The sequence below is a fragment of the Quercus suber genome, unplaced genomic scaffold, assembly GCF_002906115.3.
Source record: "Quercus suber isolate HL8 unplaced genomic scaffold, Cork oak 2.0 scaffold_737, whole genome shotgun sequence".
NCBI lineage: Eukaryota > Viridiplantae > Streptophyta > Magnoliopsida > Fagales > Fagaceae > Quercus > Quercus suber.
This window is the reverse complement of record NW_027070176.1, coordinates 1,186-62,646: the sequence shown is the minus strand read 5'-3', so window position 1 is coordinate 62,646 and position 61,461 is coordinate 1,186. Positions and strand designations below refer to the sequence as shown.

General features: G+C 35.5%; 3 protein-coding genes and 2 pseudogenes across 21 annotated transcripts; 4 read left to right on the top strand and 1 right to left on the bottom strand.

The window, feature by feature from the left end:
* Positions 1-7,507: 7,507 nt before the first annotated feature.
* On the bottom strand, positions 7,508-8,209 carry LOC136064687 (uncharacterized). The gene has a single exon (XM_065766732.1). The coding sequence runs from the start codon at positions 8,207-8,209 to the stop codon at positions 7,508-7,510; it is 702 nt and encodes a 233-aa protein (XP_065622804.1).
* Positions 8,210-22,734: 14,525 nt separating this feature from the next.
* Positions 22,735-24,663, top strand: LOC112035945 (AAA-ATPase ASD, mitochondrial). The gene has a single exon (XM_024068769.2). It carries the CDS (start codon positions 22,817-22,819, stop codon positions 24,401-24,403), a length of 1,587 nt encoding a protein of 528 aa, XP_023924537.1. The 5' UTR covers positions 22,735-22,816; the 3' UTR covers positions 24,404-24,663.
* Positions 24,664-33,003: 8,340 nt separating this feature from the next.
* Positions 33,004-37,709, top strand: LOC111989583 (uncharacterized). Of its 19 annotated transcripts, none has more exons than XR_010626284.1 (8): positions 33,004-33,903; positions 34,713-34,980; positions 35,551-35,671; positions 36,077-36,134; positions 36,261-36,334; positions 36,521-36,610; positions 37,253-37,317; positions 37,573-37,709. XR_010626284.1 is itself a non-coding variant. In XM_065766742.1 (8 exons), exons 4-8 carry the CDS (start codon positions 35,832-35,834, stop codon positions 37,598-37,600), a joined length of 333 nt encoding a protein of 110 aa, XP_065622814.1. In that variant the 5' UTR covers positions 33,004-33,903; positions 34,713-34,980; positions 35,551-35,671; positions 35,817-35,831; the 3' UTR covers positions 37,601-37,709. The 19 variants fall into 19 exon arrangements, 9 of the variants coding, with proteins under 9 accessions (XP_065622814.1, XP_065622813.1, XP_065622818.1 ...); XR_010626283.1 differs by having other exon boundaries at positions 36,255-36,334; XR_010626282.1 differs by having other exon boundaries at positions 35,551-35,885.
* A 2,853-nt stretch (positions 37,710-40,562) lies between these two features.
* Positions 40,563-44,145, top strand: LOC111989592 (AAA-ATPase ASD, mitochondrial-like; annotated as a pseudogene).
* On the top strand, positions 43,935-53,060 carry LOC111989600 (clustered mitochondria protein-like; annotated as a pseudogene).
* The last annotated feature ends 8,401 nt before the right edge of the window (positions 53,061-61,461 follow it).

Genomic DNA, 61,461 nt, shown 5'->3' with positions numbered 1-61,461 from the left:
ATCTATACTCACACACACACACACACTAGCATACATTTAAACATATAATCACGACATTAATCATCTCAAAACCTAATCATTCATCTATCATGGCATATCATAATATATCCTTACATACATCAATCATGGCATCTCATATCAACCTAGCATACATCTATCATTATGTCATCATACCACATCCAAGGTAGAAACATGTGAACATTAAATCAAGGCAGAACATAGGTAGTAAACAATCATGGTATCATAAAGGGTTCATTAGAAAATATTAAGAATGAAAACACACTTATTCGAACCACCACATCATGTTCGTTAACCCTAAACAAGATTATGTTACAAACAAATGCATGTACATGTGAATGCATGCCTTACCTCACTTACCTTGCTGCATCTCAGCACCTATGGCATAAATGCATGAATATGTGAATGCGTGTTCATGACATCTAAACAAAGAAATAAAAGATAAACCCTAATTTAAACATGTGAAAGGAAAACAAACAATAAACATAGAACAGGGACTAAAACCTATAAAAAAAGGAGTAAAACAAAGGCATAACATTTGAAATAAGCAAAGAAAACAAAAGGGAAATCTAGATTAGGGTTTCTCGGCAGTAGTATGCACACGCATGTAGAGGCCTGCGTGCCCGAGCTAGCTGCATGCGTGCACATACTTTGACTTATGCGTGCACAAGTTTGTTTAGAAATCCTAGCCTAGAAATGCAGCAATCACGGAAAACACTTAAAATAAAGAGACTAATAGCCTAACATGCTTTGAAACATAATGGCTATCTAAAACTAAGCTATATAACATGCACTACAACAAAATGTATTTTCAGTGACGAATTTTAGTGAGGAAAATTTTTTCGTCACTAAAAAGTACCATTTAGTGACGAAATATAAATTTCGTCACTAAACATAAAAAGATTAGTAACATTTAGTGACGAAAAATAAATTCCGTCACTATATGTTGGGTTGAACTAAAGGCGCCAAACGAAAATGTAGGCGCCAAACTAAATTCATCTATAGTGACGAATTATTTCGTCACTAAAAGTTTGAGGTTTTTGTGACTAAAATTTTCATCACTAAAAGATAAGAATACTATTAGTTCAGCCCCATTTTGTTTTGTTTCACTTCCCTCACTCACTCTCTCACAAACCCATCTCCAGAAACCAAAAACCAACCAAGGCCAAGCCTCTATGACTCTATCTTCGATCAGCCTAAGTCTAACTCTCCTCATTGAAAATCACTCTCTTCCTTCTTCGATCTCACCGATCTAAATGGAGTAGAGCCTCCATGGTGAACCTCAAACCCTAAACCCACTCACTGAAAATCACTCTCTTCCCTATCTGAGTCTTTCCCTTCGGTCATTACGGCGACGAGAAGGTGCAAAGAGATCGTCATCTGTTTGCCTTCCCAGAACCGGCAAAGAATATAGCGCCGAACAACTGGCGACCGTTCAACTTCCCAGAATCGACGACCGTTCGCTTCCCAGAACTGGCGAAGAATATAGAGCCTAACAACCGGTGACCGTTCGCTTTCCCAGAACCGGCGACCGTTCGCTTCCCAGAACCGGCGACTGTTCGCCTTCCTTGCATCAGCGATCGTTCGCCTTCCTCGCACCGGCGTTGCACTCCTCGACCTTCCTTGCACTGGTGAGAAAGAAAGAATTGGATTTGATCTTCCTTGACTGTTCTCTTTTTTTATTTTTTTATTTTTATTTTTTTTATGGGGTTGTTGGGAAATTTCTGATATTTCAGATTTTATTTTTCATTGGATTTTTTTTTAAATCATTTTTTAAATTTATTTTCAGAATAAAATAATTTCTTAGCTTTTTTTAAATTTATTTTTTAAATCATTTTTTAATATATTTTCAGATATTTCATTCATTAATTAGATTCATTAATATCCAGATATTAATGAATGAATATTAATAAATAATATTTATTAATATTCATTCATTAATATCTTATGTAGGGACTCAATTTGGATTGACCCTGAGTATGAATGGGTTTTCAGCCCAACAAGCCCAAACAATAAATTTTTAGAGTATGGGTTCAAGAACTAGTACTGTGTGACAGGAAAGGTTCTACTCCTCAAGTAACAAGGGATACTTTAGGTTTATTCCTAAAAAAAAAACTCTCCTCGGCTCTTTTTCAGTCAGTCTCTCTCTCTTCTTTCTTTCTTTTTTCTGCCAGAAGAAGTCCCCCTTATTTCCTTCGTTCCTATGTTATATACTCCGTTTTCCCCCCGTTTCCATCGTACACGTGTAGTTCTTATCTTGGGAGCTCCTCTCTGTCCTATCCAGTACCTACCGGAACCTTCAGCTTAGTGGCCATAAAACTGCTTAGTTACTGTTCAGGTATCACCTCCACATTAATGCGGCCAGAGTGTTAGCTGGAAAGCATTTAATGTGGAGGTGATGGCCTTAGAAGATATTTGCTACCTTCCCCGACGCCTCCTTAAGCTATATCCAATTTCCAGTTCAGATACAACTTGGCGGAGTCTCCCCACTAACATGAAAGTTACATTCACCTCGGACTTTGGTGTCTTCGGACGTGTGTTATGCCGCTGTATATAATATCTACTCGTTCCTCTTATATTACCCATTTGGTAAGAATAAAACTTTTTTAGGCTGTCCTCGGATAACTAAGTGTCCTCAGATAACTAAGTGTCCTCGGATTGGGCCATTGGGCTCCGAGCCCACTTCTGAGGATTACTATACCTTTTTAACTAACAGGCCCCACAATAGCCCCTCTAAATCTCGCTTTTTGCTACCTCGGGAAAAAGGGAGATTTTGATATCCAGCCCTCATTTATTTCATAGGTTTCCCCCGCTTTCAGAATGTCTTTTTGTTTGCCCAAGGCACGCTCCTGACGTTTCGGCGTCATGAGCACGCCATTATTAAATGATAACTGCTCTGTTGTCCCACACGTTCAACGATCTGATGCAAATCTAACGGTGGGGGATCCTTTGCATTTATGGGCGGGGTTTTTCCCGCTCCTACTTTCTGTGCTCTTGTAAAGTGCCTTTCAAATCAAATCTTTCTTCAATTACAAATTACTCCCTTTTGGAAGACCTTGATTCCAAGTAAATTTAATGTCTAAATAGTTTGTTGTAGCTTAGTTTCAGTTTAATACTTCAATTCATAATGTACTAATTTCCACTAAGTTGTGGTCCGAGGACCTGACATGACTTAGTTTCTGTTTAATACTTCAATTCGTAGTGTACTAATTTCTACTAAGTTGTGGTCCGAGGACCTGACATGACTTAGGTTCTGTTTACTACTTCAATTCATAGTGTACTAATTTCCACTAAGTTGTGGTCCGAGGACCTGACATGACTTAGTTTCTGTTTAATACTTCAATTCATAGTGTACTAATTTCCACTAAGTTGTGGTCCGAGGACCTGACATGACTTAGTTTCTGTTCAATACTTCAATTCATAGTGTACTAATTTCCACTAAGTTGTGGTCCGAGGACCTGACATGACTTAGTTTCTGTTTAATACTTCAATTCATAGTGTACTAATTTCCACTAAGTTGTGGTCCGAGGACCTGACATGACTTAGTTTCTGTTTAATACTTCCATTCATTCTAGAGACACATATTGCGGGAGCAAGATAAATTATAAAGGAAAGTAAAACATAACTTGTTAATAATAATACCTTCTCAAGTTGCTTACATTCCAGGGATAGATATGGTTTTTTCATCTAAATCTTCTAAATAGTAAGCCCCTATCCCCGCAACAGATGTAATACGATAGCCCTTCCCAATTGGGCCCCAACTTTCCCCAGGCTGGGTTTTTGGTATTTCCCAAGACTTTCCTCAACACTAAGTCTCCCGGAGCTAAGGCCTAGTCTGACGTTTGCATCATAACCCTGCTTCAGCTTGTGCTGGTAGTACGCTAGCTTGAACCATAACTTTTTCTCGTCGCTCATCTATCAAGTCTAGACTTTTCCTTAAGGCTCATCATTCCCATCCGGGTGAAATTACTGGTTTTCATGTTGGAAAGCCAGTTTCAATAGGAATCACGGCCTCAGCTCCTACGTCATGAGAATGGGTTTCCCCTGTTGATCGTCGGAGCGTCGTCCTATACGCCCAGAGAACATGCAGGAGTTCTTCACCCATCTTCCCTTTGCCTTGCATCATCTAACCTTTCTTAAGTCCGACCCACTATAGACTTTATTGACAGATCCTCAGCTGTCCATTTCCCTGTGGATAGGCTGGGGTGGAATACCTATTTTTTATTCCAAGTCGGAGCAATACCTTCTAAAAGCCTTGCTATCAAATTGCAGACCGTTGTCCGAGATGAGAGTTTGAGGAACCCCAAATCGAGTAATGATATTCCTTAATAGGAATCTTTTGACGTCCACATCCCTGATGTTAGCCAGAGGCTCAGCTTCAACCCACTTCGTGAAATAATCCGTGCCAACCAGCAGGTACTTCTTATTTCCTACTGCTCTAGGGAAGGGCCAAGATATCCAAGCCCCACTGAGCGAAAGGCCAAGGACTAGAAAGAGGATTGAGAAGCCTCCAGGCTGATGAATATTTGGTGCGAACCTTGGCATTGATCCATTTCCTCACATATTCCTGTGCTTCCTTTTGCATGCCTGGCCACCAGTACCCTTGGGTGATCGCCCTATGAGACAAAGACCTTCCTCAGTATGACTGCCACAAATTCCTTCATGTAGTTCTTCTAGCAGATCCTCCGACGCTTCAGGGCGTACACAGAGCAGATAAGGCCCAGAGTAAGAGCGTTTGTACAACTTCTTATCCTCGGATAGCCAAAATCGGGGCCCTTCCTCCGTATCTTTTCTGCCTCTGACTTGTCCTCGGGCAGTGTATCCTTCTCAAGGAATAGTATTATAGGATCCATCCAACTACGCGCTGAATTGACTCGATTGACTTGTAGCATTTCTGTTGTTCCTCGGGTAGGGTGCCCAAGTCCTCGATCATGATCATCCGAGGTAAGTTTTGAGCCGAGGAAGTGGCAAGAGTAGCCAGAGAGTCTGCATGGGCATTTCCACTCCTAGGGACATGGGTTATTTTAAAAATTCAAACTTAGCTTGTATACGCCTAACCTGGCTCAAGTATTCTTGCATTCTTGTATCTCGAGCCTCTAGTTCCCCTCTGACCTGGCCCACCACAAGCCCCGAGTCCGAGAAGATTTCCACAGCCCTTCCACCCAGCTTGTCGACCATTGCCATTCCTGTTAGTAAGGCTTCATACTCCGCTTCGTTATTAGTAGCTGAGAATCCCAGCCTAAGAGACTTCTCAATGATGACTTCCTCAGGAGATATCAATACAAGTCCTATTCCAAACCCCGCTGATTTGCTGCCCCATCCACATACACCTCCAGGGTAAGACAGGTTGCGCGGAAATGAGGCCAACCGATTTTTCATCCATGCCACCTGGGCCTGTCTCTGTCTCTTCAGGACCTTCAGCAAACTCGGCCACTAGATCGACGAGCACCTGACCCTTCACGGAAGTGCGGGGCATATACTTGACATCAAAAGCTCCTAAAATTGTGCCCCACTTGGCAACCTTACCAGTATAGTCCGCGCTACGAAGTACTGCTTTGATCGGATATTGAGTCAGGACAACCACTGTATGCGCCTGAAAATAATAGGGAAGTTTTCTGGTGGCGTGCACCACTGCTAAAATGGCCTTTTTCCAATGGCAGGTAGCGTATTTCAGCCTTCGTGAAGAGACTTACTCACATAATAGACCAGCCGTTGTACTCCATTGTCCACTCGTATCAGAACAAAACTAATCGCATAAGTGGTGATCGCCAGGTAGGAAAAAAGACTTCGTCTACCTTGGGGCTAGACATGATGGGTGGCCGAGATAGATACTCCTTCAGCTGCTGAAATGCTAAGTCACACTCCTCAGTCCATTCATATCCTTTCCACTTGTGGAGCAGTAAGAAAAAAGGCCTGCACCTATCCGCCGATCTGGATATGAATCTATTCAACGCGGCGGTCATCCCGGTCAGCCTTGGACCTCCTTGGGATTCCGAGGTGGTTGCAAGTTAGCTATGGCTCTAATCTGGTCGGGGTTAACTTCAATTCCCCTATGGGTCACCATGTAACCCAGGAACTTACTGAACTTACCCCAAACGAGCATTTGGATGCATTCAGCCGCAATTTATGCCTCTTAATATCTCAAAAGTGTGGTCAAGGTCCGCCACGTGCTCAGCCACTACCTTACTCTTTACGACCATATCATCAATATAAATCTCAATGTTCTACCCAACTGCTGCTCAAACATTTTCGTCATCATTCTCTGGTAAGTAGACCCGCGTTCTTCAAACCAAAGGGCATTACCTTATAGTGGTAATTTCCAGTGGGAGTGAGAAAAGTGGTCTTCTCCTGGTCGTCCAACGCGAGTGGGATCTGATGGTAGCCTTGAAAGGCGTCCAAGAAACTCATCCGAGGATGACCCACTGTAGCATCCACCAACTGATCTATACGGGGCATGGAAAAGGGTCCTTTGGGCACGCTCTATTAAGGTCTGTAAAATCAACACACACACGCCACTTTCCATTTTTCTTTTTCACTACAACTGTATTGGCTAGCCACTGAGGATAAAATACCTCCTTGATTGCCCCAGCCTGCTTCAACTTGGTCACCTCGTCTTTAATAGCTCGACTGTACCTTGGACGGACGCCGAGGTGGTTGTTTCTTTGGAATACATGAGGGGTTGACATTCAGATGATGACAGATGAACTCCGGATCCACTCCCGGGGCTTCATAGGCACTCCATGCAAACACATCAACGTTTCTTCTAAGAACCTCGACCAACTGTTCTTTCTCTAACAAAGGCAACTGAGCCCCACCTGAAAATACTTCTCTGGATCTACCAACGTTCACCCTTTCCAAATCCTCACACCTCTTTCTCTGGGGACGCGCGAGCTGGGCTCCCTGAACCCTTGATTGCTATAAATCACCCTCGGTTACAGCCGAAGTGCTATCTCGGCCGATGTTGAATGGCCATTATCATACACTGCCTAGCCATGTTCTGGTTTCCCAAAATCTCTGAAACCTCGCCCCTCGAGGGATACTTCACTTTCTGATGAAGAGTGGAAGAAACAGCCCCCAAAGCATGCAACCATGGTCTTCCTAAAATAGCCGTATACGGAGAAAAGGCATCCACCACAATAAAATCTACCTCCACCATATCTGACCCAGTCTACAGGTAATCTAACCATTCCCAACGGGGTGACCATTTGCCTTCGAAGCCCACCAGCGGGGAACTATATGTTGTCAGGTCTTCAGGTTTCAAATTCAGCCCTTGAATAAATCAGGGTACATTACCTCGGCGGCACTTCCATCATCAACCATCACTCTCTTAACGTCATACCCTCCGATCCTAATCGTAACCACCAAAGCATCATCATGCGGTTGATGGTTCCTCTCTTATCCTCTTCTGAGAAGCCTAAACCAACGAGGTGCCCGGTTTGGCTTTCTTCGGCCTCGAACTGGAGCCCCCTCCGAGCACTGAGACACAACATTACCCTGGAAGGGCAAGATCCAGTTCTCCCGGGGCAGCGAATATAACGTTTATCGTGCCCAAAGGAGGTCCTCTTGAGGCGTCCCCCTGAAACGCCGAGCCTACGTGGCCTCCTCGGCCGCCGGACTGATGCAGAAGTTGGGTCAACTTTCCCTCTTGCACTAACTGCTCTAAGTGATCCCACAGATTGTTACAATCTTCGGTGATATGTCCGTGGTCTTGATGGTACTGGCAGTAAAGATTCCGATTACGCTTCGCAGGATCCCCCGCCATCTTGTTGGGCCACCTAAAGAATGGCTCGTTCTTTATCTTCTCCAGAACTCGCTGCACTGGTTCTCGGAACACGGTGCTAACCACCTGGGAGTTGGCAGGCCCCGACTGCCCCCCAAAGTCCCTCCGAGGTCGGTTGTTGTTGTACTGGTCCGGCCTGAAATCACTCCTCTCTTGAGTTACTGCTTTAGACTTCCCTCTGCCTTGCATCTGATCTTCCTCTACTCTTCTATATTTATCTATCCGATCCATAAGCTGACGTACACTAGTAACAGGCTTGCCGGTCAGAGACTTCCTCAGACCGTGCTCAGTTGGAAGACCTTCCTTAAAAGTGTTCATAGCCATGTCATCGTGAGCCCCATCCACCTCGTTGAACATTTCCCAGTATCTGTCTGAGTAGGCTTTTAGGGTTTCCCCTTCTTGCATAGACATGGATAGTAGCGACCCCAAGGGTTGAACAACCCTTCTACATGTAATAAAACGAGCACCAAAGGCCTGGGTGAGCTTTTCAAAAGAGTCAATAGTATTAGTTCTCAAGCTATTAAACCATCTCATCGCCACTGGGCCCAAACTAGACAGGAAAACCTTGCACATTAAGGCCTCATCCCTCGCATGAATAGCCATTCTCTGGCTATAGTGACTAACATGTTCCACTGGGTCTGTTCGGCCATTATAAATGGTGAACACAAGCTGGTGGAATCGCCGAGGAAGACTGGCGTCTTCAATATGTCATGTGAAGGGCGACTTAGAGACCTGATTCAAAGCCTTGTTCAGGGCGTCATTCCCTTGACCCTGGCGAGTCGGGCTCTTACTTCTTCGCCTACGGTGGTACTCTTCCTCACACGAAAAAGACTCGCTAGGGGGAGTTCTCGACCTCTGCCTGTAACTGGTGTCATCCGACTCCTCAGAGTAGTGTTTAGAGTTATGAGCCTTACGCCTTCGTCGTTCATATCGCAACTCCCTCTTCAACTTGTTAATCTCACGCTGCAAATTTCCTCCGCTCTTTACAGGGGAAGCTTGGCCTTTCCCCCGGGAGCGGCTTCTATCTGTATGGGTTGTTCGGGTACTTCCCTCACGATCCTCCCCTTGTTCGTGGTCTACCAACGGATTGCAGTGCTGAGAGCCCCTAGACTCTGCTTGGTGCTGATTAGCATCTGCCTGTTGTGGGCCTGTCAATGGTTGCTGCGGTACTCCCTCTTCCATCGTGAGTATCACACCTGCCCTTCCTTCTCAACAGGTCAAGTTCTTCCCACAAACGGCGCCAATTGTAGGGACTCAATTTGGATTGACCCTGAGTATGAATGGGTTTTCAGCCCAACAAGCCCAAACAATAAATTTTTAAAGTATGGGTCCAAGAACTAGTACTGTTTTACAGGAAAGGTTCTACTCATCAAGTAATAAGGGATACTTTAGGTTTCATTCCCTCTTTTTCTCAAAAACCTCTCATCGGCTCTCTTTCAGTTAGTCTCTCTCATTTTTTCCTTTTTTTCTCCCAAAAGTCCTCTTTTATTTCCTTCGTTCCTATGTTATATACTCCGTTTTCCCCCCCGTTTCCATCGTACACGTGTAGTTCTTATCTTGGGAGCTCCTTTCTGTCCCATCCGGCACCTACCGGAACCTTCAGCTTAGTGGCCATAAAGCTGCTTAGTTACTGTTCAGGTATCACCTCCACATTAATGCGGCCAGAGTGTTAGCTGGAAAGCATTTAATGTGGAGGTGATGGCCTTAGAAGATATGTGCTACCTTCCCCGACGCCTCCTTAAGTTATATCCAATTTCCAGTTTAGATACAACTTGGCGGAGTCTCCCCACTAACGTGAAAGTTACATTCACCTCGGACTTTGGTGTCCTCGGACGTGTGTTATGCCGCTGTATATAATATCTACTCGTTTCTCCTATATTACCCATTTGGTAAGAATAAAACTTTTTTAGGCTGTCCTCGGATAACTAAGTGTCCTCGGATTGGGCCATTGGGCCCCGAGCCCACTTTTGAGGATTACTATACCTTTTTAACTAACAGACCCCACAGTTAGTGTTTGTAGTGGATATATAATAATATAATATTGGTTAATGTACTGTTGACTATTCCTTTGTCTGTAAAACTGCAAGAGACTAGAATCTTGTTGAGCACTTTTTAATAATATATATATTTGTTTTGTTGAAGCTGTGACCCTATAATAATAGTATTATAATAATAGTATTTGTCTTGTAGATATATAATAATATAAGTGTACCGTAAAAGTAACCTTAGCAATTCTTTTCTTTTTCTTTTTTCTAAACTTTAGCAATTTGTTGAAGCTGTGCATGTTATTTGTATATAATTATTTAATTAAATTAGTGGATCTTTAAAATTTGATTAAGCTTTTCATGTTAATTAGTTTTAATTAAATTAGCAATTTGTTAATTAATTTTATATTGATATTTCTAATATGTGGTCCTTGGTTTTAATTATGCTTTTGTTGACTAGGTGTGTTTGGATACCACTTATTTTGTTGAAAACTAAAAACTGAAATCAATAAAAAAATATTTTCCGATTACTGTTAGAAAGTATAATCAACATTAATATTTTTTGCTATTTTCTTGAGGTTGTTGAAATAAGTTGTAAAGTTGCTCATTATAGATTTCAATTATTTGGATCGCTAAATTTAGATTAAAAAAATGTTATTTAAATTAGTATATCTTTACCTATCCATGCAAAGTACGTAATTTGTAGTGTTTGTTATGAAAATGTTATTAATGTGATTATTGGTGGCAAATTTATTCTTTGAAGTTCTCATTCACAAGAGAACTACAAGGTTCTTGTTAGTAAGGATCCTGTATTCTTTGATGTTGATAATACCATTGTTATTCATTGTGGGGATTGTTGTTGATGTTGTTAAATTAATACGTTTCAATATCTTTATTATGTATTTTAAATATAATTTGCATAGTAATAATTTTTTTGTATACTTATTTAGTTTAATCAAAATATTCAGACCAATGCTGGAGAAGGAAATCAAAATGTGGACGAAAACATAGAAGATGATTCTGAGGAGGAAGATGACTCTGATGGCTTTCAGAAGGAGAATACTGACTCAGATGATGATTGATCTTCCAATATTTATGTTTTCAAGTTTGGTGAAGGATATTTTAGCTTTCACGTAGACGTTTTAATTAATATTTTTTTATTCTATTTTATAGACGTTTTAATATTTTTTTTTATTGCATTATGCACTTTCTAGATTTGGACAATTATGGATTTGTGCTTGTTATTTGAATTGAAAAAATTTTGGGAGATTTATGTTTCCTCACAATTAAAATATTAGAAATGATCTCTTTTATTATTGACAGAGTTATTTTGTTGCAAATAATGTATTACTGACGTGGTGAATAGGTTTCAATAATGGTCAAAATTCATTGAAAAAGGTAAATGGTCACATTGATGATGTATTGTTGACGAAAAACCAATTATTTTACGATGACTTTTAGTCGTTGAAAAACTACATTAACGACGACTATAGTTCATCACAAAAGTTATTTTCGATGACAAACCAAGTACTTATGACAGCTTTTATTCGTCAAAACAAGGGCATTAACAATGGCCTTAGTTCGTCATAGAAAGTATTTGGTCGTTTGACTTCCTCGTATGAAGTTACATTGTCGACGACAAACCAAGTAATTACGACGGCTTTTATTTGTCAAAAAAAGGTATTAACAACGGCCTTAGTTCGTCGTAGAAAGTATTTGGTCGTTTGACTTCCTCGTATGAAGTTACATTGTCGATGACAAACCAAGTAATTACGACGGCTTTTATTCGTCAAAAAACGGTATTAACAACAGCCTTAGTTCGTCGTAGAAAGTATTTGGTCATATGACTTCTTCATATAAAGTTGTATTGTCGATGACAAATGAAATTACTACGACGGCATTTTGTCTTCGAAACTATGCATTAACGACGGCCGAAGGTCGTCACAAAAGGTATCTGGTTGTCCAACTTCCTCGTATGAAGTTGAATCTACAACGACAATTATCAAGTACTTATGACAGAGTTGTGCTGTCGAAAATGAGTGTTAGCAACGGTTTTGTCGGTAATATAGTATTACCGACAAGGCTTTTTCCGATGGCCGTCGACGGCCTTTTACCGTCGGCAATACAAATTTGCGACGGCTTTTTGTGTTGTTGCGACAAACTCTGGCCATCGCTAATAGCAATCTTTTTTGTAGTTAATTAGAGCATCCATAACAGTGGAGCCAAATTTTTAGCTTTTTAGTACTACAAAAAGTCATTTTATCTATTTTAACTTCTCACATCCAATAGCAATGGTTTTATTTTGGCTTTTAATACAATAAAATAATATAAATATTACAATAAAATAATATTTCATTTAACCACCAAAATACAACTACAACCAAAAGTAGTGTGAACGCATGGTGGACATTGGGAGAGACACAGAGAGGTAGTGAGGAGAGAGACAAAAGAAGTGTGAACTCAAATTTTTTTTTACAGTGCACAGCCAAAAGTAGCTATGCACTGTAGCGGTGGAGCCAAAAAATATAGCTTTGGCTCCACTATTGCAAGGTACATTTTGATATTTAGTGGTGCTAAAAATAACTATATAGCTATTTATCACCATTATTGCTAGTGCTCTTAGAAGTATGTAGTTAAATTGTTAAATTTACCATATTCCAATAGTTTAAGCTTAGGTTACACTTTTGAGACAATCGGTAATTTAACATGGTATCAGAGTATGAGATCTTAAGTTCAATCATTATCTCCTCTGCCCTACTTTCCATTTAAATTCTCACGTGTTGGGTCTTACCTATTAAAAAGTAGTTTCGGCCTACACGTGAGGGGGAGAGTTAGAAATATGTAGTTAAATAATTAAATTTATCATGTCCTAATAGCCTAAACTTAACTTAACATTTTAGAATAATCAATAATTTAACAACTTGAACTCAATATATAATAGATCAAAACATGAAATTTCATAGAAAAATCCTTTAAAATAACTCCGAGATATAAAGTAAACGACTTGAACTCAACATCTCATAAATTACGTAAGGTCTAAAAATTACTATAGAGTATAGACCAATCCAGTGGAGTATTTCAAGATACTGAATTGTTTTTCCTCATACATTATGTGTGCATTTGGCATAGGTGAAATTTGCCAGCTTATTTTATTATTCAGCTTATTTTTGCCAGTCCATCTGTATTATTTTAGCGAATTTTTACCTTTATCTTTTGATCACTTTGATTAAGCTATCACAGATTGTGGATCTATTTCTCTCTCACACTCATCCATGTACTAAAAAGGTCCAATAAGAAATCTTTTCATATAATTCCTTTTTTTTTTTTTTTTGCCTTAATCATATAATTCCTCTTAGAAGTGCTTTGATCTTTCCAATAATCCTAGGCTCTGTAAGAAAGTACCCCAATCAAGTCTAGAAGAAAAGATAATTTATTTTTGTTTGTTAATTTATTTAAATATTTTCATTTGGCTATGCGCACGCAACAGTGTTTTTTTGAAACTTGGAAAACATAGCCTTAATTTCTTTTTTACACCACAAATGAGAATTTTAGATGACAATCAACATGAAAGATTGATTACCTAGTTCATGGCCCCAAAAAAACCAAAAAAGAACTGATTGCCTTATTTATGTACCACTTTTATTAGCGAAGTTCCATGCATTGTCTGAAATCATGGTCAGCTCACTAGTACTATAGACGTTATGGGTAATTTAATAGTGCTTTTTGTTTACCCAGCGTTCATTCTTACCAATTATGTTGTATCATGTGTCATGTGTCAGTATGTTGGCTTAATACAATATGAGGCTCAAGATGTAAAATTATTAATTTATTTCTTTTTGTTTTGTTATAATTCATTACAATTGATAATATTGTTATTTCAATTGATTTCAAGTAACAGTTTATCAATTTTTATTTTATTTTAAAAAATTCATTTTACAAAAAAACAAGTATTGCAAATAAAATTTTGTAAGTGATATATACATTTAGAAGTGAATATAGTCATTTTTATACAATCAAGAATTGTTATATTATATATTTGAATATAATTACAATTATTTTATTTGTTAAGATTTTTTTGTATTATTTCATTATATTCTAAATTACAATTATTTTATTTGTTAAGTTTTTGTTGTATTAGTTCATTATATTCTGACTCTTTTTAATTTATTTATTTATTTATGATTTTTTTATAGTCTTAGTAACAAATATATCAAGAGATCCTATTTAATATTAAATTAACTTTTATATGATTTTTTTATCAAAATTTTCTCAAATCCAAATTGGTATTTTTTTAGTGCACATTCAAAATTAAAAAATCAATACAAGAAAAATGTTTATTACAGGAAAAAAAAAGTTGTAATAACATTAGGGTCAATGCAATTGTTGTAATAGACTTTTGTAACAAAAACATTTTTTTTGCAATAAACTCCAAATATTTTAATAACAACTTTGTTGCAATAATATATGTGCACGCCAAAAATGAGGTTGATGGGCTGGCCCTCGCTTGGGCTCACAATCTATTTGTAGTGTAGGCTTTAGATTTCCTACTTTGGGTAGTCTGTAACATAGAGACCCAACAAAGAAACCTCTCCTTATGAATTCTGCTACTCTCACTATTACCATTCTTTTGTTATTCTCTTGCTTCCTCTATTCTTAGTTTCCTCTCGAATCATTCAACAACCCCTTTTTTTCCCTAAACTTCTCAAATTTATAGGCCAAAATCAGTGGAGGGGTTATGATTACTCTTCCGGTGAGTGGAAAAGGAGGTCCAATGTTATTATCCTTAAGTGGATGTTTAGTTGGGAGTGGAGGGTGGTAAGAATGGCATTAAGACTGGTTCCTACGTTAGAGGATCTGTCCGGCAGCGATACTTCCCAAGGCAATACCAAGCATCTAGGGACTCACCTCCTCGGAGTTGGCCGGCAAGGTCTCACCTTTGCCGCTCATGTCCTAATGGCTTTGTCATGGTTTTTGGGCTTTGGATAGGCGTCAAGGCTTGCCTGGGCCAAGTTCGTAGGCCCATAGAACACACAATCTCACACAATGCCCTAAGGCCCAAGGCCCAACAAGCTCAAAGCCTTGTACCTATGGCACCAGCGTGATAGATTTTATGAACAATGGGCCTAAGGGGGAGTTGTGCCCCGAACAATATATATTGTTGTAGTAAAAAATTTATTGTTTCGAATATCTTATCTATACTACTAATAAGAGGATTCCCTATTTAGGTTTCATCATTTTGCATAATAAAATACTTTACACAAATTCTTAAATTCTCTAAAATGCCCCTATCTTCTAGTTAGATAATTTTAAATTTAAAAACACATATAGGTTAAAATAGTAATTTATTATTTTTTAAAAATTTCCTAACTTTTAAACTTTCAAACTTTTCTCGACTCTCACGTAGCAAAAAATCATAAAAAAATCCTAAAAATTAGGACACTGTCTTTATTTCACTTTTATACATTATTTCACTAAACCCAAAAATAAAATTTTTAAAAAAAAAAGTCTCATTGCATGCGTGAAGAACGTGTGATAAGGCCAGTAATAATAATAAGATATTACTTCATGAATCTTGTTGCAATAAATTGAAAACAATTGACAAAAATAATTCATATCAAATTATTGCAACTATATCTTCATTGTCTATACTACTATTTAAGGGGTTGCACCTGTTTGGACTGGATTTTCTTTTTGTTCCAAAATACCCCTATAGCCTATGTTTACGTAGGGGCAAAACTTGGTAAAAATACTTCTTTAACTTCCACGTAAAACACTATCTACAAAATAAGAACACACTCCCAGTACACTCACGTTAGTTTTCAAACTCAAATTGCTTGTTCTTTAGTTCTCCAATTCTCTTAATTCTATCTTTTCAAACTCCTTTCACCCTTCCTTTGCTTCAGATTTCACTACAAACAACACTTCTTTGCTTCAGATTTCACTACAAACAACAACAACAATAGATAGATTTGAGGTAACCTCTTTCTTAGATCAAATTTCACTCCTCACTCTCCCTCTGATCTCTATTTGGCCATGTTTTGCCTATTGTTATTTCGAACTTTCTGGATATTTTCTAATCTGTTGTGTAGGCAAAGGAGATCAGCGTGAGAAGTAGAGAGAGTAAACTGATTTTGGGTGCAAAGTATTTTCAAAAGACACATTCCAGGTTAGTTTTTGACTTTAATGCTAGCATTTATCACCTTGGCTTAAATTGTTATGGTTTGGAAGTCTAATTTTTAACACATAATCTGATATTTGCATCAACGTTGTTTCTTTTTTTTTTTTTTTTTTTTTTTTTTTTTTTGAGGGTTGTGAGTCTTTTAAAAAAAAAAAAAATTTTTAAGTATTTTTATTCCTAAAATTTTGCCTATTATTTAGATTAACACATAATCTGATATTTGCATCAAAGTTTTTTTTTTTTGTTTGAGGGTGGTCAGTCCTTTAACGTTGGTTTCCTTTTTTTTTTTTTTTTTTCAACTTCAAGCAAAAAAAAAAAAAAAAAATCCATCAACGTTGGTTTCCTACTTTTTTGCAACTTCAAGCAAAAAAAAAAAACCCTATGTTTTAGGTATTTTAATAATATGCCAATNATGCCTTCTCCTAATGATATAGCTCTCGTTGTACAAGCTTTTTCAAGCTTTTCTTTAACTTTGTGTTGGTATGTCAAGCTTTTCTTTAACTTTGTGGTGGTATGTCAAACTTTTCTTTAACTTTTGTACTTATAAATTTAACTTTTCTTTTACAGACTAAATACACATTGTTTGCAGTAACTTTGGATTTTTTCTAAAAGTTGTAAACTTAGCTTGAGCAAAGTAAATTCTAGTTAAAAACTTATAAAACTATATACTTGTGATGTTGGAAATTGAATTTGTGGTGGTATGTTATGTTGGAGCAAGTGGGTGGCTTGCATAATGTTATAAGGTGGTTTAAACTAATATTGAGAGTGTTTTTTTTATTTATTGCAAATGTTAATGAGTATTGTTGATTAGATGTGATGAATAATATTTTATTTCATTTCAATACTTGTAAAATTTTATATTTGTGATGTTGGAAATTGGTTTTGTGGTGGTATGTTGTGTTGGAGCAAGCGAGTGGCTTGCATGGTGTTATAAGGTGGGTTAAACTAATATTAGGAGTGTTTTTCATTTCTTGCAAATGTTAGTGAGTATTGTTGAATAGATGTGATGAATAATATTTTATTTCATTTCAATACTTGTAAAACTTTATATTTGTGATGTTGGAAATTGGTTTTGTGGTGGTATGTTGTGTTGGAGTAAGCGGGTGGCTTGTATGGTGTTATAAGATGGGTTAAACTAATATTAGGAGTGTTTTTCATTTCTTGCAAATGTTAATGAGTATTGTTAATTAGATGTGGTGAATAGTATTTTATTTGATTTAAATACTTGTAAAACTCTATACTTGTGATGTTGGAAATTAGTTTTGTAGTGGATTGTTGTGTTGGAGTAAGCGGGTGGCTTGCATGGTGTTATAAGGTCGGTTAAATTCATATTGGGAGTGTTTTTCATTTCTTGCAAATGTTAATGAAACATGTTGATTAGTAGCAACTGTGTTCCTTTATTCGATTTCAATACTTGTAAGCATTGTACTTGTGATGTTTGTGATTGATTTTCTGGTGGATTGTTGTGTTAAAGCAAGCGGGTGGCTTGCATGATGTTATAAGGTGGTTTAAATTCATATTGGGAGTGTATATTTATGTGTGCAATGTCTATTTGTTTAAGGATTAATATAGACTTGTGCATTCATGTATGAGATAGAACTTTATCTAAGTAGCTTATAGACTTAGATGTTAGAATATATTATGCATGAGTTGTCCATATTTTACTAAAGTACCATTCATCTTGTAATTGTAGTCAAACATGGATAAAAGTTGGATGACAATGGGTAAGACACCCGATGGCAGATTAAGCCATCCATATATTGAAGGGGTCAATGCATTTATTAATTTTGCAAGAGCGATTGTGGACTCGAGTGGTAATATTCCGTGCCCATGTATTCACTGTGTGAATTGCTATCGACAATCTCCTCATACTGTGCGTATCCACTTGCTTCATCGTGGGATTATGCAATCTTACATTAATTGGTATAATCATGGAGAACCTCGTGTATTGAACGAGAACATAGGAGTTGTGATTTTAATTTATTGGTGTGGTTACTCGTAATGCATTGTTAGAAATGTTTTTTATAACATAGTTAACGTTTTTACTTTACGATTTTAATGAAATATTGTTTTTATATTTGTGCAAATTTTTTATTGGTGGCTTTTAGGGGATTTACTTTTGGCATTAATTGAAGACATATGAGGACATCTTCCGTTAGTTCTAAAATAGGGTTTAGGTAGAGTTATTGTATGTATTGCAAACAATTATTGTATGGAATGAGTTTGAATTGAATACTTGTTTTATTTTTTACTTGTGGAATGTATGGATCTTTTTTTATAAATTTGTTGAAATAAATATGTTACTCAAATGTGAGGTTTTAATAATGTAATGGCATGTTACAGGTTAATATCCAAGTCATGAAAAAGTTAAAAACAGAAAATAAGTTTTAGTGACGAATTTTTTCGTCACAAATATAGCAACAAAAAATTGTTTTAGTGACGCAACTAAATATAGCAACATTTTGTAAGAAATGGTTTTAGTGATGAAAATTTTCGTCACTATATGTGCTTAGATTTTCTTAAAAATAGTTTTAGTGACGAATTTTTTCGTCACTATATGTACCCGAACATAGTTTTAGCGACAAAATTATTCGTCACTAAATATGATTTAGTAAACTAAAGTGTTTTTAGTGACGAAATATTTTCATCACTAAAACTTTTTAAAAAAAAAAAAAAATCAAATCGGACTTTTAGTGACGAAATTTTTGGTCACCAAGACTTTTAGTGACAGGGCTACAGTGACGAAATGAGTTTCATCACTAAAAGTCCAATTTCGTCACTAAAGGTCCTTAGTGACGAAAAACTGGGCTTTTAGTGATGAATTTTTTTGTCACTGAAAATACATTTTGTTGTAGTTATGGTTGTTGTCATTCATATAATCGGTTGATTTTTATTTGTATTACTGATTTTACATGTTTATAGAACACGAGTCTTATTTTTATTCATAGATATAAGAGACCACTTAATATAAGGTGCTCCTTATCCTTTTCATGGATTGATACGTTTTTAAAACTATATGTAAAGGAATGATCTAAATATTTTCTGCTGTGATTTTTGATAGATTAAAATATTGAATTAATATGCAATTTTCCCAATGTTCAATATTAGAAATTATGCAAAAGTAAATTTGATTTTTAATAGGTTATGTTATGGTTGATGGAGGGCTTATGATGGCTTTGACCTCACAATATTGCTATACATTTTCTTTTTTGAGAGATTTTCAACCTATGTCGTTCGCTTCTGATGATAGTTCTTTATCATCAGACCAAGATATCAATCAGTTTTGGTATAGGCGGAAATTGAACCTCAGATCTATTATATATACAACCATCAGAGAATTTACCAGTTAAACTAACTGGAACCCACAAATTGCTATACATTTTCAAGTTAGATTTTATGTCTGAAATTGGTACATATTAACGAATTAAAAAAAAATACTCATATGATTTTATATTAAACAACCATTGGTTCCTATATTTTTCATTATTATAAATCGTTTTGATTCTTTTTACTATTTATTTTCATGTTTTGTCTCTAATTATAAATTGTTAAAATTGCAAATTAAATAATCCACCATTTGTTTTATTAAACCATATATTTCTCTAACTATTTGTATACTTGCAAATATTAAAAATGGTGCTAAGCAATGCAATATAATGTTTTTTTTTTTCAATAGATACATACAAATAACAATTAGTTTAATTTAATGTATAATATAGAATTGTTAAAAAAATTTGATGAAAAACATACAATTTGTTCATGTTGTGATGAATATCACCCAAAATCTCTTAATGTTACTTCTTTCCGATTTATTGGTGAATATTTCCAAAACAAATTTACTAAATGCTTTTATAGGTTGATGCAATTGTTGATTATTACTAGTTACTTTTTTCCTCTCTAATTTTTAAGGGCACCTTCTGTAGATTCAAGCATTTTAGAATTTTTAACTAAATATTTTGTCATATAAAAGTCATGAAATTCACAAAATTATGTTGATATAGATCTTATTTTCTTAAAAAATTTATTATAGAACTAAAATTTAATACACATGAGCGACAAGACTATTGACAAATTTGAGTGGTTCTTTTTCAACCCATTTGGTTTCAAAATATTGAATAAGTAGACTATAAATTAACTCGTTACATTTTATTACATGGTCTAATTTACTTATTAACAAAAACCCCACATAGCATATAAGTATATATATATATATATATAAATAAAGGAGTAGCATAGATTAATAAAAATGCAATAAAATTCTTACCCTTTGATAATACTTTTTATTTCTTAGGAAACACATATTTAAAAAAAAAATTAGGTGTCTAAAGACAATAACTAGTATATCTAAAAGCTTAAATGTAACATTTATTATTGTTAAGCTCCTATTGAGTCACATCAGCCTCACATTTTGGTTTATTCGGTCCTATTATGTCCACTTTGGTCTTATTTAGTCCTATTTGGTCCACTTTGGTCTTGTTCAGTCCATTCAATTCAATTTGTTCTATTTTGATCCTATTTGGTCCAGATCAGTCCATTCTGTTAACTTTGGTCCTATTCGGTCCACTTTGGTTCTATTCAGTATTTGTAGTCCACTTTTGTGCAATTCAGCCACTTTTGTCCTATTCCATCCACGTTAGTCATATTCCATCCATTATGTCCACTTTGGTCCTATCCCATTCCTTTGGTCCTATTCGGTCCACTATGGTCCTACTTGATCCATTCTGTCCACTTTGGTCCTATCCAATCTATTTCGATCTAGTTATTATTATTTTTGGTCTACTTTGATCATATTCTATTCACTTCGGCCCTATTCGGTCCACTTGGGTCATTTTTGGTCCCCTTCGATTGTATTTGGACCATTTCGAATAAATCATCACATATGTCACTTCTGTGACTGTTGGATACTCGATATAGTTCTAATAACTATGATCAAAATACAACAATTTACAACACCGTTAGATTCAAGAGATCTAAGCAAAACCTATCAACTACCAAGGGTCACTTCCTACGATATAAAATAAGAACTTCGATTTTTATTTTGGGGCTACATATGAACTAACAGTTTTTCAATATTAATTTAAGAAAAAAAAGGTACAAAAACTAGTTAAATATTATTTTTGTCTGTGTCAAACTTCATTTAAAAAGAAAAAAGAGGCTAAAATGCAAATTGTATCACCTTAGTTTAATTTGATTGAAATTCATTTCAGTATTTTAACTTTACCTTCATTCAATTAAGTCTTCTAAATTTTAAATTTATTCAATTAAGATATTTTGTCCTACGTTAAAAAGTAAAGTTAAAGAATTGAATTGAATTTCAGTTAAACTTAGAGAGTACAATTTACATTTTAGCCAAAAAAGAAAGAGAAAAAGAAAATATTTTGTATTTTATCAATGTCCATTAAAGGTCTAAAACCTATAAAAGGAGAAAAATCTAAAAGAAAAAATAAATGAAGAAGGAAGATTTATAATTGAGAAAAGATTCATGCTTGGATTGAAAAAATATATAATTTTTTTGATCCAAATTTAAACTCCGATATAATTATGTATATTATAATTTTTTGGCAATTGAGCTATCCAAGCATGATTTTTTTTTTTAATGAAAAATATATATTACCTTGTCAAACAGGTAGCAAAATTGTGTAATGTGACCAATCATCACAGGGCTTTACTAGGATTCCGTTCTCTTTTATGGGGAATAAATTTGGAGTTCGCATCCCTTAACTTTCACTTAGGAAAAAAAAATTGTGTATTCAAATTAGTTCTATAGGGTTAGATATATGAAGGTGCTTGGATGCGTGATCAATACTAATTTAGTACTACTACTAAACTTAGCCAAATAAGGTAAATTGCTTATGATAAGAATTAAGGTTTGAATATGAAGGTGCTTGAATGTGTGAAAATACTAATTTAGTAGTACTACTAAACTTAATCAATTAAAGTAAACTAGCTTTTAACTCCATGCATATGTATGGATACACTTAAAAATATATAATAAGATGCATAATATAATTCCTATATATATATAATTGTTACTATTGATAGTTATTTTTATATTATGCTAACTCTTTAAAAAAATTTGTAAGGATATTATTAGATATAAAATGTAAATTGTTCATATTTTATTATTATTATTATTGTGAAGCACTTTTTTTTTTTTTTTTTTTTACGGTTCATTTATTTTAGACTCTTTAATTTTTGTACTTAATAACTCACTTGGATGAATATTTATGATGATGGTCTTACATTTGATTCTAAAATTAATAAATAAAACTCTTTAAGAATAAATAATTTAGGACACATGATGTAAAATTGAAATTCTAATTTAGAATTCTACTTTGAGTTTCTCTTAGCTTTACTTATTATTATATATATATAGATTGCTTACGATAAAAATTAAGGTTCAAATTTCTCTATTCTATTACTGTAACTATCGATTGAAAAAATAAAAATAAATAAATAAAGCTATTGGCTCAAAAGACTTTGGCAACATGTTAAGATTGAGGTCTAAAATGGAGGGCTAATAAAAATTATTGTGGTCGCTATTAAAAACACAAGTTGCTTTAAGCTTTTGTTAAATGCGAGGACGAAGACGGGGTCCCTACGCACTCCCCAGTATGCTAACTGGGAAGTGGGAATTTTATAATTAGTACATTTGGAAACTTGGTAGACAAGGATTCAAGACTTGGGTAACTGCTCCATCAAGACTTGTAATAATAATAATAATAATAATAATAATAATAATAATAATAAAAAGCCCTAAGCTGGCGAAATTTCTATATAAATGTAGCCCAGGGTTACTCTTTCTTGAGCAAGCATTATTCTCAACAATTCATAAAAGGTTTCAGAAAGAGAAAAATGACGATGATGGGGGAAACATGGTCTCTAGTTGGCACATCGATTGCTACCACAATGTTTTTTTGGACAATGTTTGACAACTATTTCCCTGATCATCTTCGTAGCTCTATCCTTAGTTATGGTATGAAATTGGCGAGTTTCGTGTACCCCTATATCAATATTACGTTCAATGAATTCATTGGCGAAGACAGTGACGAGTACATGGATCTCAAGCGTAGTGATGCCTATGCTGCCATTGAAACATACCTTAGTGGAAAGTCCTCGAAGCAAGCTAGAAATCTTAAAGCAGTAGTTGTCAAAGACAGCAGTCAACCTGTACAACTGAGCATGGGCGAGAACGAAGGGGTTACTGATGAATTTGAAGGGGTCAGGTTTTCATGGGCTGTCAAGAAAAACACCCCAAGAACACGGTCAATTTCTATCTACCCGGAGATTGACGAGAAGAGGTATTACAAGCTCACTTTCCATAAGTCTCACCGAGATTTTGTCTGTGGGACTTACATCAATCATGTATTGCAAGAAGGAAAGGCAATAACGGTGAGCAAGCGACAAAGGAAGCTGTACACTAACAATCCTAGCAAGAATTGGGAAAGGTACAGAGCACAGAAATGGAGCCATGCGACTTTTGAGCACCCAGCAACTTTTGACACTTTGGCCATGGAGTCAAAGAAAAAGGAGGAAATCATCAATGACCTTATTAAGTTCAGCCAGGGAAAAGGGTATTATGCTAAGATTGGCAAGGCCTGGAAGCGTGGCTATCTTCTTTATGGTCCTCCTGGAACTGGTAAGTCTAGCATGATTGCTGCCATGGCCAACCACTTGGAGTACGATATCTATGATCTTGAATTGACAACGGTTAAGGACAACACAGAGCTGAGGAGGCTTTTAATTGAAACCACAGGTAAGTCGATCATTGTGATAGAAGATATTGATTGCTCACTTGATCTTACGGGTCTGCGAAAGAAGGAAAAAAAGAAAGCGAATGATGAAGAAGCCAAGGGTCCTATTAGTAAAATGACCAAAGGTGAAGAAGATAGCAATAGTAAGGTCACTCTCTCTGGGTTGTTGAATTTTATAGATGGGCTTTGGTCGGCTATTGGAGGAGAGAGGATCATTGTTTTCACAACTAATTATGTGGAAAAGCTTGATGCGGCTCTTATTAGGAGGGGACGTATGGACAAGCACATAGAATTGTCTTATTGTGGATTTGAAGCATTCAAGGTTCTTGCCAAAAATTACTTGGATGTTGTCTCACACACATTGTTTGCTACTATTGGCCGCTTGTTGGATGAAACCAATATAACTCCTGCTGATGTTGCTGAGAATTTGATGCCTAAGTCTATGAATGAAGATGCTGAGACATGTTTGAAGAAATTGATTGAAGCTCTTGAGACGGCCAAGGAGGAAGCAAAAAAGAAGGCTGAGGAGGAGGCACAGTTGAAGGCAGAGAAAGAAGAGAAAGAGAAGCAAGAAGATGTGAAAGTTGATGGGTGTTTAGCTAAGGTTAAAGAGATTTGCGTTGCAGTACTTGTGAAAGATGACAAGGCCTTAGCTAAAGAGGTGAAAGATAATGGTATCACCGCTTGAAGAAATTAGGATACAGGGACTGAAGTGAAGAACAGGTTTAATGGTATATTCTCTGCATGATGTATAATAAAAAATTAGGTCCAAGTGTGATCTTTATGTAGTAGGTATTTGTGTACATAATAGGTTCATATAAAAAAATTTATAGTTGTGTAATAGTATTGTTGTGGTCAGAAATGACTCAGATAGTAGGTTGAATAGACGTATGTATCTCAGTTAATTTGTTTAATAAGAACCACTATGTTAACTTGTTCTTTCTTTCCTCTTATCGCCACAATATATAATACAATCATCTTCTAAATCTTTCCTTTGGCATCTTAATAGCACAGCTAGATATTTTGGTCCTTATATTTTTAAGAGAAAAGAGACTATCACCAAGATTTCTTGTCGAGCGTGGGAGTTGATTTACCCATTAATATTGTAATTATTGTTTGAATTAGAAAGAACGATATTTTGAAAAGTACAATAACAATAAAATAAATAAAGAAAAGAAAGAAAGAAAAGAGGGTTAGAGGTGTGTTAGCCCATAGTTAATGTATGGTTAGTCTAGGGTTTGTACTACACTCTCATAAAAATGTAACACCTAAGGGTTTTCTTCATGTATGTAGACTGTTAAATTGAACTACATAATCCCTTACATTCTTGCATTCTTTATTTTATGTCTTCACTTCTGTATCTATTCTAGCATATTCAAAATGGTTTATCAATGCTGACATTTAACATTATATCAAAGCCAAACTCTGTTCTTATACTCTAGCAAAATCTATCTCTCCGTCAAGCTTGATCCCTAGATCCATTGCCTTCAAAACTATAGATTTGCCTTCATTTAAGTTGCAACCATTAGCTCTAGACCCAGAAGGTCCAACCGATGTCAGACGTTAGCCACCACTATTGCCTATTCATCTTTAGCACTATCGCCAACCACTGCGTTCTAGATCTGATAACTCCTAAGCAAGCCATAACTTTCCTCTTAAATCTGTGCAAATATTGCCTTCTTTTGATGAAACCAATCATACGGTCGAGCTTTTCTAGTGGAATTTCATGTGCCTTTTCATGATTATTACTCACAAATATCCTTGTTTGGGCACGTGTCACTTCGATGGCTTTGTCGTTATCTGATCTGCAAAACCACTGAAGCCTTGTCATTGCTTTCCGTAGTACGTGCCTCCACATTCCACCGCCATGCCATATGCCTCTCTGGCCTCTCATGCACTTCCACGTGCCGGCATGCCTCTGACATCATGATGATGTCACTCTTAGCCATGTCGACTACCCTATCAGCACCATGTCATCCATTATGTTTTTACCATGTATCTTATCGATCTGTCTATATCATCTGACTCAGTTGACTCAAACCAACCTCACCAAAATTTGACCCGTGGACAACTGGCTAGCTGACTGTGGACTTTTAGGGTTGATTTTGACCTTGGACTTTCACTTTTAAGTTGACTTTTGACTACGGGTAAAAAAATTTAGTAGCCCTATTTTGCTCAGTTTTTCATGTAAATTCCTGATTTTGGGGCTCCATTTCTTTTTTTGAAACCTGTAAATCACTTAAATTGACCATTTCTCATTTATTTTGGGACTCTCCCACGCACAAAGACTTGCAAATTGTGCTTCATGATGATGTTCTCTTCATCGATCTTTTTCAGGCTTTTGATGTAGCCATTCTCTGGTCATAGTAGCTAGGACTGTCCATGGTTCGGATCAGATTGGGTTTGGAGTTGACCCACATCCGACTCGAGTGAATCGGGTGACCGGAATATGGACCCGTGGTCGACTGAAAGTTCTGGTTGGACCTGGTGGCAAGGGTCATCGGTTGAACGGGTCAAAACCATCGGGTGATTTCGAGTTTGAATCACAACAAGATACAAATCAAAACCCAGAACAAATAGCTTAGAAGGAAAAAAAAACCCAGAACAGAGAAATCAAAACCTAGAAAAAAGAAATCAAAATCAAGAACAAAGAGAACAAAGAAATCAAAACCCAGAACAAAGAGAACAAAGAAATCAAAACCCAAAAAACAAAAAAGAAATCAAAATCCAAATAACACAAACCAAGTCAAGGACAACAGATCCATGAGATTGAAACGAAAAAGAGGGAGATAAGACTAACCCACACCACCACCACCACCACCATTCCTTCCTCCACCATTACCACATCCATAAAATCAGTTCATTTAAAAAAAAAAAAAACAATATTTTTTTTACTAACCGATAGACTGCAAAGATCAGAGGAGATTTCAAGTAGATTAGAGGAAGGATTCATCATGATGTGGAGTTTAAATTTGACCTTTGAGTTAGTGACGGCAGCAATAGGTCCAACTCAACGACAGTGGCATTATGGAGGCTAGGGTTAGGGGCGACAATAGAGCACAAATCAACAACAAGAGATAGCGGCAGTAAGAAGGCGTGGGTCAAGGATTTGAGAGAGATATCACAGTGAGAGATCTAAGTGAGAGAGAGAGTTTTTTGAAAACTATGTTTTAGGCGTGTATTTTGTTTTTGAGAAAGAGGTTTAAGGGCTGAGGTGTGTTCAGTGTAGAACTAGAAAGACTTAAAAGTTAGAAGGTACCAAGGAAAAATTCATTTTAGAATTATAGGTGGTCGGGTCGGTTTGAACATGTTAGAATTCAAGTGATCCAAAACCGACCCGTTAAACCGAATTTTAAACTTATCAGGCCCGCATCCTACCCGTCTAGTGATTCGGATCCACCCATGGGTCTTCAGGTCGGATTAGGTCCAACGAGTTGCTGGACAGCCCTAATAGTAGCCTTCTTGGTCATTGACGCAACCTTTCTATAGCATTTTGCAGACATCTCCTTCATTGAACATAGTTATTTTTCATAGTGCTAGATCCTTTTGGTCTCTTCCAAGGTCATTCTTCAAGCTTTCTCCTTGGCTTCTTCAAGGCATCTTCATAATTATCTTCATGGTTTCTTCAAGGCAAATTTCAAGGGATCTTCCCAAGCTTATCCAACCTCAAGGCTTCTTCGAGCTTCCACCTTGAGTTTGAGAGGGAGTGCTAGAGGTATATTAACTCAAGAGATTAAATTCTATAAGGACGTGGTGTAAAACCCATGTTTTACCCCTCCAATCCTAACATGCCACATCATCTTATCACATATTTAAGAATAAACTCAATCACACTCAATCAATTCCAATACCCATATATAAATCCAACCAAATTGGGAATCTATCGAGATATTATTAAGTGTGGTAGGATGTATTGAATATTAATAAATTTTAAGTAAAATGCTGATTTGGCAATCACTTATTGGATGGTGTAAAACATAGGTTTTACACCCCATCCTTATAGAATTTAATCTCATTAACTCAATAGCATAGGCCAAAGCCCAATGCTTCTATGTGTGTAAGCAATGTCTTCTACGTGTATTAGAAATCTATGGGAAATTATTGTGTACTCCCGGAGTACCATGAATGCGTACTCCTTCCTCTCACATGAATGGTAGGTCTCACTAATTAAATTCATGGTAGGACCCACAATTCATGTGAGAAGAGGGAGTACGCATTTATGGTATTTCGGGAGTACCTAATAATTTTCCGAAGTCTATTAACCATAGTTAATGTGTGGTTGGTCTAGGATTTAGCCCACTATATATATATATATATATATCTATGTTATGTTCATTGTAACACAAGAATTTGTACTACTCTCTCACAAGGTTATTAGAACCGGACTAGACCGGCCGATTGGACTGGGTTACTTGTGAACTGATCACAAATTTGGATTTTTATATGTGAAAAACGGGCATTTAAATATTTTGAGTGAACCTTTTGAATCGGGGTTCAACCCGAAAAACTAGCTGAACCGTAGGCCAGTTCAACCAATCAAAAAGTTGACTTATTTTTTAAAAATAGAGAAAAGGGGGCCGTGGAGTTTTGAACTTGTGACCTATGCCTTATTTAAGAATCAAGTCCAGCATCATGACCAACACACCACACATGTTGCTCGTTAACAACTATGAAGTATATTATATTTTTTATAGATTTACGTCAGTTTCAATTTTTCAACTTATTATATCACACCTCTCTCAATTTATTAAATATTACTAAATTTATTTCCTTTGATTAATTCAATTTTGATTAAAGAATAATGCATTTGCATGTGAATTTACTAAACTAATCAAAAGTAATTTTTTTTTTATTTAATCAAAATAATTTAGACTTGTAGGATTATTATGAAATATTTTTTTAATGCTTATTTATGTTGTACTATTTTATATTAACCTTATAATATCAATAAATTTTATTTTAAATTCTGTTTCAATTATTTTTAGACATTTTTAGTCAATTTTGCAACTATTTATATATTTTAAAATACATTTTTTATTTTATTTAATTATTAAATTAATTATAACGTCATCACGGTTCGACCCTAGTTCAACCTCGGTCCAACCTCAAAAACCTTGAACCTCTCATTTTTACGGTTCATTGAATGGTTTGGGTTTTCAAACCATGCTCTCTTATAAAGATGTAGCCCTTATGAGTATCTTTCGTAAATATAGGCCTTTAGGTTGAACCACATAACTCCTTGTGTTCTTGTGTTCTCTATTTTATGCTTCCATTTTCACATTTATTCTAATATATTCAACATGGTGCATCAATGCTAATATTTAAAAAAGAGAATGCAAAATAATTAACACCCTATAAATATATTTTTTTTATTATAAATTCCACGACATAATTCAAGTTTGATGTAATGAAAGAAAAGTTCGGAAAACCTTCCATACAGAATCAAGAAGAAAATCCTACAGATTTATCTATCTCAAGTCCAACATGGCAAACTCTCTCTTATAGGTCCCCAATTCTTCATGTAAGCTCTCAATGAAGTTGCTCAATCAACTAGAGATGTAATCCAGAAGAGAATGGACATAAAAGAAAAGGGATGCATTGTGAAGCCGAGGAAGAGGCTTTGATGCGGCTTTTTATAGATTGCCCAATTACAAAAATTGAATAGGCTAACTTACTCCGGCCAATTAGGTTTTTGGAAATGCATTTCAATTATATATATGACTAGATTAAAATATTTTTATATTCAAAAGCAAAATATTGAAGTTGCCAAGGAGAGAGGAAGAAACATGATTCATATTATATTAAACTAAAAACGTGAGTTTAACTAATGTTTTTAGTTATGAAAACACACGAGTAACACACACTAGTGTAATATGCTAATATAAGAGCATTCACATCAGATCAGTTATAGTCTTCTAAAATACATATACAGTGCAAATTTTGTACATTTTGAGCAAAAAAACACTCACATCAGTGGGTGTAAAAATATGTAAAACCGGCCATATTTTTCGCTGAGCTACAGTACCCGTGTAAATATACACGAGTATTGTAGCTCGTGTATATATTAAAATAATATTATCCATTCGCACCAAATTTTCTCTCCCCATTCCGTGCACAACGACCTCAGCTCCTCATTTTCTTTTCCTCAGATGCACACAAACACACCCACACACAAACACATATCAACACACAAACAAACCCACACAGACAAACCAAAAGACAGAGAGATCGGAGCTTGGTTCGTGGGTCGCCGGAGCTTGGTTCGTGGAGCGTGGTTCGTGGATCGGCCGGTGAAGACACGATCTGGGTCGCCGGGGCTTGGTTCTGAGTCGCCGGAGGTTGGTTCGTGGATCGGCCGGTGTAGACGCAATTTGGGTCGCCGGGGCTTGGTTCTGGGTCGCCGGAGCTTGGTTCATGGAGCATGGTTCGTGGATCGGCTGGTGAAGACGCGATTTGGGTCGTCGGGGCTTGGTTTTGGGTCGCTGGAGCTTGGTTCGTAGATCTGCCAGTGAAGACGCGATCTGGGTCGCCGGAGCTTGATTTCTGGACCGCCCGGTGAAGAAATGTTTTGAATCCGGTGAAGAACTTTATCTGGGTTGGTAGTTTTTTGAGAAAGAACGAGATGAAGAGAGAGAGAGATAAGAGAGAGAGGCTGTTAAGAAAAAAAATGAGAAGAGAGAGAGAGAGGTAATCTGTTAAGAGAGGGAGCGCGTAAGTAGTTGAGAGAAATAATAAAAAATTGAGAAGAGTGAATATTTTATTTAAATAAATGTGTATAATAGACAGACTGATATAAGTGTCTTATAAAATTAAGTGTGTAAAATAGAAAAAGTAAGTTTTGAATGTATAAAATAGAAAAATTTATAAATGAGCTGATGCGAATGCTCTAATATGGATGTCAACAACCACAAAACGAGGTTGTTAACCAACAGAACCAAACAACACCGTTTTCAACTTCAATACAATTTCATTAATCAAGCGTGAAAGGAAACAGTGTCGCAGACTTAAAAGTCCTACGGTGTCGTTTTGTCAACTAAGAGATTAAAGAATTGAGACGTGAAACACAGTCATGTTGCTTACAGGATAGTGCCGGTCTACACGTGTGTTCACTAATACATACACATCAGCAAATCAGTTAGTTTTGGAATCTCAACGACTTGTAATGTTTGTAATTAAGTCAGTTTACCGAGTTTGTTACGGGATTAGATGTATAAAGTCTTAAACCAATTGTAATTATCCAGTTTAGGTTAAAAAAAAAAATGCAATACAATTCAAACCCTTTGATAATACTTTTTATATTTCTTAGGAAATACATAGAAAAAAAAAAAAACTTCCGATGCCTAAAGAATAATAATTATATGTTTAAAAATAAAAAATTTATGTACATGGGACAATAACTAGTATATCTAAATTATATATATAAAACTAGTATATCTAAATGATTAAGTGTACCATTTATTGTTGCTAAACTCCTATTGAGCCACATCAACCTAGCATTTTGGTCTTTTCGGGTACTTTGATCTAGGGGCGTAGCCAGGAATAAATACATCGGGGGGCTGGGTTGTAACATAAATGTACTAAATATAATTCTTAAGTCTATTGGATACAAAATTATCAACTTTCATATATCATCATATCCCTTCATGACGAATTAAAGGACAATTCATTCCATTTTTCACCTTTTTCCAATTATTAAAACCTCGTGAAATGAATATATCTGATCCGGGACGACCTATTGGTTTCTTACTAAAAAGTTAGCAAGGTAGACAATATATCGCATCCATTGAAGGTGAGTATTCCAACCAATCCTTATGTGAACCAAACCATGAAGGTTGAAATCGACGACGATGAGTATCATCATTGTATGGATAGTCTATATTTTCAGGTTGATATGGACCTTCTTTGAGATAAGCTCGTCGGATTTCATCTTGTTGGTTGATAAGAAATTCACATATTTGTTTACGTGATCCTAGATTACGATCTATCTCTTCAAATTGAAGTTTTGGACATTTGGAGGGGTGTTCATCAGGTATTGAAGTATTAAGATTTGTTTCTACAGCCACAGGTATCCTAATTTCTGAATTGCTAGCATCTTTTTTCTTAAAGAATGCATCAATTGTTTTTCGTTTGTTCATAATTCTTTTAGCTTTAAGAATATGACTCAAAAATTAACCTAAAAAGAATTTAAAAAAAAAAAATTAATTAGAAATTTTTACTTAGTTATATGAATGTTATTCATAATCAAGAAAAAAAAAACAAAATTTTCACTATAATTTAAACAGTCAGCCCATTTTTAATACAACTTTAATTAATAATAACCCCTAAAAAAACAAAAATGATTTAATTAATTTGTCTTTTATAATATATTGGTTAATTTAATTATATAGCTTTAATTATTATTATTTAATTTAACAATAAACTATATTGCTTTAATTTATTTGCCATTAATTATACTACTTTAATTTGTTATATTGTTTAGCCCATGTGCCTATAGCCCATCTACCCCCTCCCCACCCCACTCAACAGACAAGCACAACATGCATCCCAAATCTGATTACAATAGCCAGCTACAATTAGAAAATTTCGCAATGCCAATCACAAATCACAACACACGTTACACTAAATAACAATTAATATTTCACCAAATACCAACACACTGAGTCACTAACCAACAAAAAAGAATAAGATAAAGCCACATTTAAAAAGACAAAAACAGGAAAAAAGAGTCATTAACCGGATAAGATAAATCCGCATTTAAAAAGACAAAAAAAAAAAGAAGGAAAAAAACAAAACCCAGCCAATGAGAGAGTCACAGTTCAAAAGAGAGAGAGGGACTTACCGAGATGTGAGATCAAGCTGCCTATTAAAGACAAAGAATAAAGAGCCTCCTTCAGTCCTTCTCCTTCATAAAATTCATTTCATTTTTTTCATTCAGTGAGAGTGAGATAAAGAGAGAGAGACTGAGATGAGAGAGAGTCAAAGAGAAACCTTGATCCTTGAGGGAGGCGATCTGCGATCTTGGGCTCGCTGTGGCACCGGAGGTCCGGAGGGAGCAACTACCAACGAGCACCGCTGCACCGGAGGTCCGGAGTGGAGGCAGAATGATATCTGCGATCTCCGATGACTCGATGAGGGCCGAGAGGCGATCTGCGATGAGGGGCGACTGGGCGAGCACGACGATGACGCCGAGCGAGCCACGGCGACGTGACCGTGGGTTACTGGGTTTGGTTTGCTGGGGTTCCGGGTTTGGTTTTGGTTTGTGTATTGGGGGGGGGGGGGGTTCAATACACATGGGTAAATTAAGAAGTCTCCAAAATTTAAGTGCTCTTTGTGTGGGAAAAGAAAAACATAGTGGGAGTAGCATTAAAGAGTTAGGAGAGCTTCCACATCTTTCTGGATCATTGTGTATATCAAACTTGGAAAACGTTTATCAAACAAGAGATGCAAAGGAGGTTAATTTGAAGGATAAGAAGGGCTTGTCAGAGTTGAAGTTGAAATGGGGAAGCGGTCATGAGAACTATGATTCAGAACAAGAAAGAGATGTGCTTGAGCAGTTGTGTCCTCATACGAACTTGAAATCTCTCTCCATCATATCTTATTATGGTGCAGAATATCCAAGTTGGTTAGGAGCATGTTCATTCTCTAATATGGTGTCCCTAAAGCTTGATGATTGTAGATACTGTTCCTCCTTGCCTCCACTTGGGCAGCTACTTGCCCTTAAGGAACTCTCAATTGAAGGTTTGGGCAGAGTATCATGTGTGGATAGTGAGTTCTACGGGGATGGCTCTTGGGAAACTAATAAGCCATTCAAATCCCTAGAAATATTAACATTTAAATGGATGCCAGAGTGGAAGGAATGGTTTATATTGAAGGCGGAGTTTTCCCAACCCTCCGAGAGCTTCGCATTATCGGATGTCCCAAGCTTACCGGAGGAGGCGTTGTTGCCCCTTCTCTTATCCGCCTCGACATTTCATTTCCACATCTGACATCACTCAATGGCAAGGGATTTCAACACCTTACCTTGCTTAAACAGTTGGAGATTTCGAACTGCGATAACCTCCCTTTCTATTCTAGATATTTATAAGTGCCCTTTGCTAAAAAAGCGGTGTCGGAGAAAGAATGGAAAAGAATGGCGCAAAATTTCTCATATCCCCATCATAAGGATTGACCGTGAAGTCATCACATAAGGTATTTGTTTCTGCACTAATTTGTACTTTCTTCTGTTTAATTCTGAATTTTGTTTATTCCCATGAACCATCGCAGCCAGTGTCGCAGATCTCTTTGTTATTTTCTTATTCCAAAAAAATCATTTTTTTTAAATGGGAATGACTAGCTAGCCTCTATCAAAATTAAACCTCATACTCATACGACATATTTCTTAAATTTATTCGTATTGCGTGTTAAATATTAGCATTATTATATTAGCAACGTGATATGTTATATCATGTTGTATATGCTATAGTGGATGCGGAAGAGGAAAAGTATAGAATAGGAACACTGAGAACACAAGGGTTACGTGGTTCAGCCTTGATGGCCTACATCCACGGAGGAATCTCTTAAGGGCTACATCTTTATTGTATAAGAGTGTAGTACAATAATCAGTGTTACAATGAACTCTAACATGAGTATATATAGGTGACTAAACCCTAGACTACTGGTACAAGCAGGAATGGGCTTGGGCCTATTACATTGGGCTAATATGTCTAATATATATCTCTAACATTGCGCATTATTCCAAAGAGTATTTGTCTATTCAGTGGTGTAATGTTGTGAAATGCAGAATGATGCCTCATAGCTCCCATTTCAGCTTCTCAATTTGACTGAAAACATAGCTTTTATGAATTTATAGATATCAATTGTGACCCACGCCCCTGTTTTATATTCAGGTAATGTGTTGTAGTGTTGCACTCTACCCATTTTAGTTTGATTACATTTATATTTATTTGTACGTTTATCTTTTTGATAAATATATCTGAAAAAATTTTCACTTAATAAAGGACTGGCCGAGGAATGGTGCGACAATCACTTTCTGCCTTGAGCTCAAGTACATGTTATCTAGAGAGATGGGCTGCGACACTGAGGATTGATGAGTAGTCTCCTTTGTTGAAGGAACAGTGCTGCGATGAGAAGAGGGGAAAAGAATGGAGCAAGATTGCTCACTTCACCCTCATATTAATCGATGATGATCATATGAAACTGAAAGTGTAGACAGTCCTCATCACTTGTTTTCTTCATTCACATGCAGCAACATAATATTACAGTTTGGTAAACACTTGTTGTACAGAAACTGGCAAATTGTCATATTGATTTGGTACCATAACTGAAATGTGCTTCAAGAAGCAGTAAAAACATTTTTTTGAGAGAGAATTTCTCTCTCCCAATAATCTGTTCATTTATGAAATAACAAGAAGATTATTGTGTATTAGAAAAAAAAAAAAAATTCTATTTCCTTGGTTTTAGTTATTTAATTATGCATTTATGCCTTTTATTTTTGGTCAGGCCAATATTCTTTCTCAACTCATTTCTTCCCCTGCATTTCTTATAGATTCACTAGAATGTTCCCTGGAGTTGAATTTTTTGCTTTTGTAATTAATACTGAAGTCAACTAAACCTTAATTCCAAACAAAAATTCATGTATCACAATATAACCCAAAAAAATAAATAATTCAGCTTTCATCTTCCTATTCATTGGAAAAGTTATGGAATGATGTAACATGGGACAGCTGGATACTGAATAAGTGATTTGATGTATTTATTAGTTTATTATTTATTTGGAATAATTTTTTAGTGAACGATAGAACCATGATTGTTATTTATTCTTTTTTTCTTTTGCAGAAATAGCAATTTATTGACCAGTCCTAGGAAGAGGCATTAATGTGGTCCATTGCAGAAAAAGCTTGTTCCTTATTTAGACAATTATTTAACTTGGCACCCTGGGAATTTCAAATGATTAATAGTATGTTCTGACTTTGTTTTTGGTTACTACTGAATTAAGCATTTGCTTGACTATCGATAATCCTTGTTTTTTTTGTGAATGTTATGGATTTATCAGCTGACTACCAGCAATTGCTGTTTGACTTTTATTATGTTCATGGGATTAGCATGAGGAGGTAGGGATGGCTATATTTCTAGGAGCAAACTCCAGGCGAATCTTAAGCTCATGGATACAAGTTATGCCTTGGAATGAAACACAGTTCCGAATCTGCTTTGATTTTTATTACTCTCTTTACTTTTCTTTCTTAATTTATTTTCAAGGAGTGCTGCACTATTCTACATGTTTTCAAACAACAATATGCTGTCAATAGTCGTATGAGATTTCTGTTTGTGATTTTGAAAATTATTACCTTGCTTTAAATTCCAGGGTGCTTGCAGCCAGCCTACCCAACCTCCCTCTGCACGGACCACACCCAATACTTCCTGTAAGTATTTAACCTCATCTTCCCATCAGTATTTCAGCAAGCAGCTGCACCACCTCATCCTTCTTTCGATATTTCTAATTTTCTACACAGAATTTTCCTAAGCTTTTGTACTTGCTGAAGCTACAGGTTGGCCTTGAGGGCTTGTGTTTACTTTTTTTTCCAGACAAGACTCCCAAGAGCAATGGCAAGAATGACCACAGGTGGTCCTCATTTTTAGCACTGAAATTTGATTAAAAGAACATGTCCTCCAAGCTAATTGAGTATGAATCATGATCTTGAAATGTCTACAACTCGATTATTTTCTATGTGAATATCAAGGGACTTTTCTGCAATTATACTGTTGTTCCAATTGCACATAGGTGTTGATTTCCATTTATATTTTGTAGGACTTGTTGTTTGCTTGGTGAGAGAAGTAAGGTTAGGAAATTCAGGAGAAAAGGTATTGTTAAAGGAGTACTAACAGTGGCAGCAACCAGGTACTCCATCTATCCCTACATCACTGCACTTCCAAGTTTCATACATTATTTATTTATTTTTTTTCAGATTTAATTAAATAGTCAAGGACAGGTAGGAGTTTCACAAAAAACTCTTGACTACAGGTTAAAACTTTATAGCAGGATTGCTCTGATCCAGTGTTTGAAAATTTTTTCTTTTTTTTTTGGGGGGGGGGGGGGGGTGGGGGGTTCTTATGTTGGAAAGGATGGGAGTTGTTATGAACCACAGGGGTTGTGCATTTATAATATCTTTGGTAGATCCTGATAAAATTCTCTCAACAACTTTGGGGCTTTTGACCATGATCTTCATAATTACAATAATTCATTGCTAATTATCATTGATCACAATAATGTGAAAATTGGAAAACTTCTGAGAATGTTGCTTATGTAGGGCTTGTTGCCATGTCTGTTTAATATAGTTTGATTTTTGCCACTAAATGTAATAGAGATAAATTACCTGATACTCTAAATGTAATAGAGATACAAATCTATCTTGGAGGTCCATGACCAAAATATACATATTTTTCCATTTTGTATTGAATATTACACAAATCTACTTGTTTGTATTCTCATTATTTTCTCCTAAGGCCACTGACCTCAGCATTTATTTCTAATGCCCTGCAGAACTGAGGCCAAACTCTGATCCAAGTTTCCTCAACAAATTTGTAGCTTTTGACAATGAACTTATTGTTAGTTACCCCAACTCCTTTTTTCTTTCTTTCTTTCTTTTTTCAACAATGAGAATCATAAAACCCGTCTCCAATAAGGGAACTTTAGCCAAAGTAGCTTAAAATTTCAGCCTCTATATTGGAAAACAAATATATTATTTATTGATTCATAGCATATAAAACATTAACAGAAACTTCTATGGAAGAAATTTGCTCTGCTAGCTAAGTAAGTAATGTCAGTCTCTATTATCTTAAAACATCTAGATTTGATCTCAGCAGGACTCATTACTCCAGTGCCACCTAAGGCTCTGCCAAGTCTATTACCGACATGGTATGATCCGAATGCTCGATGTGAATACCATATGCAAGGAAGGGGACATTGGACTTATGGTTGCTATTACCTTAAACATAAGATTCAANGGGGGGGGGGGGGTTTGATAAACACTCTGTTTGGTTTGCTGGAGTTTGGGTTTGCTAGAGTTTGATGTGCTTTTTGTATTGGGGTTTGATTTCTCTGCCTCTGCCAGCGACGTGATGGGTTTCAACTCTCTACCAGCGACGTGATAGGTTCGTTTCTGATTTTCTGTATTGGTTTTTTTTTTTTTTGGTTGAGAATTTGTGGGCTTGCCGTGAGCAAGCTTGGGCTCGCCGTGGGCTTGGCTTGCCGTGGGCTCTGTTACCATTTTTTTTTTTTTTTTTTTTTTTCAGATTTTAGTTCAAATTTTTTTTGGGCTTTTTTTTTTTTTTTACTTGAAAGTAGAACAGATATATACATACATATATATATATATATATATATATTTTTTTTTTTTAATTTGACGTGTTCCTAATTTTTGATTGAGGGCTGGGAAAATGGGTGAGAAATGGGTAGGGGGGGCCGGCTGTGTAATGTTGGGGGGCCTAGTTATTTTCTCTTCCTAGTCTAATGGGAAAAAAAAAATTTTGCAGGGGCCACGGCCCCCCAAGCCACTATGTGGCTCCGCCCCTGCTTTGATCCATTTGGCCCTATTCTGTCAACTTTGGTCTTATTTGGTCAACTTTGGTCTTATTCAGTCCATTCAGTTCTATTCAGTTCACTTTGGTTCTATTTTGTCAACTTTGGACATAGTTCAGTCTACTTTGGTCACTTTTGTCCTATATGGTCCACTTATGTCCTATTCTTTCCACTTCCGTCTTATTTAGTCAACTTTGGTCTTATTCAATCCATTTGGTCCCACTTTGGTCTTATTCGGTCCTATTTAGTCCACTTCATTTCCATTTGATTCACTTCGGTCCATATTGGTCCATTCTGTCAACTTTTGTTTTATTTGGTCCACTTTGGTCCTTTTTGATCTACTTCAGTTTTATTCGGACCACTTCGGTCCATTTTTGTGCACTTATCTTATTAGAAAAGATAGGTTTGGGTTGAGAGCTCTTAATCTAAACCCAAATCTATTAAAAAAAATATAGATCTCAAACTCTTAATATCTAAACTATTAGTATAGTATTTATAGTTGTTATGCTTTTGTTGTGCCACATTAACATGGCATTTTTAATCCACTTTGGTTCGGCTTAATTTAAGTGAATGTATTTGTAAAACATAAAGTCTGTGAATTGACAAAGGTACTCTTTAGGGCAATTAATTACTCATTCGTTTTGACATCATCACTTTTAAATGAATTGTATGAAATTGATAAGGAACCAATGACATTAACTAATGATTTTTATTTTATTTTTTTATTTTTTATAGACTATTAAATTATGCTAGGTTGTGTCTATTAAAATTTTCCACTTCTTGACTAATCTCTATTGTTGGATTAAGATAACTTGACCTCAGTTAATTAATTCAATTACCTAAGTTGATTAATTAGATTCAATTGCATGCAAATTGTAGAGGCACCAATAAATCACCAAAAATACTAAATGCCGTGGAAAATAAATTTGACATGGTGATATGTTGCAAATGGGAAAAACCTCGCAAGGCAAAAACCCCACTGTGTGATTTTAAGATTACCACTCCTAAGAATCCGCTAATCAATAATCAAGCGGTTTCAAGTATAAGGAATCTTACCAACTACCCTTGGCCTATCCTGAAATATTAACTTACAATTGAACCTTCACTCTAATACCCAATTGGACTTGATCTTATAGTAGCATTCTTTCCCTTAATGCACAAACCTCTAATTTGTGACTAATCTTTTACATGGATCCCAAGTACGTGACTAACTCTAGCAACTTGAATAAATGTTGTCAGCTGCAAAGTTCTTCACTTCATCAACAATGAAGATCTGGAAGCACTTGGTTACAAAATCTTATGGTGTACAAACGCAGTAGCTTCTCACAAAGAAATAAGGCTTTTGGTCTTTGTATCCGTATATGATAGCCTTTAAAAAATAACCTTATATATGTTTAGAGTTGTGAGAAAAGAAACCCAAAACAAATAAGCAAGGTTGGGCCAGATTTCAAATTTGGAAATTTTGAAATCCTAATTTTTGATAGATCGAGTTGCTGTCGAGCTATTTATCAAGTTTCGCATTAAGTCTCAATAGCAGGCTTCTGTCGAGCTATTTGTTTAGCCTTAATGAACAACTTTTTTCCACTTGTATCTTGGACCAGTCTTTAATACTTGACTTGAACAAAATGTTTCTTGAAGTACTAAACTCATCTTAGATCTACCAAATTACAAGTAAAATGCATTTTATCAAAAGATTAGCCAATTACACAAAATATGACCCTATCATCTATGTCATTATATTTTTATTGCTTTAGTTATAATATTTGTGGCATTTACATATTATATTATATTATCAACCAAGATGCATCGTCATGGAAGTTTCCAAAATTAAACCCAACAATCGGGAGAAGTACTAATATCATATGGTTATGAGTTGGAGAACCATACAATAATATTTTTAATAAAAAATCTAGCTAATACGTTATTTAAAAATGTCACCTCATTGCTCTGTTAGTGACATACAAAAGAAAATTAACGGAAGTAGAAAAAGAAACTAATTGCTTTCATTTTTAAAACTTAAGGACTAAAACGCTACCAGAAACATGAAAGACTAAAAGTGCTCAACATATGAACTTTAAGGCTAAGATTGTATTGTAGACTTTAAAACTCATAAGATTCAAGACCTCATCGACTAGGACCTCTGGAGTCCGTATGCTAGTCTCATCAGTTGTTTGGAAAGAGGGGATGCATATAATTGCTGCAAGACCACTCACACAGTACCAGAGACAATGACATGGTCGATATTGAGAGCTATGGTCAGTTAACCCTATCTCCAATACCTTTTGCAATTCACAAAACTGTAGGCTTGCTACATCAAATGAATGTTATAGTCAGGTATATATTCTACACAATCCGGTAGAGTATGCTTTGACAACATGTAAGCATCTCTCTCGTTTGCGAAACTTCACAACACAGAATTGCTTTTTTTTAGACCAGAGGACGAAAACTGGGCTGTGTGGAGGGTCCCTATTGTAGTAAGTGTGGTTCCCCTGATGTGTAAATTTTGTTTCATTATAATTTGGAAATTACTTGGAAAGGAATGCATGAGAGAAACCTAAACATAAAAAAATAAAAAAGACAAATCAAATAAATAAATAAATAAGAAATGACAGCTAGCAGTACAATTTAATTTCTATATATAATGTAGCTCGGAGTTGTTCTTTTATCAGCAAACGTTTTCTCCTAACAACTCTCATAAAAGGTTTCAGAAGAGAAAAATGATGATGATGGGGGAAACATGGTCTCAACTAGGCTCACTAATTGCGACCGCAATGTTTCTTTGGGCCATGTTTGACAAATATTTCCCTCACCATCTTCGTAGCCTAATCCTAAGTCATGCTAAGAAATTGACTAGTTTCGTGTACCCTTATATCCAAATTAACTTCCCTGAATTCACTGGCGAGTATCTTAAGCGTAGTGAAGCCTATGCTGCCATTGAAACATACCTCAGTAGCAAGTCCTCCAGCGAAGCTAAAAATCTTAAAGCAGTAGTTGTCAAAGACAGCTGTCAACCTGTACAACTGAGCATGGATGAGAACGAAGAAGTTACAGACGAATTTGAAGGCATGAAGGTTTGGTGGGGTGTAAAGAAAATCGCCCCCAAGAACACAGTCATTTTCTTTCTACCCAGAGATGGAGGAGAAGAGGTATTACAAGCTCACTTTCCATAAATCTCACCGAGAAACTCTCTGTGGGAAATACATCAATCATGTCCTGCAAGAAGGAAAAGCAATAACGGTGAGAAATCGACAAAGGAAGCTGTGCATCAACAATCCTAGTCAGAATTGGGGTGGCTACAGATCAACCAAATGGAGCCATGTCACTTTTGAGCACCCAGCAAGTTTTGACACTTTGGCATTGGACTCGAAGAAAAAGGAAGAAATCATCAATGACCTTAATAAGTTCAGGGAGGGAAAAGAGTATTATGCTAAGATTGGCAAGGCCTGGAAGCGTGGCTATCTTCTCTATGGTCCTCCCGGAACTGGTAAGTCTAGCATGATTGCTGCTATGGCTAACTACTTGAGCTATGATATCTATGATCTTGAATTGACGACAGGACGGTTAAGGACAACACGGAGCTGAGGAGGCTTTTGATCGAGACGACAAGTAAGTCTATTATTGTGATTGAAGATATTGATTGCTCACTTGATCTTACGGGTCAACGAAAAAAGAAAAAGGAGCAAGAGAAGGATGAGGAAAAGAAGGACCCCACTAGTAAAATGGCCAAAGGAGAAGAAGAAAGTAGTAGTAAGGTCACTCTCTCTGGTTTGTTGAATTTTATAGATGGGCTTTGGTCAGCTTGTGGGGGAGAGAGGATCATTGCTTTCACCACTAATTATGTGGAAAAGCTTGATACGGCTCTCATTAGGAGGGGACGTATGGACATGCACATAGAAATGTCCTATTGTGGCTTTGATGCATTCAAGGTTCTTGCCAAGAATTATTTGGATGTTGACTCACATTAATTGTTTGTGACCGTTGACCATTTGTTGGAGGAAACCGATATGACTCCTGCTGATGTTGCTGAGAATTTGATGCCTAAGTCACAGAATGAAGATGCTGAGACTTGTTTAAAGAAATTGATTGAAGCTATTAAGACGGCCAAAGAGGAAGCAACAAAGAAGGCTGAGGAAGAGGCACGGTTAAAGGCAGAGGAAGAAGAGAAAGAGAAGCAAGAAGCTACTCAAGAAGATGTGAAAGTTGATGAGTCTTCTGCTAAAGATGTCAAAGAGAATGGTGTTGATGTTGTGAAAGATGACAAGACATTGGGTAAAGAGGTGAAAGAAAATGGAGTCACCGCCTGAAGTAAACTAGGATACAATTATGACTGAATTTGTTCTTGTGTGCTCTGCATTATGCATATTAAAAGCCATCATATGCTATATTGATGCTTGAAGAATGTGAAAAGATGTGTAATAGTACTATGGTGGTTAGAACTACTAGTCTACTAGGCTGTAATGTGTAGATGTTTGTATGTTTTTAGTTTGTTTAATAAGAATTACTCTGTTCCTATAAGATTCAAGAAGAACTACTCTATTCCGATAAGATACGAATCAAGCGGGACTCATCACCTTTGCCATACTGTTCATGTTTTTTTTTTTTTCCTTTTTCTATATAAAAAGAACAGCTGAGAAGTCAAAGCAGCGCCAAGTATTTGTAGATTGTAGTACTGTTCTAGGCTCCTAATTATTTTTTGAATATAGAAAAATAAAATACTGCCAAAATAGAATTCAAATTTTTTTTTATTGTTAAATTACACATGCACCCAATGGTTCTTAAACTCACGATCTCACAATCCAACTAATTATTGTGGGAGACAGAAGTGCCAGTTGAGCTCTGGCCAATAGCTCATTATTAAAAATAAGATCTGTACCGTATTTGATATATCATTTATTCTTAAAGTGTTTTTATGATATAACACATATTTTCTGCAAAGGTATTTGTTAAGATACTGGGATTGCTTTCTGTTTCATGCTTGTGTTTTCCTGTTCCCGACTCTCTCTCTCACATAGAGTCTTAGTTACATCTTCTGTTGCAGCCAACTCTATTGACATTCTTATTGACAAGAAAGGATATAAGCACTTGTAGGAAAAAAAAAATTATTATTATTAATTTTATTGATGGACTCGTTGGCAAATATTTTTTACAGTAACATTAGTTACATGACCTGTTATTTATTATCAGCAATTTTTGCTTTTGTTTACTAAATCGTGTTGTGTTAGGACATATTTGTGCACATACTTGGAAGCTTTTGTTCATGATTGCTATTTCTATTTTGGCTTGCTTAAATTGATCTCTAGCTGGCCCTCAATTGCTTTTATACATTCCGTTGCAGAGCGTTTTACCTGGCATTCTTCAAGGGGATAAGTCAGACTCTGTTCTGTACGGTTCTGTTGACAATGGCAAGAAGATATGTTGGAATGATGATTTTCATTCCAAGATGAGGGAGCACATAAGATTTGTTGCACGTCATGTTTCAGATTTTGCATAATACGTCTTTGTTAATTGCTATGTGAGAGTACTTCTTAAACTTCTCTTGGGTTAAGATATCCATAATGGCTTAATTGTGCTGTCTTGCAAGAAATATAATTTTCATTTATGGTGTAAATGTAATTGGTATGCTTTATAAGAACATATTATTTCAATGAAGATTCCAGTTTGTCTCTCTTTCTGGGTTTGTCTATGTGAGTTGTGAAATGAGTTTCCTTGTTAGAAGTGCTAAGCTTTTATTATCCTTAGGTTCTTGAGGCTGCTAAGCGCCTTCATTTGAAGGAACACACTGTCTTAGATGGATCTGGAAATGTTTTCAAATTAGCTGCCCCAGTGGAATGCAAGGGTATTGTTGGTAGTGATGACAGGTGATTACTCTCTTGGATTGGTCTATTAGTCATACAAACCTAACTACTTGGTTACGTTCTTCTTCTCAGTGCTTGGATTTCTTTATATATAACTAAATTTTGTTAAAAATTCTTAGTTAAATATGCTTAAATTTGCTTAACTCCGGTACCCAGCACTTTAAGCACCCATTTTCCTCAAACATTATTTTAGCTAGCTAGCTTGATGATTTAAATATTGACATTTTATTAGCTATATAGTAGTAAATCTCTGTTTCTATGCTCCTAGTTTCTGACTTTATTCATGATGATGCCACAACTGTTATATAACATGCTTATTTATATTTATAAAGCATGTGCACTTGTATATGTTTTTATTTTCTCCTTTCTACTTTTTCTAGTCATTATCTTCTGGATTTAATGAGAGTAACTCCTCGCAATGCAAACTATACTGGACCTGGATCCAGATTCTGTATCTTGAGACCAGAACTAATTACTGCCTTTTGCCAGGTAAGTAATGACATTCTGATATTAACTACACTTTGGAACTTGTTTTATATGTTCCATTTTTAATATAAACGTTTGGTTTATGGGAGACAGCCCAAGCTGCAGAAAGATCAAAATTTAAGTCTGAAGGAGATGCTCATGTGACCACTGATTCTTCAACAGTTGCAGGTGTTAACGAACAGGTGAGAAGAGTGGCAAATGCAACTGCAGCTTTTGATAGCTGTATAGTGGTGTTTTTGTTAGGAGTGTATTGCATCCTTGAAAGTTTATTCTGTGATTAAATATTTATTTATATTTTATCGGTTTTGTCCCTTTTTTTCCCTACCTTGTATTCTTGGACTACCTACAGCCAACTCACTTTATGTGCCAATTATATATGTTGCAGTATGATTCACAATGGAATTAGCAGTGATTTGAACTTTTTCTTTGTGTGTAATGCATGCGTGTTTATTAAATGACAATATCTCAATGCCCTTGAGTTAGCAGAATCTGTCATGCTTGTGTTTCTAGATGCTGCTTTGGTGTGAATATAGCTGCTATAGTTGAAGCAACAAATTGAGTTATACACTTACCCCCGTTGGAGTCATTTTTAGCAATTTGCCTATTTCTTGCAGTAATGGTCGCCATACTTGAAATCGTAACTCTGCGTGTTCTTGCTCTCTTTCTCTCCTTTTTATTATTATTATTTTTTTATGGATATGGTTCTGGAGTAGCACCTCCATCATGCCTATGGTCTGTTTCTTGTGTCATTATTATTTCTGGTTTACTAGAGTGTTTAGTGAATGGGATATTTACAGGCCTATAGAATTAGCAAATTCCAAGGTTGAATTGGAGTATATATTTTTATATTTTGTTAAAATTAATTAACGGAAAAAAATCTGGTGGGTGCAGTAGTTGTGGGGGTACATTTTCATTTAAGGAATTGTGTATTTACTTGGATTTGGGCATGAAACTATAAATCACATGTTTATGTTACTATCATCATGTAAGACCAGTTCAATTTCTGTTCGGTATATATTATAATAAGAAATAGCTTGTGATGTGAATTTCCTCTTAGTAATCTGCAATATGTGGTTCTTTCTGTTTCTGTTCGCAGGATGTAACGAAAGAAGGGAGGGATGAGAATGTTAAGGATTGTGCTTCTTCCCAAGCTGAAACTGAACCACATGAGGACATTCTTTTCAACCCTAATGTCTTAACTGAATTTAAGTTGTCTGGGAGTCAAGAGGCAAGTTTGAACCTATTAATATTGTTTGTCAAGATTATTGGATTCTAAATTTGCTAATTTTCAGCCAGAAAATAAAAAAAAAAAATAAAAAAATGAAAAGAAATATCTGATATGTTTTTGACCCTTTGCCTTCACCAGGAGATAGCAGAAGATAAAGAAAATGTAAGGAAAGTGAGTTCATATCTTACAAATGTTGTGCTTCCAAAGTTTGTACAAGATCTTTGCACGCTTGAAGTTTCACCTATGGATGGACAAACATTAACTGAAGCACTCCATGCTCATGGAATTAATCTTCGCTATATTGGAAAAGTAAGCGTTTGTGAATGCTTAAATATTAGCATACACCTATGGAAAATATATATAAATCAATGCCTGAATTGAAATTTATTATTTGTGTTAAAGCTGTCATGTTCATAACTTTTCCATCTTTCTGCAAATGATTGTATTGCTTTTGACATGTCTGGAGCTTTGCTACAGGTGGCTGATGGGACAAAACATTTACCTCATTTGTGGGATCTTTGTTCTAATGAGATTGTTGTTAGGTCTGCAAAGCACATCCTCAAGGTGATAAGCATAATCTAAGCAGCTTCTACATTATAAATGATGTTACAAAACGTATACATTGTTTCAATTAATTCCACAGTTTCACCACAATAATTTGCAAAGAGGGGTCGCATGTTACTATGTCAATTGTAAAATGTGACATCTTTTTCCTGCTGTTGGTGTTAGAGATAGAAACCATCAACTTTGCGTACAAGAGGGCGGTCTGGCATAGCCTGCACACATGCATGTGGAAATACATTTACTGTTCACATCCACTCTTCCCTTTCTAGTCTGATTAAACTGACTCCATCTTGAGCAGGATGTTTTGAGATATATAGAGGATCATGATGTTGCGCCAGCTATATCACATTTCTTCAACTGCTTTTTTGGAAGTATTCAAGCTGTTGGCGCAAAAGTTGCTGCCAATAATGTGCAGTTCAGAAGCCACAAAAAGGTATGTGTCACATGGATCAATAGCTTCAGGATTTCTTATGGGATTTTTTTTTTTTTTTTTTTTTTTGGCTTTTACTGCTTTTCAGCTTTGAGCTTTTTCAATAGCTTCAGGATTTCTTATGGGATTTTTTTTTTTTTTTTTTTTTTTGGCTTTTACTGCTTTTCAGCTTTGAGCTTTTTGTGAGCTAACTCTTGAAGCCATATATTCCCTCAGTTTGTGGTCTGTCATTGTAATTGTACAACAATCAAAGCAATTAAGTTGCATCTTTTTCTTCAGAAGAAAGTTTAAATTTTTTCTTAAAATATTAAATGATGTTTAGAATCTAAAATCTTTACTAAATTCACTCAATTTTCTTAAATGGAAATGGTAACATGAAATTTTACTCTTGATGGAGAAATCTTGACCCAAGGCTGTTCTTTATGTTTCATATTTTTTTAGGACCAAGGAGGCCATCAATCTTCAGGAAAGCCTTCTAAGGGGCAAGGAAGGTTCAAAGGTGGGGTGTCTGCAAGGAAGAATCAATCGTCATTTATGAATGTTAGCTCAGAAACTCTATGGTCAGACATACAAGAATTTGCTAAACTCAAATATCAGGTATCAGTTTTTATCAAGTCTCTACAAGGACACTGCATATTTTCTAGAAGGTTGAAGGAGTCATTTCTTGCAAAAAGTATTTAAAATAAAAATATTTTTTTTGGGTTGCGTCTGAGTAAATTTATTAGGCTATATAAAAAAAAAATTTAATTAGGTGATTATTATTATTATTATTACTTTTTTTCCATGCTTAGTTAAAAAACTTGTGCAATCAGGAGATCTTTTACTGTGATTTTTATTTTCCAATAGTACATCATCTGACATCAAGGGGCCATATTCTGAAATGGGATCACATTTTAGATTGGTCCTTTTCCTTTTGATGCTGCAGAAAATAAAATGGACTAATCTGTATCATATGGGATCCTCTAAGCACATTCTTTCTTCCTTCCGTGATTCATGTCTAATGTGTGTTGGTATATGTTTGAAATATATTTTCTCATTGTTGTAGTTCGAGTTGCCAGAGGATGCAAGGTCACGTGTAAAGAAAGTTTCTGCTATACGGAATCTTTGCCAGAAGGTAATTATAAGTTCATCTTCTCAAATTGATTCCCGTTTGAATTTCCTAACGCCACAATATATTGCGGTGAAAATTAGGGGTGTTGTCCTTCTGTAATATGATTGCCCGTTCTTTACAAAAAAAAAAAAAAAAAAATTATGTTGAGCACATGCTTTGAAGGATGGACAATACTTTTAAGATTAGTTCAATTACATATTTATGGTATATGATGTCTTACATTTATGCATTTTCCTTATGCTTGGCACTTTCTCGTGCTATTGTCTGCTTTGTCTAGATATTTCCTATTATACATGTCAGGATTTCAGGTCTTTTATAGTTGGACGTGTCTAACTTATTATGCCTTAAATCATGTTCCATGAGTATTGATTTGTTAATATCTGAACATAAGGAACTACTATATATCATAGGGGTAAATTACTGTGCTTAAAGAGTCCCAGAATATGCTATTTCAGTCACAATATGTATAGTCGCAACAACAGAAATGGATGTAAATATTTTGCCATTTTGGTTCCCATGTTACCTGTGTGAACAATGAAGAATGATGTTATTTGTTACTTCATTGCCACAGTTTGTCTACCACGATTACTCAGCTTCAAAATTCATTTTAAACCCAAGAATTAGATGGAAATTTCACTTCCAGAATTTGGAAAACTTATACCACACTTGCCAAACTAGCTGGTCTTCTTGAAACTAGCTATTGTCCAACACGTTGAAATAGCATTTTTCTAATATTCTTTTCTTGGTATACACTGCCTATTTTGATAAGTACTTGTGGAATAAGATTAGTTTTTGGAACCTGTGTACAGTCACCAAAATCCTTAATATGCTGGGTCCTGGGATTGCTTAATTTGATTTAGTTTGTATATGTGAGTTTCCTGTTTTGCAACGCTGCTCAATTCTAGTTATTTCAAGTGCTAAAATTTATCTGCCTTAATGAAACTAATCGTGTATCTCATGTTAATATTTCTATAGCTTAAGCTTCTGAAATAGTATACAACTTGCTTGAATATTGTTTTCTTTACAGGTAGGCATAACTATTGCAGCTCGCAAATATGATTTTAATTCTGCAGCGCCTTTCCAAACGTCCGACATCATGAATCTCCAACCTGTAGTGAAACATTCAGTTCCCTTATGTTCAGAAGCCAAGGATCTTGTGGAAACGGGTAAAATCCAATTGGCTGAGGTATGAGTTGTGCTTTGCTCTATTGTTGAGGTCCTTACATGAATATGAATTGTCTAGTCAACAGAATGCCACATTAATCATAAAAAAACTTACAATCCCAAACATAATTTAGGATCACAAATTTGGTGGCAATTGTGATATTCATCTTGATTATAATAATGCTTGGTTAAATTGGTTTAAAATTGAATCAACATTGGTTTTAAGCTATTATTTACTATTGAAAAAGCATATACTGTTATTTTGGAGTTATTTGAATCTTTAAAAGAGTTTTTCCAGGGAATCTGTTAAGATAAAACGTACACTAGGTAGAACTAGTCTAGATAAATTTCATGAAAACTCACACATGACTACCTATTGCAGAAGATTAAAACTTCTGCTGAGTGATCGTCGTCATGACTTTTTATTTTGTATTCTTGTATGGAAAGATATGGTATTTAGTCATGTGACTCTTTGTTCCAGGGAATGCTTAGTGAAGCCTACACATTATTTTCTGAGGCATTTTCAATACTTCAGCAGGTATGTTATTCCATTATTTGCCCTCTTTGAATTCCTCTGGTATGGTTTATAAATTTATTTTTTAATTGTGTTGCAGGTTACTGGTCCAATGCATCTGGAAGTTGCTAATTGCTGTCGGTAGACATCTCAACTAAAACGATTTGGCATATTTGTTGCTAATATTGTTTGGTTGATCTTAGTGATATAAAAATTTATGCATCTTGTACTTTGATTTTGATCATAGCTGTCAGGCACTAATGTTCCCCTGCAAGACATGACTGATTATAAAATTATGCATCTTTAAATTAGCGATTATTTGGTTATAAGATTGATTTTCGATTCAGTGATCTGCACTTACAAGAGTAAAGCAGATCAATATGAAAATTTGTTTATGATTTGCTTGAGCCTGACCGGTGTTCCTTTCTAAACTTTTCAGGTATCTTGCCATGGTTTTGTATCATGCAGGAGACATGGCTGGTGCAATAATGCAGCAGCACAAGGAACTGATAATAAATGAACGGTGCCTAGGTTTGGACCACCCTGACACTGCTCACAGGCATGCTCTTCTATTCTTTTCTTTTGTTTTAATGCACTGAGGTGTTTGGATAGTATCTGTCAATTTGTAATGTTTGATGATATAAACTCATTGAATGTAGTTATTTACTTATCCAAAAAAAAAAAAAATAAATAAAAAAACAATTACGGATGTGCTTATTTCAATTACCACAAGTTACTATTTCAAATATTAGCCAATGATCTCTTTCTCAAACGACTCCTTCCGTTCTAAGTGCAAGTTAGAGGGTGAGGTCATGAGTTTAAGTCCCACTGTATGAGTACATAATTTACCAATAAAAAATAAGAATTCTCATATAATGAAATCAAAAGCGGATGTGGTTTTCGGAATGAGTTCAAAAAATCATGTGTAACATGAAATAGATTTGTTTCTATCTATTACTTTAAAAAAAAAAAAAAAAAAAAAGATTTTTTTCTATTTCTATGCACAACATGAGAAATTTTTGTTTTCTTTTTGGTGTCCAAGCAACCCTCTCTTACAGAGTCACATAGAGATCTAATTCTTGGTTCACTGCAGTTATGGCAATATGGCTCTTTTCTACCATGGACTTAACCAAACAGAACTTGCATTACGGCACATGTCTCGGGCATTGCTCTTGCTAAGCTTGTCATCAGGACCAGATCACCCTAATGTAGCTGCAACTTTTATAAATGTTGCAATGATGTACCAAGACATTGGAAATATGAACACAGCTCTTCGTTATCTGCAAGAAGCTTTGAAAAAAAATGAAAGGCTTCTATGCGAGGAACATATCCAAACTGCTGTATGCTATCATGCTCTTGCCATTGCATTCAATTGTATGGGTGCCTTCAAGCTTTCTCACCAGGTATGTGCCTTAGTAAAATTTAATTTGTATAATTGGGATACAATTAATTATAATTCACTAATTTTTGCCTTTGGCTTGCCAGCATGAGAAGAAAACCTATGATATACTTGTCAAACAACTTGGTGAGGAGGATTCAAGGACACGGGACTCCCAAAACTGGATGAAAACATTTAAGATGCGTGAGTTATAGGTAATATATGATCTTCTTGAGTAGATGTGAACTTGTGATAGATTTTCTTGGACAGTTGTTTTGTGTTCTTAACGAGATTCTGTATTCTCTTTTGGTTTCTGAATTTTGTGAACCATGTTTGACAGATGAATGCGCAAAAGCAAAAAGGGCAAGCTTTGAATGCAGCTTCTGCTCAAAAAGCTATTGATATTTTGAAGGTACTTTTGGATTCTTCTTTTGACTTATTTGTTCTGGACATTTTCATCTTTATCCAAGATGAAAGGGGAGGGATCAGATCTCAGAACGGGTTCTGCTTTTGTCCTTCTTGCGCGGTCTGTTTCTCATTCTCTGCATGGTGTCTACAACCCATACATTTCTGGTTGTGTTCTTAAAAACCAGGTCTTTTTATCCTGGTACTACAGCATAGCGTATTAAAATCCCTTGATGGATTCCTTTTCAAATTATTATTTTTGTTAAAAGAGAAAGGCTTTAAATACATGGTTAATCCCGAAGGTTTAGCACAAAAGAGCGCACAAGAAATTTTAGTCCCTGAAGTTTAAAAATTGTTGCTTTACTCAGATGATGTGACCAAATTAAAAACTGACATGCCATCACTCAATTAGACACATTAGGAAGTAAAAGCGATCACTTTTAAACTTTAAGCTTTCCAGGGACTAAAAAGGATCTCTTTAAGTTTGTTAGTGACTAAAAGCTAGCACTTAAAACTTTAGGAAAAAATTGTTCATGGACTAAAGTTTAGGGATTAATAGTGTATTTTGGCCAAAGAAAAAAAAAGAAAAAGTAAGAATTGCGAGGAGCCTTGTAGCTCAACTGGAGACGTCCAAGGTTCATATTCCCCCACCCCCAAGTATTGAATTATCAAAAAGAAAAATTGAGAACTGTAAAACACTTCTGGGTATCAATCAGATTCTTGTTTCTTGCCTGGAGCTGTCCTAACTTCCCTAAAAGATATATTGTTCCTTTTTTGGTGGGTACTTAGGATTTCTCATTTGATATTTAATGTTGCGCGACAGGCCCATCCTGACTTAATACAGGCATTCCAAGCTGCTGCAACAGCTGGAGGGTCTGGGAGTTCGGGCACCTCTGTCAACAAATCTCTTAATGCTGCGATAATTGGTGACAATCCTCCTCGAGGGAGGGGAGTTGATGAAAGAGCTGCCCGTGCAGCAGCTGAAGTCAGAAAGAAAGCTGCAGCTAGGGGCCTCTTGATACGTCCACATGGCGTTCCGGTACAAGCCATGCCACCACTTACTCAACTCCTCAATATTATCAATTCAGGTATGTCCCCTGATGCAGCAGAAGGTGGGGAAACTGATGGAGTGAAGAAGGAAGCCAATGGCCACCCTTCAAATGGCCCAGTGGATTCCAAAAATGATGAATTAACATCAGGGCAAGAAGATCAGGCTCCTGTTGGATTGGGCACAGGCTTAGCATCATTGGATGCCAAGAAACAAAAGGCAAAAGCCAAAGCTGCTGCTTGAATTGTTGCACAGTTGAGATTACGCTGATTGGTAAGGAAACCCCTTATTTATTTATGAGAATTGGAATGATTTCCAATATTGCATCACAGCCTTTTGTTTTGTTGTTTGAGTGATGAACAATCCCGTTTATCCATGGATCTCAAAAGCTATAAAGGGTATTGAGATATGCCCATTGACTGACAGGTATTTCTTTTCGTTTTAACCAATAATCAGGGTCATATACTCCGGAGATCATGCCAGCCAATAGATTGAATATATTCTTCTAGGTACTGACTGAAGAATGAACTTGTCAGTTTTCCTATCTTTTGATTTTTAATTAAATTTTGAGCAATTTTGGGGCGTCATGTAAAAGCATTTCAATGTTTAATATGTAAAACAGTGTGTTAATTTCCCTCAAAAATGAGATGAGTTTATTTCCTTTCTTTGAGAATCAACTCTCTTTTTGATTCTTTGTTTTGTATAGTTTTAGAAATCATTGTTTTGATGAAGAAAATCCTCCATTCATTGGAAAATTTTACTCAACTAAAATTGATGTGGTACTCCAAATCAATAAAAACAAGTTACCTAATTCCAAAATATGACATAAGTTCAACAGGCAACTTTTCAACTCCTAATGTAGCACTCATTCAAACCAATAGCAACAGTCACATTCGTAGCACTCATTCAAACCATTAGCAAAAGTCACATTCATAGCAACAGTAATAAATTAAGAACATTCCCGTTTAGCAAATATGATGAGTATTCGTCATTTTTTTTTAAAAAAAATTCTTAGAGATGCCTTGTGGGAAGAAACTAAAGCCACATTTGTGAGCAATTTTAAAAGCTGATATTCCAGGGCTATTTTCCTTTTGAGAGAGATGCACAATGTGATCACCTCTATGTATAGAAAATTATCTTTTTAGATTGTCTCATGTTGCATATCTCTTACAGCATGTGGGTTCTCAGGTGGGGACAAACAAATATAAGAGGAATAGTCCATGAGATTGTTTCAGAAGGTAATTTTTTTTTTTCTTCATTGGCAAGGAACTTTATTTTTCGCTACCTTTTTATTTTATATTGGTTGAAAAAAGTATAAAATAAAAACTCTCAAGGGGTGGGTGGAAAGATATGATAGGGTGCGAAGTCTTCAACTATCGCGGTCTAGGTTATCTCAAATAATGCATAGTTCTAGACAAGTATTCACTATGAAACACTTTCCAAGAAGGTAAGATGCAAATTTACTTTTAAATTTCATGATTCTTATATTTTTTTTAAAAAAAAAAATGCTACGTCCATAACATTTTTACAAGAAATCATAGGTGATTAGTTGTTATTGGTTCAAATTTGAACCTAATACTAAAATTACTTTTTTGTCCCAACAATAACAACTAGTAACAACTTGCCACTTAAAATTTGTTGTAAAAATGTTCTGGACATATCATTTCTCTTTAAAAAAAAAAAAAAACCTTCATATTATGGAAAATTATTAAGTAATCATGATGTATGAAACACTTTCCAGGAAGGCAAGATACAAATTTAGCTTTAAATTTCTTGGTTCTTATAAAGAAAAGCCTTCATATTATGGAAAATTTATTAAGTAATCATGGTGTATAATTGATGTGACACTTCAAACCAATAAAAACACCTTGTCTAATTCAAAAATATGACATAACAACAAACAACTTTTCAACTCTTTTCCACCATAACTTTCCACTGAAACGTATCTTTAGCAAAAGTCACATTCATAGAAACAATAAGAAATTAATAACCTCTTTTAGTTTAGCATAAATGATGAGAAACTCGTTATTTAAAGAAAAAAAAAATCCTAGAGATGATTTATTGGAGGAAGCTATGCCATGTTACTTTTGTGGGAGATCAGTGATGCTACAGTGAAATTATCTTATAAGACGGTCTTATTATGGTGTACCTTTCTTCTTCTTTTTTTTCTTTTTTTTTTGATATGCAAAATTACTGATTATATTTTTAAATTTAAGTTTTTCTAACATCTACTTTTAACATTTTTCAAATGATTTTTTATTTACCTTAAATAAAGTGATACATGGTGAAACAAAATTGACATCTAATTTCCAATTTGATTATGAGAGAGAGAGAGAGAGAGATTATTTGGTGTATGGTCATCTGAAAGATTGGATGGCTAATATTGACATTCCATTGTGTGGGAGAGGGACATATAAAAAATTAAAATCAAAAGTCGTTATGAGAAATTAACTTTAATGATAATTTGATGCATTCATATGATTTTATTTTTGTTAAAAAGTTTAGAATTTTTAATGAGTTGGGTTTTTATTATTCCCACCATTTTAGGAGTCCAAATCTTCTGTTCCACTTTCATGCTCTACTCTATACTCCACCAATAAAAACTTGCCACATGTTCACCTAACTAATTGAATACTACTATTAATTAATAATGGTAGTATTAATAAGTCAATAATGGTAGTAATTAATTAATTAGGTGAACATGTGGCAAGTTTTTATTTGTGGAATATAGAGTGGAGCAGGAAAAATGGAGCAAAAGATTTGGACTCCCATTTTAGAGGCCTTCTTGAAGTGAGGGAGTTCACATTTTTTTAATTATAAAAAAAAATTATTAATTTAAAATTTTTTCCGCCCTAGGCAATGGCTTAAGTGGCCTTGCCCAAGGGCTAGCCCGACTCATTGTGCAAATATTTTTTATTTTTTCCCATTGGAGCTGCATCTTTATATCTTTTTATAATATTCATAGCATTTTCACCTCTTTGGTGAAAGCACATATCCTTCGTCTTTTTTTCTTTTCTCAAAGAAAATGAATAATTTTTTCCCACCTTTTATTTTAGTTGAAAAACAATTTCCATGGGGGTGGGTGTAAGGATATAATGTACGTCAAAGTCTTCAACTCAAGTAGTCTAGGTGCAAAGTTCATAATACTAGTGATATAGACTAGCATTTAGAAACACTTCCCTAGAAAGCACTGGATGTGAATTCATAAAAGGTAATTGATCTGATGAGGCCTAAGTTCTCGGCATTTAGTTGAGTCCAAGTCTTCAAAAAGAGGGAAAAGTCAAGGGATGGCCTAACAATTGCCCCAAAAGTCTTTGGCCTTAATTTTCTTGAGTTTGGGTATTCTCAATTAATGCAAAACAGTTAGTATGAATAGACTAGTCATAACGAAACATTTTCCAAGATAGTACTACATACGAAATTAGGATCAGCAATATTCAAACCAAAGACTTTGGCCTCTTCTTGAGGGTTGGTCTTCTTGAGTAGGACGAAAGAAAACAAATCACCGTGTGTATGGAGAAATTCAGGAAAAGAAAAATTAGATTATTTGGGACGTTTTTGATTTTAGGTGGTGGGTGGTGTTAATTTTGTTCAATTAGATTTTAATGGGTGCTTGGTTCCTGGGAGAAACAGAGAATAGCTCTCTTACAACTCAAAGCTTCCATGATCAACTACTGATGAATATAATTTTACATCTTGGGACTCAAGCAAAAACATTATGAAATGATATTGAAATCAACAAAAATTCAAATCTCTTGCGTACCTTTGTATGGAAAAGTCTAGGATCACATAATTTTTCACAATTTCTTGTCACAACTGTGATGTGACAGTGTGATTGGTAAAGAAAAAATAGTGGGTTTATGTATAAGTGATATTTAACCACTTACAATTTGCCACGTCAGAGTTGTGGCAAAAAGGTTGTGGTCCTAAAAGTACTCACCTTTGTATTAGTAGTGAATGTAGCTTTCCTGCTTGTTGAATGGATTAGACACTAAGATAGAGAGCAAAATGTGAATGAATTGGATAAAAACAAAAACAAACAAATAAATAAATAAGTGTGTTATTTTTCTTCTATTTTCTTTTATTTTTGTTTATCACAAATTCAGGAATCAGGTAAATTCCTATAAAAAAGTGCAAAAATATTATGAGATCAACCAAAAATGATGTGAGTTTTTTTGTTAAAAAAAAAATTCAAATATCATTTAATATCATATTTAAATTTTATATTGTAACTTTATTTTTTAATTTCATTTTTCTTGCTTTTTTATATACAAAATTACTAACTATGTTTCTAAATTTAAGTTTTTCTAACATCTACATTTAAAATTTGAGCCGATTTTGTAGTATCATGTGGAAGCATTTCAATGTTTGCTATATAAATCAGTGTTAATTTCCCTCTAAAATGTGGTGAGTTTATTTTCTTTTCTTATGTAAAACAACATGCCCTTTAATGTGGTATTATCTTTTTGCATATTACTTTTAAGGGTTTTCTTTTAAAATGATGTGTGCCAGAATAGCCCATGGCTGGATGGTGCTTCAACACAGTTTCCCATCATTGCAAATGAAGTAAGGCAAAATGCTTCAAAATTTTATTGTTTGCTAGTTGTTTCCTTTGGTGGGGTTTGGATTCCGCGTTTGCGTTTCAGCAAACGTGTTTTCCTCTTTTTTTTTTTTTTTGGCCGCATTGTTTGACTTTGGGAGACAAAAAATCTGTGCATGAACAGTGCGTGCACTGTTCATGCACTGTTCATGTAATAAAAAATATTAAAAATAGGTCACACGACACTATTTACACATTTAAAAATTATTTTGCTACAGTGTTTTCAGTTTTCAATTTTCAGTTTGATAGGATTTTTTTTTTCAAGTATACAGCTTCACATTTCATTGTTCAATGAAATCCCATTTTCAAGGCGTAATTTTACTCTTTGATATACTAATCAAACCGTTCTTCCTTTAGAATTACTATCAAATCTTCAATATTTTTACCAAAGTTTAATATGTTCTCTATTCCATAAAGATTCAAGAGAATACCTATATATTCATTGGCTTTTGGCTTAGGCTGCATGAATTCCTTACATGCTAAGATAGTATATGACAAAGCTCCAATAGAGATGATATAGTATTGATCTAGGACGGAGTTTGTTGCATCTTGAAAGTGGAATTTCTCACAACATACTTCCCTCATCATCAGTGGCGACTCCAGAAATTTTGTCCAGGGTGTTCCTATTCCACTTTGAAAAAATTTCGGGTCATTTCCGTTTATTTCGGGTGTTTCGGTAAATACCGGCTGAAATTCAAGATTAGGCCGGCATGAAGTTTGTGCTTAAAAAAAAAAAATATAAACTATAATTTGTTGTTTAGTTGTTTCATTAATAAAATTATAAATTCATTTGAAATATTAATAAAATTATTAATTATTGTTGTTTAGTTGTTTCATTAATTTGTTTGTCTTTTATAAACTATAATTTGTTGCAATGTTATGAATACCGTTTCGGAACCCGTTTCAGTTTGTCCAATGGAATGGAATATTTTGGTACCAACCTATTTCGGCGTACCGTTTTAGAGTGTTTCGGGGTTCTTTAAAAAAAAGTATACTCTTATAAAACATAAAATTATCAATTCAAAAAAGTATTACTAAATATCAAATATTACAAATCATTTAATATTAAGCCTTAACATCAATATCACATCCAAGATTTATAACAAGTCATTATTTACACAATAGTAATTAATAAAATAATCCCATAAAAAATTAAATAAAATAATACCTTTATTGATTGCTATTAATATAGTGATTTAAAAAGAAAATCTTAATAAAGGGATTTAGATTGTTTATTTTTTTTTTAAATTCATATTTGAGTTATTATGTAAATAAATGAATTTTTTTAAACCAAAATTTTGTAAATAAATGAATATTTTGGGAATTTGGGATAATTATTGTGGGGGGAGAAAAACCCAGCCCAACTTATTGGGCCCGAGGCCCTGAATGAGGAACACTCTTCATCCGAGGAGATAAGGCCTTCAGTCGGAAGCCCACGCCAATGGGGGACGCCTGGGGATGAGCACGTATACCATCCGAGGAGATACTCATATGTCCGAGTAGTCATGCGTCCTCGGATCCGAAGAGGTTTGATCAAACACGAGTATGGGAGGTTCAAGTGATCTATTTGACAAGTGTCAAGGGGGAGAAGGACCTCGGACACACATAGAGATAACGACAACAGAGAAATATCAAGGAGGCATACTTCAACCACCGCATTTAATGCACTGCACCTACCTTCCTGGCCGCATTTATGTGGATAGGACCCCTGAACAGTGCTTTCTCAGCTACCGCCACTCGCATAAGGCTAAAAGTGGGGTGATGGGACATGTACTCAAGTGGGTGCCTGGATGACGAACAAATGGACGGAGGAGATGTAAGAAGGCAATGCTATATAAGGGAAGGGTACCTCTGATAGAGGGGGATCGAAAAACAGGAGAGAGAAAGGGTACCTTACATGGTTGTAGCTCCAGCAATTGTAACCCTTGATTATCAATGAACAACTTCTCTTCGGACAGAGTACTCATTAGTCCGAGAGCACATTAATTCAACTTCTCTCATTGGTGTTGCTGTTTAATACTGTAATTTTCATTATTTGCCTAGCCCTTTCGCCCACTCTCTACAAAATTTATTGTTTTGGGCTCAGAGGGTTCCAANTGATGCTCCTCCTTACAATGCCTTCTTTGAGGTTTGTTTATGTATTTTATTTTCAATGGTTTTGAATGATCTTTTATGGATTCAATTTAGTTTTTTTTTTTTTTTTTAATGGGTTTTTTGTGGATTCAGTTTAGTTTTTTTTTTTTTTTTTTAAATGGGTTTTTTTATGATTTGAAATAAGATATTTTTGAGAGAAAGATTGTGAATTTGTTTGTGTTTGTGTGTTTTCTTTTGTTTCTTTTTTCTTTTTATGGTAGATATTTGGCTTTTTGAATGATTATGATGGGGATTGAGTCGTTAACTACGTTGTGTTTGATTTTGGGCAGTGATTGCCGAAACCAGATTTTTATATAGTTAATAGATATGGATTCAATTTAGTTTTTTTTTTTTTTGAATGGGTTTTTTTGTGATTTGAAATAAGATTATTTTGAGAGAAAGATCGTGAATTTGTTTGTGTTTTTGTTTTTGTGTTTTCTTTTGTTTCTTTTTCCTTTTTATGGTATATTTGGCTTTTTGAATGATTATGATGGGGTTTGAATTGTTAACTATGTTGTGTTTGATTTTGGCCAATGATTGACGAAGCCAGAAATTCCTAAACCGATATGATCCTCTCTTCCTAAAATAATAGAGAGAAAACATAGAGAAGAGACTCACAAAACCAAAACGCAGCGTTTGGCAGTCCAGAAACGGACAAAATAGAGGGACTCACGAAACTTTGCACTGTGGATGAACAGTGAAACACGTTATATGCACAGTAACGAATCACTGTAGCGGCATAGCCGCTTTTTATATAGTTAATAGAAATGACTCACTTAATGTTGTAACTTCACCTAAAAATTATTTTATTCTTTTAAGTTTGAAGTCGGTCATTTTAGCATGATAGTTTTACCCAAAATTCATTTTAGTATTTAAATTGGCCGTGATTTTTGGGCAAATTTATCAAATTAAGTAATGTAGGGTTAGAATTTGTGGCCCAAGTCCAAAAACAATAAATTTGTAGAGTGTGGATGATAGAGCTAAGTTGACTGTGGAGCTTATAATGGTTGATCACAACGTCCCAATATAAACCAGAATGAAATTACACATAAAAATCAAGTAAGTTCAAGTCTGAAGAGATTTGTGATAAATTGAGTACGGATTACAATTCTTAGGGTTACCATCAGACCTCCACTTCTATTAGGAGCCCTTGTTCTTTATATAGCATCCTCCTCCATCATCCTCATCGTCCACTTGTTCTCCATCTAGTTCCCTACTTGAGTGCATGTCATGTCATGTATCTCCCTCAGCTTTTTGTGAGTGGCGGTAGTTGAAATTATACTGTTCAAGGATCTTCTCCACATAAATGCGGTCAGAAAAGTTGTTGCAATGTATTTAATACGGTGGTGACAGCTTTTCCTCTTAGATATTTCTTTGTTCCTCGTCTCCAGGCATGTCCAGAGCCTATCTAAACTGCTGAAGTCACTAATAAGCTTATTCGAACCTCCCAGATATTTATATGACCCATAATCTTTTCACCCAAGAATAATGATCTCTTCGGAACACTGATGATCTCTTCGGACGGAGTTTCTTCATCCCCATGTATCCTTCTTACACGCGAAGTACCCCTCGACAATTTTAGACTCTTCCGACATATAATAACCTTCGTATTGGGCTTTAGGCCCACTACGTATGGTTGGACTCCCCCCTCCCCCTCCCCCCCAAAGTAAGTTTTGGACAAAATTAATAGACTAAAATTACCCAAATTTCAAATTTAAAGGAATAAAATGATTTTTTTTTTTTAAGGAAAGTTAGTGTATTTTTGCCAAAACTCACTAACTTCGTCCAAAAATAATTTTCGTCCAGTAATTTGAAGGCCGGGTTGAACCTACTCAGTATCTAGGCCTAGCCGGTTTTACTGGAAAGAAAAAAGCCCTTCTATTAAACAAAAAACTAGTGCTTGCGACTCGTCCATGTCTATGAGAGAGAGAGAGAGAAATATGGAAGTAGATGGCAGCAAAGGAAACATGGCGGAGTCACCGACCAACTCTCAGCAAATAGGTATTCATCTTCATCCTTGTTATTCCAACACACACACACACACACACACACACACATATATATATATGAAATTTGGTTGACTAAGTTGAATGGCTATTATACGAGACTGACTTGAGCGTTTGCTTTCTTCGGGCTTTTGAAATCGAGGGGATGCATAATGCATGCATGTATCTGTGATTCCAACTTTAGTTTCTTTTCTTTTCCCTAAACTAAACAGAACCCACATTTGGTTTTGTGTTCTCCTTTTGTTTTCC

Bases quoted from the DNA above. Each gene is read 5' to 3' on its own strand.
- LOC136064687 (XM_065766732.1), bottom strand. From the start codon at position 8,209: ATGTCTATGCAAGAAGGGGAAACCCTAAAAGCCTACTCAGACAGATAC.
- LOC112035945 (XM_024068769.2), top strand. From the start codon at position 22,817: ATGACGATGATGGGGGAAACATGGTCTCTAGTTGGCACATCGATTGCT.
- LOC111989583 (XM_065766743.1), top strand. From the start codon at position 35,832: ATGGCTATATTTCTAGGAGCAAACTCCAGGCGAATCTTAAGCTCATGG. The intron at 35,909-36,076 runs GTTCCGAATCTG...TTTAAATTCCAG, and splicing joins ATGCCTTGGAATGAAACACA to GGTGCTTGCAGCCAGCCTAC. The intron at 36,135-36,254 runs GTAAGTATTTAA...TACTTGCTGAAG, and splicing joins GACCACACCCAATACTTCCT to CTACAGGTTGGCCTTGAGGG.